General features: G+C 40.7%; 4 protein-coding genes across 11 annotated transcripts in view; 3 read left to right on the top strand and 1 right to left on the bottom strand.

The window, feature by feature from the left end:
• LOC147318112 (GTPase IMAP family member 8-like) overlaps positions 1-1745 on the bottom strand; it is a 10747-nt gene extending 9002 nt beyond the window's left edge. The window contains exons 1-2 of one of the 2 annotated variants that reach the window (XM_086257769.1): positions 1175-1745; positions 1054-1091 (exon numbers count right to left, since the gene is read on the bottom strand). The gene's annotated coding sequence lies outside the window, so the exon portion shown is untranslated. The remainder of the gene's footprint in view (positions 1-1053; positions 1092-1174) is intronic. The other variant, XM_086257768.1, reaches the window with a different exon arrangement.
• An 11389-nt stretch (positions 1746-13134) lies between these two features.
• LOC147318111 (GTPase IMAP family member 8-like) lies at positions 13135-25666 on the top strand. 5 transcript variants are annotated; one of them, XM_086257758.1, is made up of 6 exons: positions 13135-14755; positions 14839-14876; positions 16246-16297; positions 17293-17337; positions 19934-21142; positions 21243-25666. In XM_086257758.1, exons 3-6 carry the CDS (start codon positions 16279-16281, stop codon positions 22808-22810), a joined length of 2841 nt encoding a protein of 946 aa, XP_086113884.1. In that variant the 5' UTR covers positions 13135-14755; positions 14839-14876; positions 16246-16278; the 3' UTR covers positions 22811-25666. The 5 variants fall into 5 exon arrangements, with proteins under 5 accessions (XP_086113884.1, XP_086113885.1, XP_086113887.1 ...); XM_086257759.1 differs by lacking the exon at positions 14839-14876; XM_086257761.1 differs by lacking the exon at positions 17293-17337.
• A 7557-nt stretch (positions 25667-33223) lies between these two features.
• LOC147318110 (uncharacterized) lies at positions 33224-53033 on the top strand. Of its 3 annotated transcripts, none has more exons than XM_086257756.1 (7): positions 33224-33331; positions 34482-34555; positions 34678-34724; positions 43987-44019; positions 44355-44969; positions 49258-50430; positions 50550-53033. In XM_086257756.1, the coding sequence occupies exons 3-7, from the start codon at positions 34706-34708 to the stop codon at positions 52121-52123; spliced, it is 3414 nt and encodes a 1137-aa protein (XP_086113882.1). In that variant the 5' UTR covers positions 33224-33331; positions 34482-34555; positions 34678-34705; the 3' UTR covers positions 52124-53033. The 3 variants fall into 3 exon arrangements, with proteins under 3 accessions (XP_086113882.1, XP_086113880.1, XP_086113881.1); XM_086257754.1 differs by having other exon boundaries at positions 43987-44028; XM_086257755.1 differs by lacking the exon at positions 33224-33331 and adding an exon at positions 33695-33987 and having other exon boundaries at positions 43987-44028.
• Positions 53034-69949: 16916 nt separating this feature from the next.
• LOC147318109 (uncharacterized) overlaps positions 69950-72089 on the top strand; it is a 13035-nt gene continuing 10895 nt past the window's right edge. Inside the window, exon 1 of the mRNA XM_086257757.1 lies at positions 69950-69983. The gene's annotated coding sequence lies outside the window, so the exon portion shown is untranslated. The remainder of the gene's footprint in view (positions 69984-72089) is intronic.

Genomic DNA, 72089 nt, shown 5'->3' with positions numbered 1-72089 from the left:
CGTCGGTTCGAGCCCCGGCTTGAACCGACAACCTTCCGATTACAAGACGAACTGCCAACTCTTGAGCCACGGTCGCCCACATCATGAGTAACGGCAGAAAGAAGGTTCACATCTTTCACTTTCAATTTCAGTTTTCAAAGAAATTAAAGTCTTTGTATAGACTGATCAACCAGATTGAAGAATCAGGGGACCTCAGTCTGAACACATGTAGAAGTGTTTTATACACATGGATGATTTATTTCACGTTCTCAACCTCAGAGATCATTTATGCTTTCAGGAAGCCTACTGTGCACAAGAAGATATTACTTGAATGAGTTTTAATTAAAGAATATTATGATGGATCCATTTGATCCACTCATGTGTGCTGCATTCAAGTGGATAATTGGACTAAGATTATTCCAAACAGTCGGACAGAAACGACCAACTATAGACCACATCACCTGGATCATAATCACATTCACATCTTACTACAAGGATTAATTTAGCAAACGCTTCTGAGAACGATGATTAGATGAGATCACGAGAGTCTAAAAACTCCAGTAAGTGAAACACAATCTGAGTGTGGGCGGTACATCTGCAACAAAGAGAATACCAGGACCTGCTCCAGCCCGCTGGGTACAGGTGAGCAGCTGCAAAAAAGGTGTGTGTGTGTGTGTGTGTGTGTGTGTGTGTGTGTGTGTGTGTGTGAGGGGGGAGTTGTGGCAGTTTCAGTAGAGATTAAAAGTTTCATATAGATAAAATATTAAAATATTCCTCTTCACTCAACTGTCTCACCCTCCAGTTTATATGCAACCTTTCTGTCTACTCAGAGGAAATTATTGATGTCATCATAGGTTATATAACAAATAACCTAAGTTTCATGTTTCTGCTCATTCTGTGCAGTAATTTGATAAAAGCACAAAACAAATATTAGCAATTATAGTTCTGCATCATATCACACAGGTTCACTCTCTGCAGCCATAAAGAAAAGATGTAAATGAGGAAAAATCAAAAGTATATTAAAGGCAGTAACGATCAAAGTGAAACTATCATTAACAAAGAATCACGACGCACCTCACAGCACAAACACAGCTAACAAAGGTGCAGCAGACCTGCAGAGAATCCAAAGCATGAGAAAACATTTAGTGATGAGTTTAACTGTTCAGAAAAAACAGCAGATAAATTTGTGCTTTACCTGTTTGTCGTCCTCTGAGTTCACAGGTGAGACATGGCGCCTGCTTCTTTGTTTGGTTTCACCTCTGACGACGGTATGAAGGCGGGCTTAACGCTGCCCACCCAATCAGAAGTTAGAAACACTGCTCATGTTTTCTCTGAGCCTTCTTTTCTTCACTTTTGATTGGGTGGGAACAACCACCCACCCATACTCTGTGTGCTGGTGTTTGGGTGGGGTGAGTCTACTCGACACAAATTTATGCTTTATATTTGTATATTTGTACAGATTTGTGTCGACGTTCAGAGGCTGGATCCATGCAGAACAGATGACAAAACATCTGCATCGGTGCGCCTTCATGTTTGTCGTCTGGTTGCACCGATGTTCTGTACGACATCCTGATGTGTTGTTGGTCTGATGTTCGTTGTTTAAAGTTTAAAAGAATACATTTGCCCTCTGTCACTTTAATGCAGCGTGCATTGTGGTTGTGTGAGAAGCCGAGAGCATGAAAGTTAATAACTCCACAGACTACAGCTAATCTGTCAGAAAGCAAAAGAATGCAGGGCCTGTTCCAGCCTGCTGTGTTAGGAACGACGGTTACAAATAAAAGTGTGAGACAAAGATCGTCACAACAAAAATGTGAGTGTGCGTGCCTGTTACAGTTGCTCCTGCTTTTTCTCTTCAGCTTAACTTTTTCTCAAGATGACTCTCAATCTTGATGAACAAATTGGAGTCTATTAGACACCACAAGTGTGATTTGTAAATACTGAACATAATTTTTGAACAGCAGGGTGACTGACTGAACACTAGAGCGTAGGTGAAGAATCAGATTTCATGGTTATTGCTTTGGAATCAGGGTTATGACGTATCATGTGTATCAGTGGGGGCTGTTAGTTTTGGTTCAAAGACTTTACTGTCATTACTCAACACGTTCTCACTCCCAAAATGTAACAATTTATACTAGGTGACAAATCTTCAGTATGTTACCCAACACGTCTGCTTTTTTCTGTTTCTGTTTCATATATTTTGGTGGTTTTCTAGATTATGATTTATGTTCTGATTCTTGACTTGTGCTGGTTTGATTTTGTATTATGGGTTATATTTTCTGTCAAATCTGTCTTTGTAAATTGTTTCCTGTTTTATTTTGATAGTTCCAGTCCTATGTCAGTGTATTCAGTTTTACTTCCCCGTCTCGTTAGCCCTAATTTCTCCGAGCTGTGTCTCCCTCCTGTTTTCCATTCCGTGATTACTCAACGGTGTATTTAAGCCCTGTGTTTGCCTTTGTAGTGTTGTGTCCTCTACGTGCCGTTTGTTTGGCATGGTCTAGTGGGCCTGTCTTCAAGCGTCTCTGTTCGGTGTTGAGTTTTGTTTTTGTGAGTTTATCTATGAGAAGTGTTTTTCCAGCAATAAAAGCTGCGCCTTAAGTTTAACCCTCCTGGTTTTGAGTCTTGCTCTTGGGTCCACCTTTGTGGCCTGCCACACAGCCCCTCATGACAACATCCCTATATTACGAGTTTGGAAAAATGAGGCGCTGTCAGTTTGTGTTCGCTGTCTCTGCGGTACAGTATCACTTCCTGTTCCTGTTCCAAGTGGTGTTTCTGAGTAGCTTATCTGCTTAGCAATTTAATTGAAAACTGTTAAATACATTCTTTTTTCATAGTATAATCTTCACGTGCTTCATCCAAAACATACTTTCTGTGTACTCACTACCGAACTTATAGCCAAAGTATTCACTCACTGTCTCTGTACTGTTTCGCTAGCTTAGCTTAGCTTAGCTCGTAGCCGACTTGTTAGCACCATGGCCTCTTCACCTGTCCCTCCTGCACTTTCTTGCTCATTGTGTCAGATGTTTAGTTACTCTTCAGCCTCCTTTAGCAGTAATGATACCTGTAACAATTGTACCATATTTGCAGCTCTGGAGGCCAGGATTACTGAATTGGAGACTCGGCTTCGCACCCTTCATTCACCCGTACCTAGCCAGGCCCCTGTAGCTGGTGCAGCCGAAGATAGCGTAGGCCCCGCTAGCTGTTCCCCGGCAGACCCCAAGCAGCTGGGGAAAGAGGGCGGCTGGGTCACGGTGAGGAGGAAGCATAGTCTTAAACAGAAGCCCCAGGTACACCACCAACCCGTTCATGTGTCTAACCGATGATTCTGTTCTCAGACATGTGAAGCTAGAGACACCGGCAACCATAGTCAATTGTCTTCCTGGGGCCAGAGCAGGCGACATTAAGGGAAATTTAAAACTACTGGCTAAGGGTAAACGTAAATTCAGTAAATCATAATTCACGTCGGCAGTAATGACACCCGGTTACGCCAATCGGAGGTCACTAAAATCAATATTGAATTGTTGTGTAACTTTGCCAAAACAATGTGGGACTCTGTAGTTTTCTCTGGTCCCCTCCCCAATCAGAGTGACATGTTTAGCCGCATATTCTCCTTAAATTGCTGGCTGTCTGAGTGGTGTCCCAGAAATGATGTGGGCTTCATAGATAATTGGCAAACCTTCTGGAGGAAACATACTTAGAAAACAGGAAATACTTTTTAGCAATAGGTAACTTCACATCTGAGCAGAAGAGTATTACATGTGGAGTTCCCCAAGGTTCTATCTTGGTACCTCTTCTGTTTAACATTTACATGCTCCCACTGGCACAGACTATAAAGAACAACAAAATAAACGATCACAGCTATGCAGATGACACACAAATATATATCACAATGTCACCAGGAGACCGAGGCCCTGTACAGGCTCTTGGTAAATGCATTGAGGAAATTAATGACTGGTTGTGCCACAATTTTCTCCAGCTAAACAAAAACAAAACTGAAGTAATAGTCTTTGGTGCCAAAGAAAAACTGATTACTGTAACAGCATCTTTACAGGTCTACCCAAAAAATCAGTCAGACAACTACAGCTCATTCAGAACTCTGCTGCTCGAGTCCTCACTAAGACCAAAAAAGTGGACCACATCAGTCCAGCTCTGAGGTCTTTACACTGGCTGCCTGTCCATCAGAGGATGGACTCTAACGTTCTGATGCTGGTTTATAAAGCTCTGAATGGTTTAGGACCAAAATACATCAGTGACCTCCTGACCCAGTATGAACCTTCCAGATCCCTCAGGTCATCTGGATCCGGTTTTTTTTTTTATCACTTCCCAGAGTCAGAACCAGACACGGAGAAGCTGCATTCAGCTTTTATGCTCCTTATATGTGGAACAAAGTCCCAGAAAACCTCGGATCAGCTGAAACACTCAGTTTATTTAAGTCCGTTTTGAAGACTCACCTGTTCTCAGCTGCTTTCGAGGAAAACACGAAATCCACACTTTTAAGCTTAAATTTTAAAACTTACATTTTAATTACTGATTTTATCTATTGTTCTGATTTTATCTACTGTTTTTTAAAATAAATTTTAAATCATGCTTTCTATTTGTTTTTGTTTTTAATGTCTCTGTAAAGCACTTTGAACCACCTTGTTGTTGAATTGTGCTATATAAATAAACTTGCCTTGCTTCTTGTTAGGAGAGACGGCATCCATCCCACTTTGGATGGAGCAGCTCTCATTTCTAGAAATATGGACAAATTTATTAAACCCCCCAAAATATGACTATCCAGAGTTGGGACCAGGAAGCAGAGTTGCAGTCTTACACGCCTCTCTGCAGCTTCTCTCCTCCTGCTACCCCCCCAAAAACCCATCTCCATAGAGACTGTGTCAGCTTCCAAAAAGACAAAAAACAAACTAAAAACCAGCAACAAACAACTTAAACATAAACAATCACAAAGAAAGAACAATACAGTATCCACATCTGAACCAAAGAGTAAAACAGTGAAATGTGGATTATTAAATATTAGGTCTCTCTCCTCCAAGTCTCTGTTAGTACATGACTTAATAATTGATCAACAAATCGATTTACTCTGCCTTACAGAAACCTGGTTGCAGCAGGATGATTATGTTAGTTTAAATGAATCAACACCCCCAAGTCATTCTAACTACCAGAAACCTCGAAGCACAGGCCGAGGGGGAGGTGTGGCAGCAATTTTTCACACCAGCCTATTAATTAATGAAAGACCAAGACAGACTTTTAATTCATTTGAAAGCCTGATGCTTAGCCTCGTCCACCCCAGCTGTGAAACTCAGAAACCAGTCTTACTTGTTATCATCTATCGTCCACCTGGGCCTTACACAGAGTTTCTGTCTGATTTCTCAGACTTTATATCTAATTTAGTTCTGAGCTCAGATAAAAGAATTATTGTGGGTGATTTTAACATCCATGTAGATGCTAAAAATGACAGCCTCAACATGGCATTTAATCTGTTATTAGACTCAATTGGCTTCTCTCAAAATGTAAAAGAACCCACCCACCACTTTAATCACACTCTATGTCACGCTGATCGGCCGTTTCTGTCTTTTTTTCTCTCTCGTGCTCTCTCTCTCTCCTCCTCTCTGTCGCCGGGGTGGAAGTCACTGTGGGTTCACGCCCTCTGCCCACGCCCACGGAAAAGAACACATCTGATGCCCATCAAGGTGAACGGCATTTAAGCCAGGAGGTGACTGCTGGTCTTCGCTGGATTGTTGTCTGCCACACGTTAGTGAAAGTCAAGTGCTTTCTGTGAATATCGTTCTCATTCCTCTCTCCTTATCTACAGACCCCTGGATTACCCTTCGCGTGTGAATCTGTGTGTCAAGTGTGAAAGAAGAGGACTGCTGTCGTGAGTTGGAGAGCGAGTTATTCCCACCTTGGATTTCCCTGGAGCCCGTCCCTCACATGTAGCACTACCCCGCACTCTCTGTATATACACTTTGGTGAACTCTGTAAATAAATCCTTGTGTTCACCTCTGTCAGTGCGCCCCAGGGCGGCTGTGGCTACACTGTAGCTTGCCATCACCAGTGTGTGAATGTGTGTGTAAATGGGTGGATGATTGTGTATAGTGTAAAGAGCTTTGGGGTCCTTAGGATCAAGTAAAGCGCCATACAAATACAGACCATTTTCAGCTGATTCAGGAGTCCTGCGTTTGAATCCCCTGCATTGAACCTTAACACTCTAGATCTTGTTTTAACATATGGCATAGAAACTACACATTTAACAGTGTTTCCTGAAAACTCTCTCCTGTCTGATCATTTCCTGATAACATTTACATTTACAATAATTGATTACACAGCAGTGGGGAGTAGACAAGACCCACTGCAGGGATGAGAAGGGAATTCTTTTTATTTATTTATTTTTTTAATATGTGTGTGTATAAAGATATCTAGATATAGAGACCTAAATATATTCTTTTAAATATAGTTGAACTCTCATCATGTTGTCTGTGAAATTTCTGCTCTTGGTGCCGTTTGATAAAGAAAGCACCACTCACCTGCTGTTCCTCATATCTTAAATAACTCTGTAACCAACTTCTAACTAGCATTCAAAGGTGGTGTCCACATATTTTTCTGCATAACTGAGTTACAAACAAAAATAATTCCAACATTGTGGTTTCTTCCATTTACGTCATTCTTCAGTCCCGTCAGTTCAGCTGTAGGACTTTGTATTTTGGAGTCAAAGATCAAAGTGTATTAAAATGAAGACAGCATTTAGAAACAATGTCCAATTAAAACAGATGAACTTGCACAGAGAACAATGACAGATGTGTTACTATGACTACTGCTTTCCTGAAGTGCTGTAAACGTATAAATCAACAATAAAACCTTCTCTGGAATTTCAGTTATCCAGCTGTTACTGCAAAAATTCCAGCACTGTTTGGGGAAGAGTTTCAACAAATACATTTTGTTTGATGCCAGAAATGTCCACAACGAAAACTTGTGCAGTGTGTGTTACGTGCATTTATTTCTTTATAGCGCAAGCTGTCAGACCTGTTTGTCTATGGTTGGTTCAGCTGTCATAAGGTACAGAAATGGAAATCATTTAGACATTTGTGTCGTATAGAGTGGCATCTGGATATAGTATAAGCCCTGAGGCGGCATCAGATAATATGTTGTGACAGTTTTAATAAAGCCTGCAAGTTTCCCCATATATACTGGAGAGCAAAGAAAAGTTAGATAATCACTTTACCCATGAAAACCACATAAACAGACATGAAAAAAATGTGTTTGTAAAACTAACAGTAACCTCTGAGAAGTATAAGACAGACAGACAGTGTTTCTGCTATCAGAACAGTTTGTGTTGTTAATCCTGAATGATTCTTGGTCAGGACATTTACATCATCAGTGAAAAGTCATTTTGCTCCACACACATTTGGAAAATCACATCTAGTTTAGGGTGTGAGAAGTAAATGCATCACAGAAGCTAAAAAGGAGCTGCTTCTCCCTACATTTGTTCAAATAAAGTACACAAGGCTGATGCATAAAACAAGAAAGAAGATCCATGAGATGCTTCACATCATCTAAGCAAGACTTGAACGGAAGCTCCAATGTTAAAGTTCACTTCTTCTCACGATTGTATTTTTATTACCTGAGCTGATGTGGATGCTTTAAATCCACCCTGACTGAAAAAGAAGTGCACATTTGGAGAAATTGTGCTTTAATTTGACATATTGTGAAGTTTTTTGACTCTTGAGTCTTTTCTTTGAGTAAAGAAAAACAGACTCCTTGATATGTTGATATTATGCAAGTAATTCACAGACATCATGTGTTTAAAAAGTAAAGGTTAAAAATTTAAAGTACGGCCCTCCGTAAAGTCTGTACACATTTTGTCATAGATATAAAAGGACTGGAAAAGGGTGTAATAATAAATAAAACCATAAATGTTAATCGAATCATTTAATGTTTCCTAAATTTGAAAATTACTTTTTCCACCATTTGTGTTTCTAACAGTCTCACTACCAGGTGACTGTTGTTGTAATTTGGTGATTTGTAGATAAAACTGATCTGAAACGTCTGCTGTACAGCGTGCTCAGGGGTCCTGCGATGCGCAGTGTGCAATCACACAAAAGAACAACTTAAATTTAACCACAACCCTGACTGGAGAAAAAGCAGGTTGCAAATATAAATGACATTACAGTTGTTGCACATTACTCTAAAATCAGTGCTGTGAGAGTTTAAGATCACAGCCTGATTTAAAACTGAATCTAACATCAACATTCATGCCCATGAAAATCGCTCTACGATATTAAGAGAATTTGGCAAATGAGATCACAGGATGGCAAAAAATGTACTTTAAAATTTGATCATCTTGTTTCACTGGAACTGTGAAGTACCATAATGAAGAGTAAGTGCACCTATGTAAGAACAAGTATCATTGCTGTAGCCTTTTCATGTTTTACATACAGACTCGGGGCTCCAAGTCTCCTCTTGGCATTTTCTTATTTAAATGTTGGAATCTCAAAGTTTAGCAGCACAACACTGTGTTTCCTTTTTCCATCAAATATTTCTTTCAGTCATCTGTGTTTATCAGTGTCTAAGTTTTATTCAATAACAATAAAGTACACAAATATAAGATTAAATAAACAGGTGCATCAGCACAAAGACCCACAAACTCAAGAGCAGTTTCTTCCTAAAGGCCATAACCTTTTTATCTACTTTTTACTTTTTTACTATGTACAGCACTTTGGTCAACCTGTGTTGTTTTTAAAAGTGCTTATTGATTGATTGAATCTTTATTTTGAACATGTTGAAAAAGTATAAAAAAAATATAATTAAAAGAGACAAATGAACAAAGCAAACAAAAGGAAAACGAGCAACCACAACTCCAAATAACGTCCATGTTCAAAAAGGAGCAGGAAGAAGCATAAGCTTATTTAATCCCACCCCTTTTCCACTATCTAGTAGCAATAGACTACAGAAATACCTCCTTGCAATTACATTATGTCATGTGTATTTTTTTTTAAAAATATATACACATATATGTTTCTATCTATCCGTACATACGTATATACACATATACGCACATATACACATTTTCAATAACCCCATTAACACCTCAAGGATACACAACCTACAAATATATATATATATATTAGACAAGAACACCCTATCAGATCTCTACCTTTTCCCTGTACCCTGTAAAAACCATATCCTTAAATTGGACTTTGCTTCATATCTTTACTTAGTCTGTTCCACAGCTTCACTCCACACACAGAGATGCAAAAACTTTTTAATGTTGTACGGATACGAGGATGTTTTAAATTTAATTCCCCCCTCAAATTGTATCCCCGTTCCCTTTTAGAAAACATTTTTAGAATATTGTCAGGAAGCAGGTTATTTATTGCTTTATATATAATTTGTGCAGTGAGAAAATGAACCAGATCTGTGAATTTTAGAATTTTTGATTTTAAGAATAGTGGATTTGTATGATCTCTGTAACCAGTTTTATGGATTATCCTTATGGCCCTTTTTTGTAATATAAAGATTGATGATAGCGAACATTTGTAAGTATTGCCCCAAACCTCTGCACAGTAATTCAAATACGGTGCAATCAGGGAACAATAGAGAATGTGGAGTGATTTGTGGTCCAGAATGTGTTTTACTTTACTCAAGATTGAGACACTTCTTGAAATTTTGTTATGTATATGATTTATATGAGACTTCCAGTTTAATTTATCATCTATAATCACACCAAGAAACTTATGTTCAAGTACTCTTTCAATTTCCACACCATCTACATGAATCTGCACTTGTGCATTTCTAAGGGAATTCCCAAATAAGATCATTTTAGTTTTACTTAGATTTAGCGATAGTTTGTTCCTGTTAAACCATTTTTTAATTTTGCACATTTCTGAAGTAATTGTATCCAGCAGCTCCTTTAGATTCCCCCCAGAACAAAAAATATTTGTGTCATCTGCAAATAATACTAATTTTAATATATCAGATGCCTTACAAATAAATAAATATAATACAAATAAATAAATTGATTGATAACCACCGTGAACTCATACCGGCACCAATAACACAGTCCCACCCCATCATTTTTCCCATTTCCCTCTATCAACCACCACTGTACAATACAAATTCTATGTGCAATAACCCAAACTGTATATACATAACACTATTTATTTACATATTTACTTTTTTACACTGGATTGTATATTTGTACATTTTATACATTTTCTTCTGTTAATACTTTTCATATGTATATAGAGCTGCAAAACTGTGCAAACCCCCCACCACGCACAAACACACACACGTTTACACTGTGTTGGAGATGATCTGTATCTCATTGTACAACTGTATAGTGAAAATAAAGGCATTCTAATCTATTCTATATTTTCTATATGACCATATTTTTTGGGGCATTTGATTATTATTTAGTTATGAAATATCATAGTTTTATGACTGACATTAACTTTTATTACTTATTTTATTACGTCCTGAGTCATAAATCATTTGACGGGGGGGCATTAATCATTAGTTTGACACATGAAGGACCCAGGCTGCGATTGCTAGAAGGGGCAGTCCTGGCCTTGTTGGTGTCCTGGGCAAGCATACACCTCTTTCAATTAATGGCTTAATTAATATAAGATAAGATAAGATAACCTTTATTAGTCCCACACGTGGGAAATTTGTTTTGTCACCAGTGTTGGTCAAGTTACTTGAAAAAGGTAATCAGTAACTAATTACTGATTACTCCCCCCAAAAAGTAATCCCGTTACTTTACTGATTACTTATTTTCAAAAGTAATTAATTACTTAGTTACTTAGTTACTTAGTTACTTTTTAAAAACACGATTTACAACCTGAAGAGGTGATAAAGTGATAGATCTTTCAGCCCAATTCTACTTTTTCTGCATAATCCATCATACAAAATGTAATCAAATGGAAAAGTCTCTTTTTAAAACTTGTTTTATCAGTTTTAATCTTTTAACTTTATGCATCAAGCAAAACATTTAATTATATGCAACATTCTCTGACTTGAATAAATTAGTTTAACATTTAAACCTATTTTCTGCACATTCCAGCACATAAAATAAAATATTTTTTGTGTTTTCACTCACTCTTTCAAACAGATGCAAGTAAAACACAGCAGAAAATAAATAAAGTCAAAGACTCAGCGGTCCTTTTGCTCTATTTTCACCTGTAAAGCAGGAGCAGGGTAGGCGGAGGGTTACCCTGGTGTAGGTGTGCTGCGGTCAGTTGAAGAATCCGCGCGAGTGTCTCTGTGGATTTCCCATTACGTCGTAGCTACTCGGTGCTTGCTCGGAAGTTTAGGGTTTTTTTCGCTGTAAAAAGAAGTTTTCTTCCCACGCACAGCGGACACTAATGTTTTTGTCACTTTTTATGGAATCAAACTCAAAGTAAGGTCAGTACTTCCACGCTTTAAACGCTGCACGCTCATACTCTCTCCCACACTCGATATATGATCCATTGTTGATCTGCACACAGCTGCTGTCACCAACGTCGCACTCGCTTACGTCACTGTCATGAGACATTCTCGCAAAAAAAATCACGGTTTTAGTAACGCAGTAACGCAGCGTTCCTACGGGAAAGTAACGGTAATCTAATTACCGATTTTGCAATAGTAATCCCTTACTTTACTCGTTACTTGAAAAAAGTAATCAGATTACAGTAACGCGTTACAAGTAACGCGTTACTGCCCATCTCTGTTTGTCACAGCAGGAAGTGGACAGTGCAAAAGTTATGAGGCAAAAATTTGGATACAATAAGAATAAATACAGTACACAGCTGTACAGAATAGAATAAAATAAAATAAATATACAATAAGATAAAAATAGAATACAAATACAAATGCTATATACAACTGAGTAAGAATACAACGATGCCAGAAAAGATTATTGCACTTAGTGTTATTGCACATTAGTGTTATTGCACATGTGTGGATGTGTGTGCTTGATCAGTTAAAGTCTTTGTTGTGGAGTCTGACAGCAGTGGGGAGGAAAGACCTGCGAAATCTCTCCGTCCCACACCGTGGGTGCCGCAGTCTCCCACTGAAGGAGCTGCTCAGTGCTGTCACAGTCTGCTGCATGGGGTGGGAGATGTTGTCCAACAGGGATGACAGCTTAGCCGCCGTTCTCCTGTCACTCACCACCTCCACTGGGTCCAGAGGGCATCCTAGAACAGAGCTGGCCCTTCGGATCACCCTGTTCAGTCTCTTCCTGTCCCCAGCAGAGATGCTGCCGCCCCAGCAGACCACACCATAAAAGATAGCAGAAGCCACAACAGAGTCATAGAAGGTCTTCAGGAGTGGGCCCTCCACCCCAAACGACCTGAGTCTCCGCAGCAGGTACAACCTGCTCTGCCCTTTCCTGTAGAGGGCGTCTGAGGTATGAGTCCAGTCCAGTCTATTGTTCAGATGAACAACATATTGTGCTGAACACAGTCCAAAAGATTCAATGAGCCACATCAGTGTCTACTGTTTACTATCATAGCCAAGAGGCTAGCAAAGGTAAACAGAAGTTTTTACTATCCCTGCTAATGAATGTGATCTTGTTTCTTGTTTGACCTTTTCTTGTCCATCTTCCATCAGTAATTTTGCACTCCAGAATCAACACCCAACCTCACAACATAAACTAATAGACTAATAGACCTACACCTTGTATAGAGATGTTTTTCTCAGATTTCACACAACCCAGGAAAAATAATTAATTCAATTTTAATACAATTCAATTTTATATACAAAACACCAAATCACAACAGAAGTCACCTCAAGGCGCTTTATATTTGTAACCCGGGTTAAAAAGATGCATAAATAGTAAAAGATAAGTGAAGTCTGAGAATATTAATATCAAAGAGTTCATTTATTTAAATTAAAATTCTTGTGTATTAAAAAGATCAAAGTTCATGTCAAATGATTAAAAACATGTTTGCATTGTTTAAAATAAGTTATCTTTCTTTTATTGTGGCTTGCTTGTGAGAACTGTAATTTCCAGGAGGTTGTTATCAGTCGAATACGAACGGGCCACTGCTTTTTAAATGGTACTCTCTTTAGGATAGAGAAACATCCGACTGGGTTGTGTGATGGGTGCACTGATATGGAGACGGTTGAGCATGTACTCCTTAGTTGTAGGAAGTATGCAAGTCACAGGAGGGTGATGTGGGGTGAAATGAGTGGTGGAAGGGAACTTACATTGGAACAAGTGGTTAATAAGTTAAGTCATGGTGAAGGGAAGGTGGTGGTTTTTCGTTTTTTGAGAAATACTGGTCTCATCAAGAGGATCTGAGGATTCAGGAGTGACGGACGGTTGACAGCCAGGAGATGGCAGTAATGCAACAGTTTTGGATGCAAGCTGCCGTTAAACTTGACCGAAGAAGAAGAAGAACTGTAATTTCCTACGGGGATATGGTCTGTGAAGGTAACACAGGGTGGAGAAGGAAAAAGAGAAAAAAGAGAGCGCGAGGAGAGAGGGCGGTGGCGCGTGAGTTACACGGAGCATCCGGAGAAGTTAGCTTGTTTTTATGTAGCATCAGTAAGTGTGTTTTGACTTCTCGGAAAGATAAGTCACTGTGTCGGTGAGTTAGTGACATGACACGTAAAGTTTCGGCGAGAAGCTGCTGGACTGTGTTTTGTTCATTGCAGCCGTGCACGCATTGAGTTAAAGTGAGGCTAACCCAGCTGCAGTTATTTATTTGTAAAAAATGTTTGGAATCATGTCTGATTTTCGTTCCACTTCTCACGTGTGCACCACTTTGTGTTGGTCTTTCACCTGGAAGTCCAATAACATTGATTCATGTTTGTGGCTGTAATGTGACCAAATGTGGGAAAGTTCAAGGGGGTCAAATACTTTTGCAAGCCACTGTATCAGCTGATATCCACAGACCGTGGTCAGAAGTTGCCATCCACTCTCCATGGGCATGAGTGTCAAGGGTTGTGTGTGAGTGTTGTTTGATTTTGTTGTGTGTGTTTCAGAATCAGAATACTTTATTAATCCCAAAGGAAATTATATGGATCACAGTTGCACCTAGACAGTAACAGACTAAACAATTTAAATAATTCAATATAAAGAGTTCAACACTCCAACTATAAAGCAAAAGACAAAGAAACGAGTAAGTAAAAGTTAAGCTGAAGAGAAAAAGCAGGAGCAACTGTAACAGGCACGCACACTCACATTTTTGTTGTGACGATCTTTGTCTCGCACTTTTATTTGTAACCGTCATTCCTAACACAGCAGGCTGGAACAGGCCCTGCATTCTTTTGCTTTCTGACAGATTAGCTGTAGTCTGTGGAGTTATTAACTTTCATGCTCTCGGCTTCTCACACAACCACAATGCACGCTGCATTAAAGTGACAGAGGGCAAATGTATTCTTTTAAACTTTAAACAACGAACATCAGACCGACAACACATCAGGATGTCGTACAGAACATCGGTGCAACCAGACGACAAACATGAAGGCGCACCGATGCAGATGTTTTGTCATCTGTTCTGCATGGATCCAGCCTCTGAACGTCGACACAAATCTGTACAAATATACAAATATAAAGCATAAATTTGTGTCGAGTAGACTCACCCCACCCAAACACCAGCACACAGAGTATGGGTGGGTGGTTGTTCCCACCCAATCAAAAGTGAAGAAAAGAAGGCTCAGAGAAAACATGAGCAGTGTTTCTAACTTCTGATTGGGTGGGCAGCGTTAAGCCCGCCTTCATACCGTCGTCAGAGGTGAAACCAAACAAAGAAGCAGGCGCCATGTCTCACCTGTGAACTCAGAGGACGACAAACAGGTAAAGCACAAATTTATCTGCTGTTTTTTCTGAACAGTTAAACTCATCACTAAATGTTTTTTCATGCTTTGGATTCTCTGCAGGTCTGCTGCACCTTTGTTAGCTGTGTTTGTGCTGTGAGGTGCGTCGTGATTCTTTGTTAATGATAGTTTCACTTTGATCGTTACTGCCTTTAATATACTTTTGATTTTTCCTCATTTACATCTTTTCTTTATGGCTGCAGAGAGTGAACCTGTGTGATATGATGCAGAACTATAATTCCTAATATTTGTTTTGTGCTTTTATCAAATTACTGCACAGAATGAGCAGAAACATGAAACTTAGGTTATTTGTTATATAACCTATGATGACATCAATAATTTCCTCTGAGTAGACAGAAAGATTGCATATAAACTGGAGGGTGAGACAGTTGAGTGAAGAGGAATATTTTAATATTTTATCTATATGAAACTTTTAATCTCTACTGAAACTGCCACAACTCCCCCCTCACACACACACACACGCACGCACACACACACACACCAACACACACACACACACACACACACACACACACACACACACACACACCTTTTTTGCAGCTGCTCACCTGTACCCAGCGGGCTGGAACAGGTCCTGGTATTCTCTTTGTTGCAGATGTACCGCCCACACTCAGATCGTGTTTCACTTACTGGAGTTTTTAGACTCTCGTGATCTCATCTAATCATCGTTCTCAGAAGCGTTTGCTAAATTAATCCTTGTAGTAAGATGTGAATGTGATTATGATCCAGGTGATGTGGTCTATAGTTGGTCGTTTCTGTCCGACTGTTTGGAATAATCTTAGTCCAATTATGCACTTGAATGCAGCACACATGAGTGGATCAAATGGATCCATCATAATATTCTTTAATTAAAACTCATTCAAGTAATATCTTCTTGTGCACAGTAGGCTTCCTGAAAGCATAAATGATCTCTGAGGTTGAGAACGTGAAATAAATCATCCATGTGTATAAAACACTTCTACATGTGTTCAGACTGAGGTCCCCTGATTCTTCAATCTGGTTGATCCCTCTTTCAGCCGTTACTCATGATGTGGGCGACCGTGGCTCAAGAGTTGGCAGTTCGTCTTGTAATCGGAAGGTTGTTGGTTCAAGCCGGGGCTCGAACCGACGGTCTCGGTCGTTGTGTCCTTGGGCAAGACGCTTCACCCGTTGCCTACTGGTGGTGGTCAGAGGACCCGGTGGCACCAGTGGCCCCAGGGCAGCTGTGGCTACAATGTAGCTGCCATCATCTGTGTGTGAATGACTGAATGTAGCATAAAGCACTTTGGGGTCCTCGGGGACTAAGTAAAGCGCTATACAAATACTATTTACCATGTCTAAATGTAACTTGTGTTACACTCTTTTTTTCTGCCGTTCCATTCGAACCATTCATGCTTACAGCCCCTTTGTCCACCTACCATCACATGTGGTGTGACTCAAAGAACCTAAAATACTTTTTTTTCCTTCCAGTTCATCCCCAGGTCTTTTCAGAAAATCGACATCATGGCAACCAAAACAGCTGGTGAGTCCACTCACATGTTATTGATCAGCAGTGAGGATTTTGCACTCACACCGTCCACAGAGAGTAGATTTAGAGAGTAACTGTAACATCTGTTCAGGTATTGGAAGTGAGAGCACACAACAAACAGGTGCAGCAGCAGGGTGGAGCAGGATCCAACTGCCATGATCACACTGTGCTGCTGGTTTTAGGAGCAACGTTGGCTGATAAACATATCCAACATGCTCACAGTACATGTCGCCCTGTTCTGCCAATATAGTTACTCGTTCATTTTCAGTCGCTTCACTTGCTGAAAGAATGAATGTAAATAAAAAATAAATAACTGAAAGCTGCTTGAAGGCACCTTAAATAGCTCCCTGATCCACCAGGCAATCAGGAACAGGTGGATTATCACAGACACACACTCCAGGGTGAATTGTATAATTAGTCCACCCACACGAAGTACGAAAAGAAAGCAGGATAACAAAAACCCCTGACAAAATGGCTTCTTGCCCACAACAAGAAACACAAAGAAGCTGGATTAAGGAAGCCATGCTTGTAAATACTTCACTCAGAGACAGTGATATGCTGAGATACTTTCTTGGTTTGTTTTGAAATCCAAATTCGGATTTCTTTAGTTTCTCCAGTGACCACTTAGGAACAAGAAATAGATTCATGGTATTGTTAGTGATACTGGGATGTGCAGAAAAAAGATGTTATATGTGGAATATTGCTCCATCTTTGAAGATGATCAGAACTTTTTAAAATTGGGGTCAAGTTGATACGATACATAAAACAACCAAAAACAACTTGGGATAAAATCTCTGCTTCTAGTCTTTTCTCACCGGCTCAGGGTCCAATCTTTAAACTTAATTGAGATGGTATGAATTGATTTCAGTCAAGTACACTAATTACTTGGCATATCAGAAGTAGAGACCTCATGACACATTCCTGTAACACCAAGAGATTTCCCACATTTAAGTGTTGAAGGATAACTTGAGTTCTTTATATTTTTGCAGAGGATTTCCAAAAACCAGAAGATAGCAGCTATGACATCAAGGACTGTAAGTTGAACTAACAACATTGATGTATCATGAGTAAAATAAAAATCATTTCATTTAAAGTATTAGTTATAATGCCAAAAGCTATATAATTTAGGAAGGGAGGGATAAAGCTCTACTAATCCTACAATGACATTTCCCTCCTGTGTTGTCAGGCATCAGCCAACCAGATTTTAATCTGAAAATCTTAGAAATATGGTATCTAACCAGATTCTTACTCTGGTAAGAACAACAGTCAACAACAGTCGCCTCAAGGCGCTTTATATTGTACAGTAGATACAGAGAAAAACCCAACAATCATATGACCTGAAAACTGAAGGCTCTGCCTCCCATTCTACTTTTAAATACTCTAGGAACAACAAGTAGGCCTGCAGAGCGAGAGCGAAGTGCTCTAATAGGGTGATATGGTACTACAAGGTCATTAAGATAAGATGGGGCCTGATTATTTAAGACCTTGTATGTGAGGAGCAGGATTTTGAATTCTGGATTTAACAGGAAGCCAAAACAGGAGAAATCTGCTCTCTCTTTCTAGTCCCTGTCAGGACTCTTGCTGCAGCATTTTGGATCAGCTGAAGGCTTTTCAGGGAGTTTTTTGGACATCCTGATAATAATGAATTACAGTCGTCCAGCCTGGAAGTAATAAATGCATGAACTAGTTTTTCAGCTTCACTCTGAGACAGGATATTTCTAACTTTAGAGATGTTGCACAAATGGAAGAAAGCAGTCTTACATATTTGTTTAATATGTGCATTGAAGGACATGTCCTGGTCAAAAATGACTCCAAGGTTCCTCACAGTGTTACTGGAGGCCAAGGTAATGCCATCCAGAGTAAGAATCTGGTTAGCCACCATATTTCTAAGATTTTAAGGCAGAGTACAATAACCTCAGTTTGATCTGAATTAAGAAGCAGAAAGTATCATGAACCAACAGCTTTGCCCAGGAAAGTGGACCCAAAAACGCAGACAAACATGGGCGTGGAATGCTTACAGTGATATTTATTTGAAAAGGTGGCCAAAAGTGACGAGGGGCCCAAAAGGCTAGTGGCAGGAACGCGGAAGAGGTCAGAGAGGCGAGGGGATATTCTGTAACAGATGGAGAGGTAGTTAAAATCGAAAGAGAAAACTAGAGCTTGATAACTAGAAACTGGAGAATAGTTCGCCTTACTGTGCCAGTCATGGTTCGTTTCACTGAGGAGAGGGGAGAGAGGTCTGTGGGAAGCTTCTGGAGGGTCTCAAGCTGAAGCGTGGAGGTTAGAGGGCAGGCGGGCGAGCCGGCTGGGAGACAGGGACTGTCCCAGTAAGGTGAAGCCAGGGTTGAAACTCCGCTGAATGAAGGGAAGACAGGAATTACTCCAACAGATAAATCACACAAGGAAAACCACAAAGGGAAACGTAATTTACCACCAAGAAGAGTAGAACAAACTGGCAAGGAGGGGCCGGTTGAGTCAGCTGAAGTAGGTCTCCCGCTGATTGCTCGCAGCTGAGGCTCACTTGAAGCACTGAAGTCCCTGCCCCAAAGGGATGGCTCAGCAGCCACACAAGGAAAACCCCCTCCAGGCACTCCCACGGACCATGACAAAAAGTTAGTGGCCATCCCAATCTTTATGTCTTATGACATTCTTGACATTTCAGACTTGGAAGTGCTAATTCTCATCCTAACTGTGTCACACCACACTAGTGCAAACTGGAAGTCAGTCCCTTGCAAAATCAACAAAATCAAAAATCAGATAAGATAAAAGTTTATTAATCCCTCGGGTGGATTACTCTGGGAAATTCGGTAAGATCAGAGGTAAAATCAGAGATTATACCCTGAGACCATTGATCCCAGCACCTAATAAGTGTGTAGCCCTTGAATGCACCTAAATATTCTGTCCAAAAAAATTATAAACAGAATCAGTGACAAAGGACAGTCCGGTGCCAATCTGCGGGGCCAACAACCCTTGGAGAGGAACCTTTTTTTGGGGGGAGGGTTCTCTGATAAAAAGGTCCTAATCTCTGGTCCTATGGGTCTTACCCAGCTGCACCCCTGCACCAGCTGGAGTACTAACTACCTAGAAATTGTCCAGGTGTCTTTCCTCGTAACCCTGATAAGATAAACCAAACCTGAATAGCCTTGTAGGTCAAGTCATCAGTCCCACCTGTTAATGGTAGGTCCCCTATTGACTGAGCCACTTGTAGTTTCTGGGTGTATTTCAGAGGCCCCAAAGAAAGGTTATCATATGTTATAATATAAAGGGCTAGCGTTGACATCCTGTACATTTCCACTTTTACTTGAGTAAATAAGTTGTTTCATTTCTTCTACTTAAGTAAATCAAGTTTGTACTTTTGCCACCTCTGCCCAACAAAATCACGGTAGTGCCTTTAAAACATCTGCATGAGCTTATCCTCCTAAATAGAGAGCTGATATGGCTTTTCAACTAATCAAGAAACCATATCAGAAAGTGTAACTGCCAGCGCTATCACTAAGCAACCTGTTTTAAGACAAATTTGTAAGTGATTATTTCTCAAGTGAAATGATTAACAATTACAAACTATTTAATAGAATGTGACATAAATATGTGTTTCATAATTTTTGAGGCAATTTACATTGTTTTTTGCAGCACGTGAACTCAGGATAATGCTGTTTGGAAAAAGTAATGACAAGAAATCAGCCCTGGAAAAGCTCCTCGTTGGGAAAAAAGAGTCTAAAGGTTTTGGAGGAAAGCAATCTGGTGCTGCCTCTGGAGAGAGGAACAGGAAACCTCCCACAGTTGTAAAAACTCCCGACATCTTCAGTCTGCCTGTGAATGAGCTGTTTAAAGAGATGAAGAGCTGTGTGAGTCTCTGTCCTCCTGGACCAAACGTTCTGCTGCTGTTAGTCAAACCTTCTGATTTTACTGAGGAGAACAGAAAAACTCTGAATTTGGTCCTGAGCTTGTTTGGTCAAGATGCTTTTAATCACTCCATCATCATCCGAACGCATAATCAGGAAGGGAATAAGTCAGTGGATAAACTCATTGAAGAATCCAAACAAAAGCAGCACTACATTAATTTTGACAGAAAAGACTCCTTCTCAGATTCCTCAGAGTTGATGGAAGAAATGAATGAGATGGTGACTAAAAACTGGGGAAAATATCTCATATTAAAAGAAGAGGCTAAACCCAATCTGAAGTCCAGTCTGAACCTGGTTCTGTTTGGGAGGAGAGGAGCAGGGAAGACGTCAGCAGCCAAGGCCATTTTAGGTCAGACTGAGCTTCATTCAGCCTCCAACTCATCAGAGTGTGTTAAACATCAGGGAGAGGTGTGTGGACGTTGGGTTTCCCTGGTGGAGCTGCCTGCCTTGTATGGAAAACCTCAGCAGGCAGTGATGGAGGAATCACTCAGGTGTATCTCCCTCTGTGATCCTGAGGGTGTCCATGCCTTCATCCTGGTCCTATCTGTGGCTCCCCTCACTGATGAAGACAAGAGAGAGTTAGAGACCATCCAGGATGCATTCGGCTCTCGAGTCAATGACTTCACCATGATTCTGTTCACTGTGGGCTCAGATCCTACAGATCCAGCTGCTGAAAATATATTAAGTATAGACAAAGACATCCAGAAGCTTCTTCAGACGTTCGGACAAAGACATGTGGTTCTCAACATCAAAGACAAACAGCAGATTACAAAGATGTTTGAGGTTGTGGACAAAATTAGTGATGCCACAAACAAACCACACTGTTATACAAAGACAACATTTCTACATGCACAGATGGACAAAGTCTTACAACAAGATAAATCCATACAGATGCAACATGATGAACTTGAGAAGCTGAAGACGAACATGATGACTTGTAAGTAGTTTAGATTTTAATATTTTTATGTGTTCAGTGACCCAAAGAGTTTTAATCCAGCAGTATACAAGTTTTAACTCTGATTGTTTTCATGTTTTAGGTGATGAAGTTGAAGGAAAAGACTCAGATTGTCTCAGGATTGTGCTGATTGGGAAGACCGGCTGTGGAAAGAGCTCTACAGGAAACACGATTTTAGGAAACGACAAGTTTATAGCTGCATCAAGTCAAATGTCGGTCACAACATATTGTACGAAGGCAGAGGGTGAGGTGGACGGTCGTCCTGTTGTTGTGGTCGACACTCCTGGTCTGTTTGACACAGCTCTGTCCAATGAAGAAGTTCAAGAAGAGCTGGTGAAATGTATCAGCCAGCTGGCTCCAGGACCACATGTCTTCTTGGTGGTGATAGGGGTTGGTAGATTCACAGCAGAGGAGAGAGAAACGATCAGGCTCACTAAAAGATTCTTTGGGAAGAATTCAGAAAAGTTCACCATCATCCTTTTTACCAGAGGAGACGATCTGGAGCGTCAGGGAGAGTCTATTGATGATTACATCAAGAACAAATGTCATGATTCCTTTAAGAAGCTGATCTCTAACTGTGGAGGAAGATACCATGTGTTCAATAACTCTGACAAACAAAACTGCACACAAGTCAGTGAGCTGATAAAAAAGATTGACACCATGGTGAAGAACAATGGAGGAAGCTTCTACACCAATGAGATGCTGCAAGAGGCTGAAGCTGCGATAAGGAAGGAGATGCAGAAGAATTTAAAGGAGAAGGAAGAAGAGATGCAGAAGGAAAAGGAAGAGATTGAAAGAAAACATAAGCAAGAAATGAAAGCAATGAAAATAAGAATGGCAGAAGAGAGAGAAAAATCAGAAAAGGAGGGAAAACAGAAAGCTGAAGAACTCGAGGAAATGATGAACAAAATTAAGGAAGAACAAGAGAAGAAGAAAAAAGAAGAAGAAATGAGAGAAAAGGAGGAAAAGGAAAAGGACACTGGAGAAGAAAGATATCGACAACAATTCAAAGAAGAACTTGAAAAGTTGGACAGACAAATTCATTTGGAAAAAGAGGCAAAGGAAAGTGTCGACAGACAGCTGGAAGAGACCAGAGAAGAGATGCAACGAAAACAAGAAGCCTGGGAGAAAGAACGAAGAGAAGAGCGAGAGAAACAAAGACAAGAAGATGAAAAGAGACGACAGGAGGAGGAAGAAAGAATAGACAAACTGCTGGAAAGTTACAAACAAGAAAAAATAAAATACGAAAACAACAAATTACAAGAGGAACAAATAAGAAGAGAAATGGAAATAACAGAGAACAATCATCAGAAAACACTGGAGGACCTAAAGAAGAGCTATGAAAGAAAAGCCAGACAGAAAGCAGAAGAGTTCAACGAATCCCAAAAGAAACACATGGATGAATTAAATGCTCAGCGGGAAGAACACGTGAAGGAAATGAACGACTTAGTGAAACGTGTGACCAAGAAGAGCGAAAACCTGAGAAAGATCAAACATCTAGTGGAAAAACATGAAAAACAAATGAGGGATGCAAAAACTGAGGAGCACAAGGACGAACTACAGGAAGAACATGAACAACAATTAAGTGAATTGATGCAAAAAATCTTAAGTAAGGAGGTCAGTGACGCGTCAGGCTGCAGCATTTTATGACGAGAAATGAATGATTTCAGTTGTTTTTCTTTCATTTGTACTGGGAAAAAACGTTAAAGAAGCACCGATTTGTTGTTCTGCACATTTTACATGTTTGGGATTTCCTCACAACAGCAAATAATTCTGACTGGGTGTCATCGAACCTGCCTTAAACACAGTGTCGGACTCCAGTCTCACCATTAAACCACAAGTCACTATCCCAACATTACCAAAGCTTCTGACTGGTTAAACTAACTCCAAAGACTGAATAGGTATTAGTTGCTAAAAGACCCACGTGGAACCAGCATGTTCCACTCTGTCTCAGCTCATTAATCTCCCACCTGGCAGAGTGGAAGCTATGGTCAGTGTTTTTCCAGCAAATAAATGTTTTTATCATAATTTACTTCAAAATAGAAACAGAGTATAAGTTGCAATGATGCAGGAAAAACAAATTATTTTCAGATAAGTAAAGAACAGAACAGTTATCAGTGTGACTTTGTCATTCTAATGTTATCATTGTGTGTGTGTGTTTGTGTGGGCGGGGGTATTAAATGTTTGATCACAAAGAAAGACGACACACATTTGGTGATCAGGTACCTTTATTCTTGTCTTTTTTTGAAATTATGAATCAAATAATTTTTCCTGGGCTGAGCTCTTTAAGTACCAGGATTTTCATTTAAGTTGTTAGTTTTGCTCTGTACTGCACTGTAAGTTGAATCAGTCATTTTAATCTTTTCTGATTTGTTTTCTGTAATGTTTGGTAAAAATCTGGAGAGTGTGTGATTTGATTTATTGTATTTTATTGGGAATAGTTCTATTTTTATTGTGTTTATTTGTTTTGGGTTTTTTCATACATTTTGTGTAATCAGTAATTATCGAGTTTTATTATAAAATCTCTCATTATTTTTTATTAAATAGTCAGATATATGACTGTAAAGTTTAGATATTATTTATGCCTCTGCAATATCTAATTATAACACCATTTACTCAATTATCATTGAAAATAATCAGATACAGTAGAAAATATTTGACTTTATTTTGATAAATGTCAAATATAAATTCTTTGCTTCATAATTAGTGACATAACTAAGAATAAAAGTATTTTATGCATCTGTTGATTTTCCAAATAATGAGTGTTTCCCTGTGATTCGTGTGGATGGTACTTAAATGATGAAACAAAGCATCTTCATTCATATTTTGATTTCATGTTTTCTTTAATTTCAGTGAAGATCTTGTCAAATCAAACAAAAATCTTCCTAAACCCCACGCCCACTCTGACACGTGTGTTTTGCAGCAGTTTAATTTCTGTCTGTCAGCAGCATTAGCATGGAACGTAGTGCAGAACAGGAAGAGAAAGGAAGATTGCAGTTATCACAGATCCATAAAACTTTAGAATTTGTAACTGGTGCTCTGAACCCCGGATAAGCTGGAGGAGGTGGCTGGGGAGAGGGAGGTCTGGGCCTATTTGCTTAGGCTGCTGCCCCCGCGACCTGGCCTCGGATAAAGCGGATGAAGATGATGGATGGATGGATGGATGCTCTGGACTTGGTGGGAAATGTGCTCTTTGAGTGGACTTTTTTTTTTTTTTTTTTTTTTTGAACAGTTTAGAACTGGCCTTCTTTTTGAACAGTTACAAAGCAAGTTTAAGACCTAAAATAATTTGAAATTGTTTGAATGTGTAGCTACATTTGCAGCCTGATGCTCTCAGTAATCAGCCTCAGTTTCTACAGTAATGATTCAACTCAGCACTAAATGCGTGAGCAGCTCTCCACTTAGTCTATGCTGGCAGTAGTGCTAGATGGTCACATAGAGGAAGCATTAAGGCTATGAGCTGTACAATAGCAAGTTCTATATAACACATAGAGGTGGTGCAGGAATATCAATATAAACACTGACATTGATTTGAGCATGATATTTTAAATCTTTTTGAAACTATAATTTCATTCAGTGTCTTGATCTTCATCATATTTATGTGAGTCTTTGATTATTGCCAAAGTCCTTCTAGCAGCAAACCCCGCCACTTAGCAGCCATCTTTAATCACCCCTGAACAACTTTTTAAAATATCAAAATCTATTTAAACACCAGGATGTTAAACCTGCAAATGCATTTCTCCCTTTAAAGTTCTACTTTTACCAGCTTTGCCATTCTTCCATACATTTCAATTAAGAATTTTTTTAGTGCCGTATTTCTGTTAGGAACCAGACAAGAGCTATATTGAGAAACCAGTTGTGATATTCCTGCTGCTGTAAAGATCAGTGAGTCCATTTAAACCTAAAAAAAGAAAGAATTCATCAGATAATCATTGCAATTGTTCAATGAAACAAGCCGTAAAAATAGTGACTGTTCATTAAAGATCAAACACTGAGTTACAATAATTCACTCATTCTGTCATTTACTGAACAGAAACAGTGAGCAGTTACATGTGTGCTGCATTAGGCCCAATCATACTGAAAGAAATAATTCTTACAGACTGCTGAATACTTGATTTCTTGGCTATGACCATTTGTGCTGTGACACCTTTGTTAGGTATTTGTATAGCAATGACGAGGCTGGACAATGAGGAAGGCCACAAATGGATTCCTTCATTGGTGTATTATAATATGAAACTTAACTCCCTTTGCGTGTTTAACCTGATAACAGGTTGACCCTCCCCCAATTCAATTATCATTGCACTCTTTCTATCCTCACCTCTGCTTACACTATAGTCGGGAATATATTCCATTTAAGTCATTGACTTTCAAAAAATGCTCTAAAACTCTCTTAATTTAGAGAGTTGCTCTTAATTTCAGGATGGAACTAATTCACTGTCATCTCTCAAATGACTCTGTATATATTCACTAAATATATATAATGTTCTCTCCCTTTTGTACAGTTGAGGAGCGTGTCAGGATACATTTCACTGCTTGTTATACTTGTATAACTATGCAAGTGACAAATAAAGAATCTTGAATATGAGTCTTGAATCTTGAATGTGCAACTTAAAGCAGTTAAGTGTCACCAGTTTAGAAGATCATCATTTCACCTGGAAAAATAGTTGTTGCTTTATAAAAAAGCCCTGCATGAAGCTAGACCATCTTACTATTCATCACTCATTAAAGAAAACAAGAACAACCCTAAGTTTCTCTTCTGCAGCCAAGCTCGTAGTCTTTATGTCTTTAAGACATTCCTGCAGTTTAACTCATTGGTGTGTGTTATCTGGCTTCATGGACAGATAGAGCTGGGTGTCATCTGCATAGCAGTGTAAATGTATGCTATGTCTTCTGATGATGCTTCCTAAGGGAAGCATGTATAATGTAAACAGAATTGGTCCTAGCACTGAACCCTGTGGAACTCCATAATTAACCTCAGTGTGTGAAGAGGACTCTCCATTTACATGCACAAACTGGAGTCTATTAGATAGATATGATACAAACCACTGCAGCACAGTACCTGTAATACCTACAGCATGTTCTAATCGCTCTAATAGGATATTATGGTCGACAGTATCGAACGCTGCACTGAGGTCTAGCAGGACAAGTACAGAGATGAGTCCACTGTCAGAGGCCATAAGAAGATCATTTGTAACCTTCAATAAAGCTGTCTGTGAAGGTTCTCCCAGTTTCTTTGCAAGCTCCTTTGGCCTTCACTGTGCTGTGATGAGCTCTGAAACCTGACTGAAACTCTTCAAATAAGCCATTCCTCTGCTGATTATCTGTTAGCTGTTTGACAACTACTCTTTCAAGGATGTTTGATATGAAAGGAAGGTTGGAGATTGGCCTATCCATAGTTTTCGGTCACTTACTCCACCGTGATGGCCAGTAGTCTGTAGTCAGTAGTACTGTGTGACAAAGTGTTTTTTACTTGTCTTGAGCCAAGACAACTTGGATCATCTATCCATGGAGAAAAAACAAAAATGTAAAGAGAAACTATGAATTCTGGGGACTTGTGATCCATACTCTGCCCCAGCAGCTTTCTTTAAAACCCTGAAAGTTGTGACGTCTCTCCCAGAGCTCCAGTTCAGTGACATCTTCATGTACGTTGTAGAGAATCGCTCACCCTACACTGCTGCCAGGATGAGAACTTTCATAGTATGGACTGCTACATGTGTTTTCATCTGCATGGGAACAAGAAGAACAAGACTAGTTAAAACAAAGGTAGCTAGCTTGAACAAACTACCATAAGTAATTCTTGAACTATGTTGATTTGGACATGTACTACATGATAGAAGGGGTGATTGGTGTGATTTGAGATTTGAGAGGCGTGTTCACATGTTGGTGCTGTACTCTGAGCTCTTCTGTCACCTGTAAACAAACACAACTAAGAGCACGACAACTTTCTGGAAGTTAAACTCAAAGATGTTTAATGGAAGGCTGGAGGGCAAATGGCCAGATTGCTGTTTTTTGGCACCAGATGGGCGGGTCCCAGTAGCTCTGCCATCAGGTGAAAACAATGGATAATTACAACTTCCACATTAAAATTCTGTAGTATGTAGTCCATTAATAGAGTTAGATTAATTAATTAATGGCAGATCGTCTTTGAGCAGTCTTGTAGGAATGGGGTCTAAAAGTCACATTGATGGTTTGGAGGAAGTAATTACTGAAGCTAACTCAGAAACATCAATCAAAGAGAAAGAGTCTAAGGAAATATCAATAGTACTGAAAGTAGCTGTACAAGTGGAAGGAATTGGCTGGATGGATACCATATAAAACACTTTTGTGACCTTCAGTCTTTATTACTTCCAAGCAATACACATGTTGTGTGCCAGTCTACAGGTGTACAATGTACAACCCTGGCATTCTGTTTGATTTATTTAAGATTGTATTACTGAATATGCTCATGTCACATTTTGCATGAGAGGACGAGTCTAGCTTCTAACAAAGCCACAAATACATGTTGCATCCAAGTAAAGTAAAGTTTTTTAAAACAATCTTGAAATTTACAGTTTGAAATCTGAGAATGTACATTGTGTGAGTCGGGTGTTAAAGTGTCTTGTGCTGTAGTGAAGCCAGAAGAATCAGGCATGATATGAAAATGTAACAATGAGTCCTGTCTTTTTCTTATTGGACTGGACCTGAATGTGGGCAGACCGTGTCAGGTCTGAGGAGATGTGGAGATACTTGAAGGACTGCACCCTCTCCACTGGAGCTCCATTGATGATAATGGGCTTGTAGTCTCTGTGCTGACTCTTTCTGAAGTCCACCACCAGCTCCTTGGTCTTGCCAACGTTCAGCTGGAGGTGGTTATCCTGGCACCACGATGCCAGATTCTTCACTTCATCCATGTAGTCTGCCTTGTTGGAGATGGCGCCCAACACCACTGTGTCATCAGCGTTTGGCATCCCTCACTGCATGCCGCACGCTGTATGAAGCAGCTTTGGTGCACATATCGCCAGTCGCAAGACCCGCATAGTAAGTGGTGGTCCTGGCATCCACTGGAGCGCGGATTAATCTGTCCACCCACTGTTTCTGGTTCAGGAACATCACAACTCTTGCTGTAAGGATGATAAGATGACAGACACTATGTAAAAAAATTTTTAAATTTCATCCGAATTACAAATCGAATGACATCATCTTCATCACAGGGACATGATTACTGCACGTACAGAATAATCAGTCAAATCAACTTAATAAAGTTTATTTGACCCCAAATAACTTCTTAAAGGCTTTGGTGAGAACACAAACTTTTTCGAGGAAGACCATTTCTGGTGCTTCGATATGCAGCATGTTTCTGTCCAAACTTCAAAAGCTTTGATTTGACCAACAGTAAAGACAGTTTCCTGCTGTTGAACGCTCAGTAAGGCTTCTACCATCTATGAACAGATCTGAAATGTACATTTTAAAATTTATGTTGTATGTAATGTTGTGTTTAATTTTCTTTTTTGGTTTTACATCTTATGTATGTTTATGCTGCCCCAGATTAAATGTATACATTGAAGAGCTGAAGTTGCCTACCTGTGGTAAACAGGAAGCTGCGGGTGGAAAGATTACTGTATGTATGTACCACATGTATTATGTTCTGTTTGCAAAGTGTGGCTGCCGGCAGGAAATGAGACATAGTCAGACGTGGGAACGGTGGGCGAAGCAAGCAGTCTAGCTTTTAAAAATTCTGTTTCTGTTTCTGGCTCATTCTGTGTGATGTGCACTTTCTTTTCTAGATAGATTTATATAAACAAAATTCAAAGCACTGTGTTTTAGTGTTAGTTAAGCTGGATCATTTTAACATTTTCAACTGTACAGAGTGGAGAGAACTGACTTTAAAATAGTTGTAAATGTGTATTGCATGATAAGTGGAGGAATAAGAAAAACCGTATGTAAATTAATACTCACAAATCCATGTTCCACTTCACACAAACATGAAAAAGAAACATGACACAAATGTGCACAACTTGAATAAATTTAGATTCATACACAGATTTAGAATGCCACTGATCCAGAAAACCACAACAACATGAAACATGACTATTACTCAGGTGAGCTTTTCAACAGTAATGTGGAAATGGCAGGTGCTCTATCAGTCATACACATCAACAGTAGAAGGATGCAGAAACTGCACAAAAACAGGAATATTTATATCAGTTCATAGAGTTTAATGTTTTTTCTGTATCTGAGACTAATAACAAAGACTATGATGTGACTAGTTTAAAGTTAAAAGGACCAATAGAAAAGGAGAAGGAGTTGCCCTGTCTGTTGGTGTAAAGCACAGAAAACATGTTTTTTTTTGTTTTTTTTTGTGTCCCGTTTGGATCTTTACCATCAGAATTGTTGTCTTAAGGCCAAGAAAGATGCCAAGCGGATTTATTTTACCAAGTGGATCATTGTGGCCTTGCCATATTGGTCCATTTGATTGACCTTTATTATAATTATGAATTTATTTTATTTTCAGTTGCTACAAACGGGACAGACATGACTGGGGGATAGGACGGGGAGAGAGAATGAAAGAAAGAGAGGGAGAGAAAGAAAACCAAAGGGGAGAAGAGACGGTGAGAAGGGGGGGAAGAAAGAAAAACAAACAAACAAACAAAACACCTGGGTCACCTGTATGGAGAAAAAAAAACAGAAGAGAAAGCAAACAACAAAGAGCAACATAATAAAAAACAGCACCATCACAATAAACTAGCTAGCAGTAGATATCAATAGATACTAAATAATAAACGATATTGTGCAGCACGCAAGATAGACAGCGCACAGTGTGCTTTGAGGCAGCAGCCAAGAAAGCTGTAGTCCGCGTCTGTGAATACCCGTGTGTACACCTGTGTGCATACCTGTGTGGATCAGCATGCTTGCATTCCAAAGGTTTCTCCATGTAACGATCTGCTAGGGAGTGTGGGGGGCCACAGCCCCGTCCTCCAGGGTATGAAGCAGGTATGGAGGAGATCAAAACTCTAGACATCCAGAGGCCCCCAGAACACAAGAGACCAAGGAAGACCAACAGAGGGGCAGCCGCGCCACTGTTCCAGTAAGAGCTGAGGAGAGTCCCAGATGAGGGCTCACTCAGCAGCCGCGGAGCAGAAGCCAGGGGGGGTTGCAGTGACGCGCCCGTGAGCTCCGCCGGCAGCCAGCTGTGCCTGAGTGACCGAGCCCCAGCCCGAGAGGCCGGGGGCACCCCACCTCCGAAGTGGCCCGAGCGAGCCCCAGGCTCCAGGCCCCGATAAGCGGCCGCCAAGGAGTGAGCCGGTGTGTACCCGGACGCCCACCCCCAGACACAAAGAACCACCAACGCACCGATGCCTGAGGGAGTCCGCCACTGGCAGGGGAAGTGGTGGTGGGTGGAGATAGGCCTCCAAACCTTGGAGGGCCTGAGATGTCCCCAGAGAGGTGGCGTCTGATACCCAACCTGACATATAGACACAGACATACAGGCACACACAGATACAAACATCCATTCCCACCCTCATGCTCTCATATGCACTCACTCCACACTCAACCAATGTGGAGACAGACATAAAGAGACGCTGTACACACGATCACACTCCCCAAGCGTACTCTACGAACCGGGTCTAGGTACCCTTGCCCCTGGAGGGGGGACTGCACCCAGACCCAGGTGGTGAAAACATGTTTTTAAGTGTAGAAACTGTTGATGAAAAAGATCAAGTATATCCTTTCAGTTGTGTATCATGAACACCAGGTAGCTTCACTGATCCACTCAGTAACAAATTAATAGGTATGTTTGACAAATCAAATGACAACAAGGTAAAAAAAAAATGTGTAGTAATTTTTATACTGACTTGTTAAATCCACACAAAGGGACCAATGATTTTATTAATACAGTGTACAGGAAAGCCCTTTTCTGTAGTTCTTAAACCAAACTGATTAACATCTGTTATGGCCACATGTAGAGTTCAGTATGGAAAGATCACCTGGAAGTAGTGAACATGATTTACTGAGACACAGAAATGAATGTATTTGGTGATTAGACTCTGATGACCTATTGTGGCAGAACAGAATCATGGTGGTGATTTAGGACAGGACCCCCCAGAGTCTAGACGCCGGTGGTGATGAAGATGAAGACTGAGGCTTGGATGGAGGTCTGACTGAGGAGTCTGTGAGGTGGAGATGGGGAGAAGGTGGGCTGCAAAAATGAGTTTGAAAATGAGGATGACGGAGAGCAGAGATTTAAACTATGCAACATGGAGGCTGATTGCCCAAAGAAGACAGGCAAGAAAATGATTGGACTAGAGTAATGATTGACAGCATGGAAAAGTGATAGCAGTGTAAAGATAAGAAAAGCAGCCAAACACTCAGGAAGGCAGGCAGATGACCGATTACAGACATTCACTACTGAACTTGTAGTTCAGTAGTGAATGTCTTCATAAAACACAGAGAGCAAAATAATAGCAGCTCTACTTATAAATGAACTTTTCCAAGTCCTTGTTCTTTTCCTGGTTCTTTTCCTTAGTATCTTGACACATTAGCTCTTAGTTGCAGGTTCTGTCTGTATTGTATTTTTTGAGTTATCTGATTAGACCCTGTGTTAGGTCTAAACTTATAGACCTCGCTGACTCAGAGACTTATTCCCATGAACAAAGCAAGACAGAACAGCGATCGATCGGTTTTAACGTGCACAAGGGAAGCCTGGTCGGATTTTCAGAGCAGCACTCTGCCCTCGACCTCAAACGGCTCTGACCTTGGCTCCCTCTGCAGCCTTTTTGTTAAATACAGTTATAGTTTACACAAGCACCACCCATCGAAAAAACCCACGTGGTGTGTCAGGCACCGTGTGTGTGCGAGCGTGTGTGCGTGGGTGTGTATGCACGTGTGAGTGTCTCTGTGTGCGTGACTTCCTGGTTACAACAGTATTAACTACATTCTTGGTCATAAAAAAGTGTCATCTCACCCCACCCCTGTATACAGTTTAACCCCTCTAACGGTCCACCGTACACAAACACAGGTGAGGCCATAAAGGCAGGACGTTTACTAAACAAGAAAACAAAACCTTCACATAAGATGTGCCTGCAATTAAACACTCTAACCTCCCCCACTATTCAACAGGCCGGGGAGGCGGATAGGAACAAAAGAATGTCTTTGATCATACAGTTTGAAAAAGATCCACAATTTTATGCACAAAAATGACAACATTTAACATTTCACCCTAACACCCTGTTGTTTCTATTTAATTCTTGGTAATTCGGTTTGTTGTCCTAACACCTGGCAGTGTTCCTCTGTGTAAGCGTTCTGTTTTTTAACTTCCTGTTTTAATTTATTTCTTTCCTTCTCCCGTGCCTTAGTGTTCTGTGATTGTTTGATTCAGCTTTGTCTTGTTTTCCAGCCGTAATGACTTCCCTGATTCTGATTGGATTTTGTTACTCTCTGCCTGTGACCTTTAGTTAGTGTAATGTTTTTGCTTTGTTTTTGTTTTGTTTGGGTCCTTATTCTTATCCGGGGGACGGGACAAGGAGCCCAGACCTCCCTCTCCCTGCCCACCTCCTTCAGGCTATCTGGCTCCTTACAGTTTAAATGAATGATGATTCTAGCAAAGCACACGAGGCTTTAAAACGAACAATACTTTGTAATAAAAACAATACAAACTATACAATTAAGTATAGGTTCTACCTTACAGTTACAATTGTAGGGTTTACCTTACAATATAAAGCACCTTGAGGCGACTGTTGTTGTGATTTGGCGCTGTATAAATAAAACTGCATTGAATTAACAAAGCTCTGAAGAGGGTAATTAGATGCAGTATATATAAAAGGGGAGATAATCATCTGTGATCCAGTTACAGACCAATTTTTCTGCTTTCCCACAATAAAGAAAATCATTATCATTTAAAGCTTCATCTTTCTTTTAGAAAGCTTCCTGTTTATTGCTTTCTTGCTGTAGTCATGTGCAGGGGAAGGCTAACACCACTAACACAGAACATCAAACCCACCCAAAGTTGTTATTTTTTGTTCGTTTAGGGAGTGTAAGTTCTGATTGGGCAGGCAGCTTACAGCCCACCTACAAAGTGTCCCACTCTCTCACCCACCAACATGATCAGAGACACAAACAGACAAAGGAAGAAGCAGTGCTGTCTGTCTGAGCGTGCAGAGGTGTTCAGCTGCGAACTCAAAGCAAAGCAAACAGGTAACACACACAAACACCTGCTGCTGCAAAGGAATCACTCGAACTATAACCTGCTTAAACTTGTACAGATCAGTCAGTATGCTGTTCATGTCTGACTTACACCAACCTTGCACTGGGATGACACTCTGACACTTTTTTGTCTAAGCAAGGAAATTTACATTTAACATTATCTGGTTGTTAGTCTTCATTAACTTTAATCCATGCAAGATGCCATGGTCCTGAGTCTGACGACTTAGTGTTTTGGGTTTCTTTATATTATTCTGTGTTCTTGTTTATTCTGTTGTCTTTTGTTTAGGTTTGCTATGTGTTAGAGTTTTGTTTTATTACCTGCCTGTGTTCCCTGTCCATGGTGTCACTGTGTCTGCTTGTGAGTCTGTCAAGTTCATTGTCTTTTAGTTTCCTGTTTTATTCTGAAGGTCCTTGTCTCATGTGAGTGTGTTCACTTTACGTTCCCCCTGCCTTGTCAGCTGTGATTTCTCCCAGGTATGTTCCCCTCCTCTCTCCCATCACTTGATTACTGCTGTGTGTATTTAAGCCCTGTGTGTTCTCCTGCCTGTTGCTGGTTCGTCTGTGTTATTCCCCTCTGTCATCCTGAGTGGTTTCTGTGCGTCTGTCTGGGTCTCTCTGCCCTTCACCCCAGTTGGCTATCATTTCAGGTTTGCTCTTTAATAATTTCATCCTGTGAGCCGTGACACAAGAGAGCCAAAGACAAACTGTTAAGTGTCTAAATAAATAAATAAAAGTGTCAAACCAATTTTTTGTAGCAGAAATACAATTTTTTTTAAAACCAGTGCAAAACTTTTGTTTGGTTTATGTGAGGAGTTTGAGATGGAAGTGATGTCCTTTGTGTTTTTAAACAAGCTGAACACCAAGATAATTTTTTTTCAATTAACCAAAAAGACACAGTTCATCTCTCTTTGAGAAGTCAGGTAAACACATACTACAGGTAAGATCTAGGTCTCTAAACATTTCTGCCACAATTCTGTTCATATACTCCTGTATCCACAAAACATTAATGTATTCCAACAGTATCCACGACAAAATCAATATTTCAGCAATTGAGGTTATTCTGCACAAAAGATTTGTTAACGAATGAATTATGAACAAAAGCCAAAATGCTGATACTATCTAAATTATTTCTGCACTACAGCATCCTCCAACTGCAAACTAGTCACCTGAGTTGCAAAGATCTTTTTCAGCACAAATCTGAGGACACGGTAAAAAGTAAGTACTTAGTATTCACTGCTTGTCCAAAACCATACTGCATGCTGCCACATGTTTGGAGAATCTGTCTTTATAAGCAAGTTCGTCACAGAAAAACCTAAAATCATTTTTTTTCTCTCCAGTCTTTGGTATTTTTAACAGAGTGATATTATGGCGGCAGCAGCACCTGGTGAGTTCAACCAGACTTCAGTGGTCTGCATGACACATTGTCTAATCATATTGTAGCATGGTGAGATCTCATTGGTTATTGTCATGTAGAGGCAATGCAATACTGGTTCTGATGTTGGAAGAGAATATATGGAACAGGATACTAATAATATCTGTATTGTAAAGAGAAAAAAAGTTGATGAACATTTTCCTTTTTTCATTTGATTATTTTTTTTTCTAACAAACAAACAAATCTTATCTTCAGGTCATAAATCAGAACTGAATGAAATTTTCTTTTCTTTTAATAACAAACAAAACATCACATTCAGCAAAAATTGGAACTTCAACAACAGAAAGAAAATTCTGTCTGTTTAATGCATGTTCTTTGTGTTCACACACTTAACCTGCACCTAATATACAACAATATCATACTACAACTTAGTAGTATAAGAAGATAAGAGCAGTGCAATATGGACGACAGTACCTACCCTGTGATCAAGTCTTCATAGATTTGTACTTTCTACGTATGTCACATGCCACCTAGTGTTCAAAGGGAGGAAGTGTTCTGTATTGCACATATTGTTTGATTGAATCTGAACACAGCAGCATAGGGACCACAAGCCAGTAGTGCTGTGGTAGTGTAATGTGCAATTCAATTCAGTTTTATTTATACAGCACCAAACCACAACAACAGTCACCTCAAGGCGCTTTATATTGTAAGGTAGACTCTACAATAACCCATACAAAGAAAAACCCAATAATCATATGACCCCCCTATAAGCAAGTATAATGGTGGCATTTATTTTTTAGCTATTCTACATGAAAGATATCTATTGTTTAAAAAGATTTAATTTGCTTCAGCATTTGAAATGACAGGTAACAGGGCTGGACTTTGATGTGAACAGAGCAGCCTGCCTCACAACAAGGATAACTCTGAACCGGGCCGTTAATACTATGACAACAACAACTGCAAAAACAGCTTCACACACACATACACATCCGCTTTAGCCAGATTTCCACAGAGAAAAAAACTACACAGAGAGCTTACACACACACACACACACACACACACACACGATTATCCAATCCCTTTCAGTCTGACAGAGTGAGACAAAAAAAACAACCCACATGCATTAAACATCTGTAATTATATAAATATTGTACTGTTAAAGAACACTTACTGTTTTTTAAGGGGAGAATTGCCTCCTTCTTCAGTAACAATGATTGAGGTCACCACCAGTGACTACTGTAGTTATTGGCTCAATGTACAATGTAGTGTTATTAACAGTTTTCTTTGTTTTTTTCTTTATGTCGTACAATACTGTTTTCCATTCCCAACCAGTTTAATCCTTTTATTCAGCTTATTTTATCTAATTTAACTGTTAACCTGTTTTAATCTGACCTTTGACCTTAACCTTAGTCTAAACCTTATTTTTAAAATAAAAACCTTCCACAATTCTTGTATGAAAGCTGTTTTTATGCTAACACCTTAAAAACCAGTAAAAGCCTAACCTTAAACTTAACTTTAAAATAAAACTATTTGATCCTTCTTGACCAAACCAAAATCTCTCTCTTTTAACTTTAACCATAAGTCTTAAATTAAACCTTATTTTATAACCTTTTTCTCAACTTGTAATTACAACTTTATGCATTTAACATGTATCTTATCATATAAACACAATTTGACTGAGAGAACTTTGACTGCTCACATTTAAATTCAGTTTATGTCCATTCTTTGCAGATTTCGGTATAAACAACAGACTCTGCTTACATTTATTTTGAAGGCCTTTTGTAAGTGTGACTCAGTTGTCTCCAGCTCTGGCATCTGACAGCAACTCCGTCAGGAGCCTTTTCAATTGTCTTTTCTCCTTTCTTCCAACCAAAATAAAATAAAAAAATTCACGTTGGGTCACCAATTTGTCATTTTCAACCCTTTCACACATAATAGAGTGGTCTCTAAGTGGACAGCTATTCAAAGGCTGTTTTCTTGTATTTGCATTAGTTTTGACAATATAGTTGCACATAAACATAAAACACCTGGATGACTGAGAACCTTCACAGACATAACACACAGTGTATATTATGTATTTGTTTGTCATACATTGTTTGTCATACATCAAAACATGTGTTGTCCACCTAAGTGGACGTGTAAAAAACTCTTTGAAAAGTACATGTTTAAAAATGAATTTCAAAACTTTTTTTTCATGCCTAAAGTTGAATACATAGAAGAATAGAATAAAATGGAATAATCCTTTAATTGTCCCACAGGGGGAAATTTGGTTGTATCAGCACCACATATACAAACAGAACAGGACACAGAACAGAAACACATTTTTTACATACTTGCATGATGGACAATAGTTACCAAAGCAGAGGACTGTACAGTTATTAAAAATTTGATTACAGATAAATGGCAAACCCAGGTTGTAGTGTGCAAACAGAACAGGATACTGAAAGATGTTTAAATAGTTAAGAATATTTAAGATAATTAGAAAAGTGCAGATTAGGGCTGGCTAATATGACCTAAAATCCATATTACGGTATAATTTAAAGCATGAAAACAGAATTTATTACATTTAATAGAGTTAGAAGTTAGCTCGCTAGTTTCCACCTAAACATGACATAGCATGTTGTGACTGAGAGTTTTCTGACAAAATTCAAACGTACAGCTCTGCTCTCACTTCCAACATAAATGAGGACAGAAAACTAAACAGCAGTGACGTTCGTAGGATTTCTGTTCTTTATAATCTGTGCCAGTGGGAGCATGTACAGGGAGTGCAGAATTATTAGGCAAATGAGTATTTTGTCCACATCATCCTCTTCATGCATGTTGTCTTACTCCAAGCTGTATAGGCTCGAAAGCCTACTACCAATTAAGCATATTAGGTGATGTGCATCTCTGTAATGAGAAGGGGTGTGGTCTAATGACATCAACACCCTATATCAGGTGTGCATAATTATTAGGCAACGTCCTTTCCTTTGGCAAAATGGGTCAAAAGAAGGACTTGACAGGCTCAGAAAAGTCAAAAATAGTGAGATATCTTGCAGAGGGATGCAGCAGTCTCAAAATTGCAAAGCTTCTGAAGCGTGATCATCGAACAATCAAGCGTTTCATTCAAAATAGTCAACAGGGTCGCAAGAAGCGTGTGGAAAAACCAAGGCACAAAATAACTGCCCATGAACTGAGAAAAGTCAAGCGTGCAGCTGCCAAGATGCCACTTGCCACCAGTTTGGCCATATTTCAGAGCTGCAACATCACTGGAGTGCCCAAAAGCACAAGGTGTGCAATACTCAGAGACATGGCCAAGGTAAGAAAGGCTGAAAGACGACCACCACTGAACAAGACACACAAGCTGAAACGTCAAGACTGGGCCAAGAAACATCTCAAGACTGGTTTTTCTAAGGTTTTATGGACTGATGAAATGAGAGTGAGTCTTGATGGGCCAGATGGATGGGCCCGTGGCTGGATTGGTAAAGGGCAGAGAGCTCCAGTCCCACTCAGACGCCAGCAAGGTGGAGGTGGAGTACTGGTTTGGGCTGGTATCATCAAAGATGAGCTTGTGGGGCCTTTTCGGGTTGAGGATGGAGTCAAGCTCAACTCCCAGTCCTACTGCCAGTTTCTGGAAGACACCTTCTTCAAGCAGTGGTACAGGAAGAAGTCTGCATCCTTCAAGAAAAACATGATTTCCATGCAGGACAATGCTCCATCACACGCGTCCAAGTACTCCACAGCGTGGCTGGCAAGAAAGGGCATAAAAGAAGAAAAACTAATGACATGGCCTCCTTGTTCACCTGATCTGAACCCCATTGAGAACCTGTGGTCCATCATCAAATGTGAGATTTACAAGGAGGGAAAACAGTACACCTCTCTGAACAGTGTCTGGGAGGCTGTGGTTGCTGCTGCACGCAATGTTGATGGTGAACAGATCAAAACACTGACAGAATCCATGGATGGCAGGCTTTTGAGTGTCCTTGCAAAGAAAGGTGGCTATATTGGTCGCTGATTTGTTTTTGTTTTGTTTTTGAATGTCAGAAATGTATATTTGTGAATGTGGAGATGTTATATTGGTTTCACTGGTAAAAATAAATAATTGAAATGGGTATATATTTGTTTTTGTTAAGTTGCCTAATAATTATGCACAGTAATAGTCACCTGCACACACAGATATCCCCCTAAAATAGCTAAAACTAAAAACAAGCTAAAAACTACTTCCAAAAACATTCAGCTTTGATATTAATGAGTTTTTTGGGTTCATTGAGAACATGGTTGTTGTTCAATAATAAAATTATTCCTCAAAAATACAACTTGCCTAATAATTCTGCACTCCCTGTAAATGTTAAACAGAAGGGGTCCCAAGATGGAACCTTGGGGAACTCCACATGTGATACTTGTCTGCTCAGATGTGAAGTTACCTGTTGATACAAAGTATTTCCTGTTTTCTACGTATGTTTTGAACCAGTTTAGTACAGTTCCTGAAAGACCTGCCCAGTTCTCCAGTCATTTGAGTAATATGTTGTGGTCGACTGTATCAAATGCTGCACTGAGATCCAGTAAAACTAAGACTAACATTTTTCCACCGTCTGTATTCAAACATGTGTCATTGAACACTTTGGTCAGAGCTGTTTCAGTGCTGTGGTTCTGTCTAAAACCTGACTGGAAGGCATCATAGCAGTTACTCTGTTTAAGAAGTAATTGAGCTGTTGAGAAACTGCTTTTTCAATGATCTTACTTAAAAATGGGAGATTTGAGATCGGCCTGTAGTTGTTCATTTGTGTCTTGTCAAGATTGTCCTTTTTCAGTATAGGTTTGATTACAGCAGTTTTTAGTGGTGCTGGAAACACACCTGATAATAAAGAAAAGTTGACGATCTGTAACAGGTCTGACTCCAAAGTCTTTGAGACCTTTTTGAAAAAACTTGTTGGCAGGACATCTAAACAGCAGGAGGAGGAGTTCAGTTGACCTAAGATGTCCTCCAGGTCTTTGCTGTTAATCGGGTGAAACTATTTTATGGTGTTTAAACAGTTTTTTGGTGGACACAGTACATATCCTGGATCTGCTGTTGATGTACCAATTGCTTGTCTAATTTTTTGGATTTTTTCAGTGAAGAATTTGGCAAAGTCATTGCAGGCCATGGTCGAATGAAGTTCAGCTGCCACTGACACAGGAGGGTTTGTTAGCCTGTCAACTGTAGAAAATAAGACCCGAGCATTATGGCTGTTTTTAGTGATGATGTCAGAGAAGTAGGACCTCCTTGCACTCCTCAGTTGTAAATTATAATTGTGAAGTTTCTCTTTATAGATGTCATAATGAACCTGGAGGTTTGTTTTTCTCCATCTGCGCTCAGCTTTCCTACACTCTCTTTTTTCATTTTTCACCAGTGTGGAGTTTCTCCATGGAGACTTTTTCCTTCCAGAGATAACCTTCACCTTAATGGGAGCAATAGTGTCCATTACATTTAACATGTTAGCATTGAAGCTATTGACGAGCTCATTGACTGACCCTCTGGACAGGTCAGGTGTTAATGGGAAGACCTGGTTAAAGATCTCACTACTGTGTTCAGTTATACACCGTTTTGTGATCACTGTTGTTGATATATTTGTGTGGGCTGAGATTTTACTTTCAAAGAAAACACAGTAATGATCAGACAGGCCCACATCAGACACAGTAACCTTTGAAATGCTCAGGCCTTTGGAGATCAGTAGGTCAAGAGTGTGTCCTCTATTATGTGTGGCCTCTGTTACATGCTGAGTCAGCCCAAAGTTGCCCAGAGTGTTACTCAGGTCTTTAGTCCCTTTGTCCTGAGGGTTGTCCACATGGATGTTAAAATCCCCAGCAATAATTACACAGTCAAAATCAACACAGATCACAGACAGCAGTTCACTGAGGTCATTAAAAAAGTCTGTGCAGTATTTGGGAGGCCTGTAAACATTAAGAAACACAACTTTGGATGGGGCCTTCAGCTGTAAAGCCACATATTCAAAAGACTGAAAACTTCCAGGAGATAGCTGCTTACATTGAAATGATTCATTAAATAAGACAGCAACCCCTCCTCCTCTCCTGCTCGCCCTGGCCTCACTGATAAAACTGTAGTTAGGAGGGGTTGTCTCGATGAGAACAGCTCCACTGTTACTTTGGTCCAACCAAGTTTCAGTTAAAAACATAAAATCAAGGCTGTGCTCAGTGATTAAATCATTAATTAAAAATGTTTTCCCAGCTAAAGATCTAATGTTTAATAAAGCCAACTTAAGTGTTTTAGAGGCATTACTTGTCCCCTCGTGTTTGGGAGCAGTCTGTGGCACACAAGGTATGTTTACTATATTTAAAGATCTTTTAGAGTGCAGCTCTCGGTGTTTTGACCAGGCCACATGTCTCCATCTGTCACCTAAAAGTAAAGAAATATTAAAACCTTCTAGTAAACAGGGTCCCAGCTTCTCCTGGGAAAAGTCACCACTGCCATAATCCTCGCAGCCCGGACCCTCCACACATCAGACTGTGGAGACAGAGCATGAAGGTGGTAAGGAGGAACTAGGGGGGGCTGGGCAATGTGACTTCGATTGCTCTGTTGAGGGTGGGGCTCGATGGCGAACCTTTGGCCGCTCTGGTGGGGGGTTTATGGGAGACAAAAAGGGATTGGGCCGGGGGGTAGATCTGAGCCCAGCATTGACCCGCTCCATCATCTCCTCAGTGAATTTCAGGTGTGATGAGGAGGGAGAAAGGGAGGGGGAGGAGGGTGATGGGGGTGATGGCCTGTCAGGGGTTTGGGGGACTGGGGAAGGTCGTGGTCCCTGGTCCTGGTCGTTGATGTTGTTGAGAGAGTTGGAGGCAAATAGGGACCCCTCTTCTTGCCTCAGATGTCTCTCCTTTCTGAGGCTCTTCCCAGGTGGGGGCATGTGAGGCTCCTCCTCAAGGTTTCTGCTGGGCTTTGTCTGTTCTTGGAGTACTGTTTGTTCCTCTTTATGAGATAACTCCTCGTTTATCTCAGCCTTGGCACCAAGCACGGATAGATGACGTATGGAATAAAACAAGTTGGAGGTGAACAATTTCACCCCTGACTTGTTAAAATTAAATCCATTTGCTTTAAACAGATGCCTGCGTTCCCAAAATTTTTTTAAAGTTGTTGATAAAATGCACTGAGTGGTCGGCACATGCTGATATAAGCCATTTATTCAGTGTAAACAACCTGCTGAATCTCTCGTTCAGGAGAACAACTAAGATAATTCATCCACAATACGAGGTTAGTCATTAATGAACTGCAACAACATTCGAACAGAGCAGCTGCAAGAGAATTCAACATTAATGAATTAATGGTACGGAAGTGGAGGAAGCGCAGTTCTTAGCTTTTCCCATATTTCAAAAGTGCTTTGTCTCTTTGCTATGATTGTCGCCCAGCATAATTTGCAGATGATAATGCTTGTAGCCACTGCCATGCTTTCGACCAAAACAGGCGCAGCTTGATGACATCATCAACACCTCCTCTTCTTCCACGTCTGCTCACTCCTGTCGACCTCTTATCTGCTCCCGTTTGAACTCCTTTGCCCCAGAGAATGTCCTTATAACCATTATGAAGTGTGATGTGTAAGCATGCAGCAAAAAGGACCCTTAAGTGCTCTACATCACTGTCAATATTTCATTCCAGACATACCACTGGACGAGGCTTTTGACCCTCAAAGCAAGGAGCTTTCTTTAGACACCTTTTCAGCTTTGACAAAAGTTCAGCTTGGATAACCACATTTACTCAGGGCCTTCTTGATGTGCTGTTCTTCTGCCTCCCTGGCCGCTGTGTTAGTGGGGATGGTGTTGGCTCTATGTTGTAGCGTCCTGATGATACCCAGTTTGAGCTCCAGTGAATGATGAGAGTCAAACCTTAAATACTGATCCGTATACGTAGGTTTACGGTACACATCAGCTTTTAGATGTCCCCCATTACTGATGGAAATCTCACAGTCTAAGAAGGCCAAGTTGTCTTTTCTATATCGTCCCTGATGAATTGTGAATTGTGGAATGTCCTGAGAAACCTGAGAAAGAGGTAATCTGATAAGCTAACAAGATATACTTGTAGATATACTGTAGCATGTTAGCAGTGCACACACACACATACATACATTCACACTGTACATATACTCATGCAAATGGAGGCAAGTGTCAGGGGTGTTATGTGAGCACACGGTCAGATTCTCTTTTCACTTGGGTAGTGCGGTCTATGGATAACTATATTTTATTAACTGTAAATATGTTTTGAAATAGTTAAAAATGTTTATTCCAACTTTCCTGCATTTCCGGCACAGTGTTGGGTAAGTTACTTTAAAAAAGTAATTAATTACTAATTACTAATTACTTAATCAATATTGTATTTAAAATACTTATCTAATTACTGTGTCTGAAAAGTAACTTAATTACTCAATAAGTAATTTAACTGAATACTTCTTAAAATCCCTATAAACCTTGAGTGGACAAACAATAGAAATTAAACTCTTTAAATAATAAATACATTTTTTTAAAAGATGGAGACTCTACAGTACGCAGCGGTAGCATCTCTTCCACAATGTAGCCTGCAATTATTTTTTTAAGCTCACCTTCAGACGCTTTCTGTGCTGCTGAAGTAAAATCAGGTTTTGCTGCTTAGCAGGAGTTGTCGCGGTGTTATCCATGGATGATGAACAAGGATCACTCAGAAGTGTTTGTCCATGCTCTCATGTCAGGCGCTTCAGTAGATTACTCCTGCTATTAACAGCAGCCGATAGTTTTTACATATTACTGTAATGTTCTTGTCTGCTTGTTTCAGAAAAGTGAAGAGACGGGAATATGTACATTTCGTAAAACAGCCACTCGCTTTAACCGAGTCCGACATCTTCCGCTTTAGAATACGACTATGCAGCAAACTGGCGCGAAATGACGTGCAGCTGCACTACAGCGACGTTAAAGCGGCAGTTTATTTTTACCTTTAGAAGATAAATAATGATATTCAGCGAGTTTAATTATTTTACAATTTAACGCAAGTACATTGTAAGTAACTGTAATTAAAATACCTAAAAATGAACAGTAATCAGTTACTCTACTTTTTCAGTGGAAAAGTAATTTAATTACAGTAACGCGTTACTTACACTCAACACTGATCCGGCAGCTTCTTGTCTATTTACACAGACTTAGGAACATAATCTGTTTAATTACATTGATATGAAATCTGTTCATTACATAGAGTGAATGGGATTTTTCATTTCAGAAAGCAAAAATGGTGGCTGGTAAAGTGTTAGAATGCTGATTTGTGTTTTTTCTATTTTTGCAGATGAAGATAAGCCAGAACACATCAGCACTGAGTGTGAGGACTGTAAGAGAAATTAACAACACATAATGAATAAAATAAGATAAACCAATAAATGTGTGGTACAAAATATTATGCCACAAACTTTATAATTTCAAAATATCAACCCAGTAGTAACATATCACAATCTTTAACAAATGAAATAAAAATAAGAGGTTAAATGTAAGTGTTTATGTCTAAATTCACATTTTCTGTTTTGAATAAACTGAATCGTTTGATTTCTTGTACAAAGGATGTGGCGCAACAACTCTAAATATTATTGACTAATAATTACAAAAAACTTAATGAAAAATGAAAGTTAACTCAGTACTCACCTAAAGTCTCTTTTTCAGTGTCTGAGCTGAGGGTCGTTCTGCTGGGGAACAGCTGGTCTAAGAGGAGCTCAGTGGGGAACTTCATACTGGGAGTGACTGTGTTCAGCTCTGAGGATAAAGCAGACCTCTGTCTGAGAGTCAAAAGGGAGCTGAAGGGGAAAGAAATCGATCTCATCAACACTCCAGATCTGCTGTCGGCTAAAATCTCCCCAGAAGATCTGAGGAAACAAGTTGAGGACTGTGTGAGACTCTCTGCTCCTGGACCTCATGTGTTTCTGCTGGTCCTCCAGCCTGCAGACTTCACTGAGGATCACAGACAGAGGCTACAAATGGTCCTTGAACTCTTTGGTGATCCATCATTTGATCGTTCACTGGCTCTGATAATGCCCAAAGACAAGAGTTCAAGTTCCATTGAAAAGTATCAGCAGCATCCACAGTTAGGAGAGATTATCAAGAAATGTAGAGAAAAATTGTTGTGGCAGAAGAACCTGGAACAAGAGCAGCTGTTAGCAGCCATAGATACAGTGGTGAAGAAGAGCATGAGGGAGGAAGTTTCCAGTGAGGAAACATCTGTTTCACCCAGTCAAGATGAGGAAGAAAAAGTCCCTGCCAACTTGGATCCTATAAGGGGCGGTGAGTACAGTAAAAATATTTGTTGTATAGCAGAATGTGATGATTTAATGATTAAGTTCAGGCCTTTCAATAAATGTCTGTCTATTAAACACCCTGCAATCCAAGGGGTCTAGGTTGGCCTCCAAACAGACACATCTTTTAAAGATAAAACATTTTAATAATCCTCAGCTCAGGTTGAACAGGTTGGAGAGAAAATGAAAGAGTTTGAGATGATCTGGACATGTGAACAGGAGGGGTATAAAGGATGTTGAGGATGGAGCTGCCAGGCAGGAAAAAAGGAAGACTCCAATAAGCTACATAGACGGACAACATGCAAAGGGTTGGTGTGACAGGAGTAACTAGAGACAGTTAAATGCAGGCCTCAAAAAGAAAGAAACACTTAAATGTCCCATTCAGACATAAAAGCTAAAATGATTATTTAAAACTTGAGGAGAATAAAAGTTCTTAATGTCATATTCCCATCCATCCATCTTCATCCATCCTTCATTCATCCATCTTCCGCTTTATCCGGGGCCGGGTCGCGGGGGCAGCAGCCTAAGCAGAGAGGCCCAGACCTCCCTCTCCCCAGCCACCTCCTCCAGCTTATCTGGGGGAACACCAAGGCGTTCCCAGGCCAGCCGAGAGATATAATCTCTCCAGCGTGTCCTGGGTCTGCCCCGGGGCCTCCTCCCGGTGGGACATGCCCGTAACACCTCACCCAGTAGGCACAAGATTTAACATGTTTATTTGCAGATAGTAATGAATTCAGAATTAACACTGACTGTGATGCTGTGAGATCAAGGAGACATGGCAAGGGTAGTGTAGTTAGTCTGAGAGCACATGGGCACTGTCACAAAAGCTCACGAGATTCTAACAATGTAAAGTGGTTTGCGCAGAAACAGAGATGAATTCAAAGAAAAATCTGACACAAAACTTGGTACCACTGAGGCCTGCCACATACCCTGGCTGATGCAACGATCTAGCAATGGCAAAAGCCTGTCCATAAGATGCTGGTTTATGAGACACTCCTCAAGACCTGGCTCCAAGGAAAGGGCTTCAGTCCCCATATTCCTATATCTATATCTTCTGTGAATTATTGCCTTATAATGGTGGAGGGGTTTGTGCGTCCCAGGGATCCCAGGGGCAATGTTGTTGGGTGTTTTTGGCCCCTTGGCAGGGTCTCTGATGACAAATTGGTTCTGGGTGAGGGACTAGGCGATTCAAAACTCCTATTAATGAAACATCTGGGGAACCTTCCTTGATGCATGTTCAATCAATGAGGTATGTAAATCCCAAACCTGCAGCCAGCCAAGACTGAAGAAGCCACTTGTATGAGTGACAAAACGTTTCTCCCACTGAAAGCTCTACTTCCAGATGAACAGAATCAACTTTTTGTGATCTAGGCAACATTTCAGCCTGCCAGGGGTAGGTGCCTGGTGGCAAGTGCCTGGTAGCTGGGCCTTAGTCCATGAGGCCGGCCGGGACACAGCCTGAAAAAGGGACATGGGCTCACCCTATTGTTGGTCCACCACTCTAGTTACACTAGTATCCCCTCGTCTTGGTGTCTGCACATTGGAGTTTATCTTGGTGGACAAGAGGGTTTGTTCTCTGCGCCTTATGGTAGGGGAATGGGTCCTGACTGTTTCTTGCACTTGCCATACGACAGTTCCGAGTACCCAGCCTTCCTGGAGCCCCTGGGTGAGTGCTTGAGGGTGCTCCACCTAGGGACCCTGTTGTCTTACTGGGAGATTTCAACACACATGTGAGCAATGACAGTGAGACCTGGCTGGGCGTGATTGGGAGGAATGGCCTGCAAGATCTCAACCCAAGCGGTGTTCTTTTACTGGACTTCTATGCAATCCACAGTTTGTTCATAACAAACACCACATTTGAACATAAGCATGCCCATAAGTGCATGTGACACCCTAGGCCAAAGGTCGATGATCAATTTTGTTATTGTATCATCAGATTTAGGAACGTATGTTCTGGACACTTAAATGACGAGAGGTGCTGAGCTGTCAACTGATCACCACCTGGTAGTGAGTTGGATCAAGTGGTGGGGGAGGATGCTGAACAGACCTAGGTCACCTAAACATATAGTGAGGATGCAAGATCTTCAACTCATACCTCTGGCAGAGTTTTGACAGCTTCCTGAGAGAGACTGGGGACATTGAATCTTAATGGACCATGTTCAGCAATCTCTGTTACTGAAGCTGCTGCACTGAAGAAGGACTCTTATCATGCTTGGTTAGCCTGTGGGACTTCGGAGACAGCCGATAGGTACTGACAGGCGAAGTAGATTGTGGCTCAGGCTGTGGCTGAAGCAACAACTTGTGGGGGGAGGAGTTTGAAGATGCAATGGAAAAAGACTTTTGGACTGCCTCAAAAAGATTCTGGGAAAATGTCAGGCATCTCAGGAGGGAAAAGTGGTGCTCTACCTACACTGTGTATAGTGTGGGCAGCATGCGTCTTCTGAAGAGGAAGCAGAGTCTGGGATGAGGCACGATGACGACGACTTATCCATCACTGGGGGTGAGTTCACTGAGTTAACCAACTCGTTCGTGGCAGGGCCCCTGGGGTGGATGAGGCTCGCTCTGAGTTCCTGAAGGCTCTGGATGTTGTAGGGCTTTCTTGGTTGACACATCTCTACAATGTTGCTTGGACATCAGGGATGGTACCTCTAGATTGGAAGACCAGGATGGGGGTTCCTATCTTCAAGAATGAGGAGAGAGGGGCGTGTTCCAACTACAGGGGGATTACACTGTATTTCTTCTTCACTCACTATGTGATTATACACCTCTCTGCATTTCATCATCACAACAAGTCTTTTGTCCGTTTCCCTTGTCTCACCCCAAGCGGTTATAGCAGATGGCCCCGCCCCTCCCAGAGTTTGATTCTGCTGGGGGTCTTCCTGTTAAAAGGGATTTTTCCTTCTCACTATTGCCAAAGCACTTGCTGATAGGGGGTCATATGATCTTTCAGTTTTTCTCTGTATGTATTATTGTAGGGTCTACCTTGCAATATAAAGCACCTATAAATTGTTCATGAGTGAGTGGAGCGGGAGATCGGCAGATGGATTGGTGCTGCGGATAATGTACCAGTCTGTCGTGGTAAAGAGAAATCTGACCATAAGAGCGAAGCTCTCAGTTTATTGGTTGATCTACATCCGTACCCTCAACTATGGTCAAGAGCTTTGGATAGTGACCAAAAGAATGAGACTGCAGATAGACGCTTTCTCAAATGATGGCTGGCCTTTCCCTTAACAAAGCGTGAGGAATTTGGCCATCCAGGAGGGGCTCAGAGTACAGCCACTATTCCTCCACATCGAAAAAAAACAGTTGAGGTGCTTTGGGCATCTGACAAGGATGCTTCATTGTGGGCGTCTCCTGGTAAGGTGTTCTGGGCATCTACCACTGGTAGGAGGCCCCAGGGCAGATCCTTGACACACTGGGGAGATCATATTTCTTGCCTTATCCTTCATCTAGAATCTAGGATAATATTCAAAGATGGTACTGGTTGCACATTGTGAGTAGAAGTTGCATCTCTTCCTCCCAATACATCTGTTGCTAACTAAGTTTTTTAAAATAGAATTGTCATTTTACATGAACAACAAATTTATGGAACCTCCACACCAACTGTGCAGAAGTAAAAAAATAAAATAAAATAAGGAACAAATCAAGAATATATAGCAACAGAAGAGATATGTGCAGTTTAGAAGAATATACACAAACTAGAAGAATATATACAAAACAAGAGAAAGGCACACAATGGAGAGTGAAGGGCATGGTCTGTGTGTGACTGGCCTGAATGGTGAGGGTTAGTCAGACCATGACTCAGATCGGTGAGGTGGGCAGGGTTGGGGTGTGGGGGGATAGTGTTTGTTAAAAGTCCCAATGGTCCAGGGGAAGAAGCTGTTAGTGAGTTTGGAGGTGTGGGGCCTGATTGACCTGAGGCGTTAACCAGAGGGCAGCGGATCAAATACGTGGTGATAGGGGTGCGAGGGTCACCTGTGATGGACCTGGTTTTTCTGAAAGGGAAGATCTGGCGATCGCCTCCAGGGTTGGCGGTGGTATTTACACACTCCGCAGACTTCACGTTCTTAGTAGAAGCCCCTACATGCCAAACACCGAGGCAGAAGGAGAGCACGCTCTCCTACTTAGGAAAGAGAAAGAAATATGAAAATTAGTGTTTAAAAAAAGAGCTGATCAACAGGTCCAAGCTATTTAATGGGATGTAGTAAAACTATGGTGAGGAAAATGTGTGTTTCATAATTTTGAAATAGATTTAAGTTTTATCTTTTATTTTACAGCACATGAACTCAGGATAATGCTGTTTGGAAAAAGTGAGAACAAAAAATCATCCCTGGAAAAGATCATCATTCAAAAAAAAGAGTTTAATATTCCTAAAGTTCTTGGAGGAAAACAATGTCGTGCTGCCTCTGGAGAGTGGAACGGGAAACCTCTCACCGTAGTCAAAACCCCCGACATCTTCAGTCTTTCTGTGAAAACATTGTTAGAAGAGATGAAGAGCTGTGTGAGTCTCTGTCCTCCTGGACCAAACGTTCTGCTGCTGATGGTGAAACCTTCTGATTTCACTGAGAAGAACAGAAAAAATCTGAATTTGGTCCTGAGTGTATTTGGTCAAAATGTCTTTAAGCACTCAATGGTCATTATAACACATAATGAGAAATGGAGCAACTCAGTAGAAAAACTAATTGAAGACTGCAATCAAAGGCAGCATTTAGTTAATTTTGACAAAAAAGATTCTTCTAAAATTTACTCAGAGTTGATGCTAAAAATAAATAACATAGTGGGTGAAAACTGGGGAGAGTATCTCATGTTAAAAGAAGAGGCTAAACCCAAAATGAAGTCCAGTCTGAACCTGGTTCTGTGTGGGAGGAGAGGAGCAGGGAAGACGTCAGCAGCCAAGGCCATTTTAGGTCAGACTGAGCTTCATCCAGCCTCCAACTCATCAGAGTGTGTTAAACATCAGGGAGAGGTGTGTGGTCGTTCGGTTTCCCTGGTGGAGCTGCCTGCCTTGTATGGAAAACCTCAGGAGGCAGTGATGGAGGAATCATTCAAGTGTATCTCCCTCTGTGATCCTGAGGGTGTCCATGCCTTCATCCTGGTCCTACCTGTGGCTCCCCTCACTGATGAAGACAAGGCAGAGTTAGAGACCATCGAGAACACATTCAGCTCTCGAGTCAATGACTTCACCGTGATTCTGTTCCCTGTCGAGTCACATCCTACAGTTTCAGCTGTTCTTAACATTGTAAGACAAGACAAGGATATCCAGCAGCTCCTTCAGACCTTCAGACAAAGATATGTGGTCCTCAACATCAAAGACAAAAAGATTTCAGAGATGTTTGAGGTGGTGGACAAAATCATCGAGGCAACGGACAAACCACACCGTTATACGGCTACAACATTTTTACATGCACAAATGGAGAAAGTCTTACAACTAAAGATGAACATGGTCACTGGTAAGTACTGTAGACATTCATATTTTTCCTGTGTTCAGTGATCCAAATAGTTTTAAGCCAGTAGTATACAAGTGTCAACGTTTAAGCTAACTCTGGTTGTTTTCATGTTTTTGGTGAAGTTGGAGAACAGGACTCAGACTGTCTCAGGATTGTGCTGATTGGGAAGACCGGCTGTGGAAAGAGCTCTACAGGAAACACCATTTTAGGAAGGAATGAGTTTAAGGCTGAATCAAGTCAAATATCAGTCACAACATGGTGTCAGAAGGCAAAGAGTGAGGTGGACGGTCGTCCTGTTGTTGTAGTTGACACTCCTGGTCTGTTTGACACAACTTTGACCAATGATGAAGTTCATGAAGAGATGGTGAAATGTGTCAGCCAGCTGGCTCCAGGACCACATGTCTTTTTGCTGGTGTTGCAGGTTGGCAGATTCACAGAAGAGGAGAAAGAGACCCTTAAACTCATTAAGAAAGCCTTTGGGAAGAATTCAGAAAAGTTCACCATCATTCTTTTAACCAGAGGAGATGATCTGGAACGTCAGGGAGAGTCTATTGATCATTACATCAAGAACAAATGTCACAGTTCCTTTCAGAAGCTGATCCATAACTGTGGAGGAAGATACCATGTGTTCAATAACTCTGAGACACAAAACCGCACACAAGTCAGTGAGCTGATAGCAAAGATTGACACCATGGTGAAGGACAATGGAGGAAGCTTCTACACCAACGAGATGCTGCAAGAGGCTGAAACTGCAATAAAGAAGGAAATGCTGAGGATCCTGAAGGAGAAGGAAGAAGAGATGCAGAAGGAAAAGGAAGAGATTGAAAGAAAATATAAAGAGAAAATGGAAACCATGAAGAAAAGAATCGATGAAGAGAGAGAAAAAATGGAAAAAGAGAGAAAAAAGAAAGCCAAAGAACTCGAGGAAATGGAAGGGAAAATTAAGTTGGAACAAGAAAAGAGAAAGAAAGAACAGGAAATCAGAGAACAAGAGAGAAAGGAAAAGGAAGCTGAAGAAGAAAAACTTCGAGAGAATTTTATAAAGCAACTTCAAAAGTTGGACAGTGAAATTCAGTTAGAAAAAGAGGAGAAGAAAAGTGTTGACAGAAAGCTGGAAGAGACCAGAGAAGAGATGAGAAGAAAACAAGAGGCCTGGGAGAAGACATTGAAAGAAGAGCGCGAGAAACAAAGGCAAGAAGATGAAGAGAGATGGCAGTCCGAGAAGCAGAGAATAGAAAAACTGCAGCAAGATTACAATCAAGAAAAACTATTATATGAACAAAACAAACAAAAAGAGGATCAGCGTCGAAGAGAACAGGAGGAACAAAAGTTAAAAGAATTGGAGAAAGGTTACAAGAAATCTCTGGAAGATCTAAAGAAGAATTATGAAGAAGAAGCCAGAAAGAAAGCAGAAGAGTTCAATGAATCCCAAAAGAAATACATGGAGGAAATAGCAGCTCAGAAGGAAGAACATGAGAAGGAAATGAATGACTTAGTGAAACGTGTGACCAAAAAGAGTGAAAACCTGAAAAAGATCAAGACTTTAGTGGAAAAACATGAGAAACAAATGAGGAATGCAAAAAATGAGGAGGAAAAAGAAGAACTACAGGAAAAACATGAAAAACAATTAAGTGAACTGATGCAAGAAATCTTGAACCAAGGGACCAATGACTCATCAGCCTGCAGCATTTTATGAAGACCTGATGTGGTGATCAGTTACTTTTTACTGAACAAAGAGTTTTTCCTTAGTTGAGCTTTTTATGTACAAAGAAGTTCATTTAAGTTGTTTCTTCTTGTAAACATTATTAGTTTTGCTCTATACTGAACTGTAAGTAAAATGAGTCTGATTTCTCATTTTCTATAATGTTTGGTAAAAATCTGCATTTTTAAAAATCATACATTGTTGTTATAAATGTAGTCTCCTATTGACAGAAAATCTAAATTAGGTGCATTATTTTATTTCTTATGTTTATTGGGAGTAGTTAGTGAGTAATAGGGAAGTCTTTTTATGTAGTTTCTTTGGGGTTTTTTGTTTTTAAAAAAATGCAGGTGTGATTAGTAATTATCACATTTTATTGTAAATAAAATTCTAAATGTATAAGAATAAAATGGATAAATGAATAAACGAATGAACAGTTTAATCAAATTGACCACTCAAAGCACTCAAAGTGCTTTAGGCAACTTGCTTCATTTACACAAGCACGTTTTTCTATGTTCTTTCTGTCTAACCTCCAAAAGTTGATTCTGTTCGTCTGGACGTAGCGTTTTTTGGGAGAAACGTTTCGTCACTCATCCAAGTGACGTCTTCAGCCTCAGCTGACTGCAGGTTTCCCCAAATCTTATAAACAGGACATTTGCATAATGACTGAAACCAGCCCACTGAAGGAACAATGGGATGGGAGATCTGGCAATCCTCCTGCACTTAACAGCGTACACTATGTTACTCTGTTTGTGTCGGGGGACCCGATCCTTGGGTTGGAACAATTTTTGGCGCAGCGTGTTTTGGGGTTTAAAAGCCACAGAGACACAGTGTTTAGAAAAAATGCATCTCAGCTGCTCCGATATTCCTGACACATATGGGATCACTACAGGTTTTCGCTTGGGCGGCGGTTGTCCTTCTCTCCTGGATCAGCTGGAGCTTTCTTTAGGAGCCTTTCCAGCTTTGACAAAAGTCCAGCTGGGGTAACCACATTTACTCAGGGCCTTCTTGATGTTCTTCTGCCTCCCTGGCTGCTGTGTCAGTGGGGATGGTGTTCACTCTGTGTTGTAGCGTCCTGATGACACCCAGTTTGTGCTCTGGTGGATGATGGGAGCCAAACCTTAGATACTGATCCATATGTGTAGGTTTACGTTACACGTCACATGTCCCCCATTACTGATGGAAATCTCACAGTCTAAGAAGGCTAACCTGCCACTTTTCATATCCTCCCTGGTGAATTTGATGTGTCGGTCCAGCGAGTTAATGTGATCTGTGAATTGTGGTACGTCCTGAGATTTGATTTTCACCCAGGTGTCATCCACATATCTGAACCAATGGCTTGGTGGTGTTCCAGGGTAGGACAGCAAAGCCCTCTTTTCCACTTCTTCCGTGTACAAATTGGCCACGATGGGTGAAACTGGGGAGCCCACGGCACACCCATGTTTCTGCCTGTAGAACTGACCCTTGTATGTGAAGTAGGTGGAATGAAGACACAGTTCCAAAAGCAAACACATTTGGTGGATGCTGAGAGTGGTCCTGTTGCTGAGGTTGGTGTCATCCTGTAATCTCTTACGAACTACCTCCAGCGCTTCCATGACTGGGATGCAAGTGAAGAGAGATGTAACGTCATAAGAGACCATGGTTTCATCTGCCTCCATAATGACATCTCTCACCTTCCCAACAAAATCCAGGGTGTTCTTGATGTGGTGTTCAGAGCTGCCCACCAGTGGGTTGAGGATCAAACCCAGAAGCTTGGAGATGTTATAGGTGACCGAGTTGATCATGCAGACAATCGGTCTTAAAGGTGCACCCTGTTTATGTATTTTCAGTAAACCATACAGGCTTGGTGTAGCTTCCCCTGGGTACAGCCTGTGGTATGAGGTCCGGTCAATAGCATTGTCTTGTTCTAACTGCTTCAGACAGTCTATCACCCTCTTCCTGTAGCCACTTCCTGGGCCTCGTTTCAGGGGCTCATAAGTATTTTCATCTCTGAGTAGTGATAAGATTTTCTCATGATTGTCTTTCTGGTTTAGCAATACTGTGCACCTACCCTTTTCTGCCGGAAGGATGATAATGTTGATGTCGTCACTAAGTGATGTGAGTGCCTTGCTCTCCTCCATGGTGATGTTGGATGCTGGGGGCTTTGCATTGCTGAGACAGGCCGAAACTTTCGTCCGTAGTTGCTCTGCTTCCACTTCTGCAATATTGTTGTTACAAATTGCTGTTTCTGTGGCTGTGATCAGCTCCACTAGCGGGATTTGTCTCGGTGTGGCAGAAAAATTCAACCCTTTAGCAAGGATATTTTTCTCTGTTTGGGTGATCTGTCTGTCAGACAAATTCTTCACCCACTTGTCCACATCCTCCGTGTCACATCCTTGTCTCTTTTGGCCACTGAGGACACTCTCCGTATTTTGCGGTGGTTTGCGACGTACAACAAGTCAAACTTCCTTTGTTTCCTGGTCTTAGTGGGCTGGTTTCAGTCATTATACAAATGTACTGTTTATAAGACCTTTCGGTGAGTAGGCTCTACCACCTGAGCTACAGCCAAGTGAACCCTCTACCTTCAGATTTTTGTTTAAACTAGTGTAAACATAATCTTTTTGCAGCTCACTGAGACATTCGGGTAGGGGTGGAGGACTTTTTGGTCTTTAACAATAAATTCTGGATATGGCAGGTGCCCACCCATGTATGCTAGCTTTGAAGCACAATTATTGGAACTTGTGAACGGATGGCATCACACAGTCTCTATTTGATTATTTTGCCAACTCCTTACTTACTACATGCACCTAAAAAGAAAATGTACAAGCTGCGATAACTGTTTCTGATCAAATGAAGAGTAGACTGATATATGAAATATTCCTTTATTGGGTGAGAAAATCAGACCATGTCATAACTGCTGTAAGTCACACAGAATAGATATCAGAGCCTTAAACAGGCTGACGTCTGCTAAATGGGTCAAACTGGGCAGAAAGTCTACAAACACATAACATCCTTATAGAATATGATGTAACACTATAGATCAACTTAGCTCAGAATATATAAAGCATATAAACAATTACAGCAATATGATGCAACAAACACAGCAGCTACTGATCCAAAATACTCAAAGCTTCATAGAACTGAAACATTTATTTTTAGCTCCATTCTGCTGCTGATACAGACTTTAGGTTTCTGAATATTAAACTTGTTGCTGCCTTTCATAGTGTGTAGCTTGAAGGCCCTGAGTACTCTGAGTACTTTATCCCACACTGAAAACACTGGGATGATAAAATTATTTGAACATTACCTAATAAGACTGATTGAGGACAGACAATTAGTGATTTTAAACTACACACAGCCGCTCTATCACGTGATGCATACTGCTCCGACGTGCTATGGTTATGAGCCGAGTTACGCCATGTCGCAAGTTTTGTGAGGTGCTTTTTTGATATTTAATGGATCAGATTACATTTTTTATTTCTCTCCGATATCCGATCCAGTAATTTAGGTCAGTATCGGACCGATACTTTAAGTTGCTTGAAGACGTTTCATCTCTCATCCGAGAAGTTTCTTCATTTCTAGGGTCAAATGGAAAATCCCAAATTTAAACCCTGTGGGAGTGTCCCACGGAGAGGGACCCCCTATTGATCCTCTACCTAATCACATGAACCAAGGCATGAAAACGAGTGTAGGTCACAATCAGCCAGGGTTTCGGGTGAGCTCATTGTGAAACCTAGCCCCACCCTATCATTTCACAATGAGTCCACTGTGAACAACCATCTTTGAACAGAGGTGGTGATTTACGACACCAACTGTCTTCCATCTACAATCTGGTTTTGAGATCCCTTCCCAGATGCCTTAACGCCCACTCACATCCTGGGCCATCTGACCTCAGGAAATTACATGATAGGGTGGGGCCAGGTTTCACAATGAACTCACCCGAAACCCTGGCTGATTGTGACCCACACCCGTTTTCACACCTTTGTTAATGTGATTAGGTAGAGGATCATCAGGGGGTCCTTTGTCCCTCTCGGTGGGACACTCCCACAGGGTTTAAATTTGGGATTCTCCATTTGACCCTAGAACTGAAGAAGCTTCTTGGATTCAATTCAAATCAATTTATACAGCGCCAAATCACAACAAGAGTCACCTCAAGGCCCTTTATATTATACAGTAGATCGTACAATAATAGATACAGAGAAAAACCCAACAATCATATGACCCCCTATGAGCAGCACTTTGGCGACAGTGGGAAGGAAAAACTCCCTTTGAACAGGAAAAACCTCCAGCAAAACCAGGCTCGGGGAGGGGCGGGGCCATCTGCTGTGATTGGTTGGGGTGAGAGAAGGAAGACAGGATAAAGACATGCTGTGGAAGAGAGACCGAGGTTAATAACCAGTATTGGGTAAGTTACTTTAAATTAGTAACTTAGTTACATTACTAGTTACTTCTATCAAAAGTAACTCAGTTACTTCAAGTTACTCGTTCCTTTCAAAGTAACTAGTTACTAGGGAAAGTAACTTTGGTTTTACTCAGACTTCTCTTGTTAATGTGTTGCTAACTGGATACCCAGCAAGAGTGCCAGTCTTCTAGCTTGCTTACTTGCCACAAGTGCACTGTGCCACCTACCAAAGGAAAAAATAATGTGCACATTTCCACGAGAGAAATCCCACGCCTGGACCGTCATTGACCACTGCCATGATTCTAGCCTACGTCACAGCGTCATGTGCGCTTTTTACATTCAACACAAAAACTGCAGTCGTGATGCTTTTGATTGTACTCAGAACTCAGAAATTCTGCCTTCCGAATAGGAAGATGTAGGTAACACCAGACTGCAGATGAGTTGCATACAGGGCTGGACTGGGACAAAACCACCACATATCCAGCTTTACAGCTGTGGCTCCAGCAAACATCAGCTGATACTAGAAATTTATATTAAATAAATTCTAACAACAGCTGATCAAACGTGCTGCTGTTGTTTAACGTGACATCCGGTGGTTTCCTCTTTCTGGCGCAAAGCAGACGATAAATAAACAAGAGGGAAAAGCCGATCAGCTGATCATTGATAAGTTTCATGATTAAAGTAGCAACAGGAGAGGGAGGGGAGAGAATGAGAGAAGAAGAGGCAGCTGTGCAGCAAAGACACAGAATAACTTCAGCTTTGTGTCTTTTTCATTGTAGCTGAATTACGGGACAAACTGTTCATTTTCACCTAAATACGAAACGCGTAATAATTTATCTGAATATGAGACGATTCCGTTTTTTACAGGACGGTTGGCAACTCTAATAATTAACCGTATGAACAAAATAAAGTTCAACATCAGTAACATAGCACCACCCAGCTGTATAGAAACCCCGTCATGCTAGCTAGCACACAGTACGAAAAAGTCAACACAACGAAAATAAACTCCAACTAAACTTGGTTTATATCTGACCCAGATAGACTGCAGGTCATAACTTCTTACCTGAAGTTCAGTTCACCTGACACTCGGAAGGGCGGCTGCTTCGGGTCTCTCCTCTTGCCTCCCCTTTCTCTCATCCACCTGCTGGCCTCCACCACTTGCTAATGTTACTGAATCTGTGGAAGCTCCGCGACAGCCACCACACGAAGTAACGAATAACGAGCCTATCTAAATCCCAGTAACGAGTAACGCGTTCCTGATTTTGGCATAATAACTAGTTACCGTGCTCGTTACCACAATAATAACGTAGTTACTGTAACGCGTTACTTAATAACGCGTTAGTCCCAACACTGTTAATAACAGATAGGATTCAATGCAGAGAGGTCTGTTAACACATAGTGAGTGAGAAAGGTGACTGGAAAGGAAAAACTCAATGCATCATGGGAATCCCCCGGCAGCCTACGTCTATTGCAGCATAACTAAGGGAGGATTCAGGGTCACCTGGTCCAGCCCTAACTATATGCTTTAGCAAAAAGGAAAGTTTTAAGCCTAATCTTAAAAGTAGAGATAGTGTCTGTCTCCAAATCCAAACTGGAAGCTGGTTCCACAGAAGAGGGGCCTGAAAACTGAAGGCTCTGCCTCCCATTCTACTTTTAAATACTCTAGGAACAACAAGTAGGCCTGCAGAGCGAGAGTGAAGTGCTCTAATAGGGTGATATGGTACTACAAGGTCATTAAGATAAGATGGGGCCTGATTATTTAAGACCTTGTATGTGAGGAGCAGGATTTTGAATTCTGGATTTAACAGGAAGCCAAAACAGGAGAAATCTGCTCTCTCTTTCTAGTCCCTGTCAGGACTCTTGCTGCAGCATTTTGGATTAGCTATGAGGAAAAAAGGAAATTCTGCTTCCACAAACATAAATCAAAGGACATCATCTTCATCACAGGCACCAATTACCAGACACGTCAACTTAATAAAGTTTATTTGCCCCCTAATAAGTTTTTCAAAGCTTTAGAGAACAGACACTTCTCAGAGGAAGATCATTTCTGCTTCTTCTATCTGCAATGTCGTTCTTTCAAAACCACAAAACCCTGTTTTGACTTCCTGCCAACAGTGAAGGTGTCATGAATTGCTGTGTGGCAGGCAGGCAAGCAGGAGTGGTGGACCCAAAATGCAGAACTCAGACACGGAAGTAAAACTTAAAGCGCAGCTTTATTGGTGGGAAAAACCTCGTACAAACTAAACTCACTCAGAGGAACCAAGGACTGAAACACTGGAAAAGAAATACTAAACTGGAGCAGCAGACTAAACACTACAGGGAGTGCAGAATTATTAGGCAAATGAGTATTTTGTCCACATCATCCTCTTCATGCATGTTGTCTTACTCCAAGCTGTATAGGCTCAAAAGCCTACTACCAATTAAGCATATTAGGTGATGTGCATCTCTGTAATGAGAAGGGGTGTGGTCTAATGACATCAACACCCTATATCAGGTGTGCATAATTATTAGGCAACGTCCTTTCCTTTGGCAAAATGGGTCAAAAGAAGGACTTGACAGGCTCAGAAAAGTCAAAAATAGTGAGATATCTTGCAGAGGGATGCAGCAGTCTCAAAATTGCAAAGCTTCTGAAGCGTGATCATCGAACAATCAAGCGTTTTATTCAAAATAGTCAACAGGGTCGCAAGAAGCGTGTGGAAAAACCAAGGCGCAAAATAACTGCCCATGAACTGAGAAAAGTCAAGCGTGCAGCTGCCAAGATGCCACTTGCCACCAGTTTGGCCATATTTCAGAGCTGCAACATCACTGGAGTGCCCAAAAGCACAAGGTGTGCAATACTCAGAGACATGGCCAAGGTAAGAAAGGCTGAAAGACGACCACCACTGAACAAGACACACAAGCTGAAACGTCAAGACTGGGCCAAGAAATATCTCAAGACTGGTTTTTCTAAGGTTTTATGGACTGATGAAATGAGAGTGAGTCTTGATGGGCCAGATGGATGGGCCCGTGGCTGGATTGGTAAAGGGCAGAGAGCTCCAGTCCCACTCAGACGCCAGCAAGGTGGAGGTGGAGTACTGGTTTGGGCTGGTATCATCAAAGATGAGCTTGTGAGGCCTTTTCGGGTTGAGGATGGAGTCAAGCTCAACTCCCAGTCCTACTGCCAGTTTCTGGAAGACACCTTCTTCAAGCAGTGGTACAGGAAGAAGTCTGCATCCTTCAAGAAAAACATGATTTTCATGCAGGACAATGCTCCATCACACGCGTCCAAGTACTCCACAGCGTGGCTGGCAAGAAAGGGTATAAAAGAAGAAAAACTAATGACATGGCCTCCTTGTTCACCTGATCTGAACCCCATTGAGAACCTGTGGTCCATCATCAAATGTGAGATTTAAAGGAGGGAAAACAGTACACCTCTCTGAACAGTGTCTGGGAGGCTGTGGTTGCTGCTGCACGCAATGTTGATGGTGAACAGATCAAAACACTGACAGAATCCATGGATGGCAGGCTTTTGAGTGTCCTTGCAAAGAAAGGTGGCTATATTGGTCGCTGATTTGTTTTTGTTTTGTTTTTGAATGTCAGAAATGTATATTTGTGAATGTGGAGATGTTATATTGGTTTCACTGGTAAAAATAAATCATTGAAATGGGTATATATTTGTTTTTTGTTAAGTTGCCTAATAATTATGCACAGTAATAGTCACCTGCACACACAGATATCCCCCTAAAATAGCTAAAACTAAAAACAAACTAAAAACTACTTCCACAAACATTCAGCTTTGATATTAATGAGTTTTTTGGGTTCATTGAGAACATGGTTGTTGTTCAATAATAAAATTATTCCTCAAAAATACAACTTGCCTAATAATTCTGCACTCCCTGTAGGAACATAGAAGCAGAACACACAGCTAGTAGAGGTAAGAGGATGAACAGACGTTAACGACGCAACACCGAGTAGGGGAAGACACAGACACTAAATACACATAGCAGCAATCAAGGGAATGGCACACAGGAGGGGACACAGCTGGAACTAATGGGCATAACGAGACACAGACCTACAAAGTAAAACAGGAAACATACAGACTGTTTTACAACACAAAACTCGAGTACCCGTACAGAGCACAGAGGGAGACACAGGTAGGGAAAATAAACACGACAACCAAACCCCAAGAACTAATACAAAATCAGAATAAACTAGAAAATAATAATCATAAACTCAAAGCGCTGGGTCACCGACCCAGGACCATGACGGAAGGCTTGATGCTGGTAACTCTCAGTAAGGCTGCTACCGTCTAAGAACAGATCTGAACTGGTTCTTTTTTTAATCTATTAGTCAGGAGGAAAATTATATCAATCAATCAATCAAAGCTTTATTCGCCACGTGCAGGTTGCCCTGCAGTGAAATGGGACCCCCGTCCGACCTTACACACACAACACAGACATCACATGGGGATACAAGTCGGAGATCAGTAGCATTACAGAAAAACACTGAAATGTACACTACAATGGGAAAATACAAGAGGAAAAAAAGAGACCTCTACTCATGCTGTGCTTCCATGGGAGGACACCATGAGAACAGGAAACAAAAGAACTCCTCTGCACAAAAAGCACATAAATGTCCACAGCACAACATTGTGAAAGACATGACAAGCCACAGGATTGGGTGGGGGGTGAGGAGTAATCCGAAGCGAACACACAGACTCGCCGTGTTCCCCCGCAGGAAACAAGCATTGAAGGCGTTTGGAAAGGGAGGGGGATGAGTGAGTGCTTATCAGTGTATATGTGTGTGTGTGTGTGTGTGTGTGTGTGTGTGTCCAGAGTTCAGCTGAGACAGTGTCCTTCACCCTGCCAGGCTAAGTAAACAGTCTTTCAGCCAACCCAGGTGGTCTTGCATGGAAGGGGAAGGAACAGACTAAACACAGTCGTTATCACGGTGTTGTTTTTTGGCTCCAGCCTCAAGACCGCCGCTGGTGCCGGGGGGAGTTAGGACGAATGCACCAAATGCAAACTTATGCTATTTAAACTTGGAAAAACATCTGTTTGTGTACATTACCGTGAATCATGAGACCTGGGTGATAAAGAAATACCAATCAAACCAAAAAACTCCAAAAACAACACAGACTACAAAACCAAATAAAAACTGAGTAATCTGAGCTCATGAGATCTTTATTTTCTGTTCTGAGACTTTGATGGGAGTAACAGTAATCACAGTGATTGTGGTGACAAATTTATTTTTTGAATACTTGATTTTCAAAATTCAATTTCTAATATTTCTTGTGTTGTGTTTTCTTTATATTTTATGTTTTTTCTGTACTGTTTTTGAATACCCTGACCCAGATTTAACAGAGAACAGCTGAAGCTGCATACCTGTGGTAAACAGGAAACTGTGGGTGGAAAGATTACTGTGAGAAAGATGCTGAAAAGGTGCCAGTTGCAGGGTATTCTGCCTGGCAGGAAACGAGACAGACTGTTTTCTGTCTTTGATGCTCCTGCAGTGTGATGTGCATCGCCTTTTCAAGATGATGTCTTGAAACATTTAAGAAAAAAAAAAAAAAAAAAAAAAAGATGATGTCTGTTTTCTTTTCCTTTCAGTAACTAACACAAAGATAGCTTTCATTCTTTTAATGAATATTTATTATTTCTTCTCACTCAGAAAGATTTTCCATCACAACTGTGAGCTGAGCTCTCCAGAGGAGGTGGTGACTGTTAAGTGTGCACGTGTCAGTATTGGCAGGTTCGTTTTAGTTGTAAAATTTTGATAAATGTCAGTTGCATTATCTACAGATGAAGATTTACACGTGTTCAAACATTTGTGTATAACTGAATATTAACAGTTAACATTCCACCCTAACACGTCCTAACACAAAGCTATCTGAAAAAACGTGCAAATACAAACTTGTAAAATTAACATTTTTTTTGGTTCAGTACTTTACAGTTGAATATATATTATTTAGAAAATGTTGATGTAAATTAGACATTGGTTTGTTTTTCTATTTACACTTTTTTGATGTGAAGATTTTACACAATTTTACTGTTAATTTCACAAACATTTTTTACAGTGTAAGTCAGGTAGGGAGAGATGAGGTGCGGGTGGACATGGGATAATTAAATGTCAGCGACTTGATTGGATGGCTGAAATGCAGAGATGTGACATCCATCCATCTAAGAGTCTGTTGTGGTCAGTGCTATCCTCTATGCTGATGCATGCTGGGGCAGCAGGTTGAGGGTCGCAGATGCTAAAAGACTCAATAAACTGATCTAGAAGGCTAGTGATGTTGTGGGGACGGAGCTGGACTCTCTTAAGGTGGTGTCAGAAATGCGAATGTGGTTGAAGAGAAGAATCATGGTGGACAACAGCTCCCACCCACTCCATGACATGCTTGCGAGTCACAGGCAAACACTCAGTGAGAGACTGAGATTACCAAAATGCACCACTGAATGACACAGGAAAATGACACCTGGCAGGTAGTGAGGAAATGCCCTGAGCGACCGCTGTAAAAACACCCCACTCTCTCTCTGCTCTGGAGTATGTCTTTATCACCTTGAGTGTGAGGCATCAAAGCCAGAGGCAGTGGAGGAGGAAGCATGGGTTGGCAGGGAGACAGAATCTGTTCTGGCAGAAGGTATTTATAAGGGATAAGGGATATTTATAACTTTTATCTGCCTCGCTCTCTCCCATCTGTGTGTCAGTTATGAAAGGTGAGGGAGATCAGTTCTTCGAAGGAAGCTGGCTCATCCCGTGACGCCAGTTGATCTTTAATCTGATCATTTAATGCTTGAAGGAACCCATCTGCAGCGCATTTTCAGGCCAACACGTTTTGTCGGGGAAATCCACCACACTGCGATCACTCTGACGGGAGTTGATATAAATAATATAACGGTGTACAGAAAGAGGCAGAAATGTTGAGAGCGCAAGCAACACATAGAGAGCGCAAATGCAAGAACTGAGCGAGAGGGGCTGTTGTGTGTGTTTGTGGATAACAGCAAACACTGAAATACATTTTTTGCACGCAGCAATGAATTTTGTTCACTCGAATTTAGCTTTTCTTGGCTCAAAATAAATTTCTTTTCACTTCTCACTTTCTTCACACTTGCACCTGAAATGAAATAGTGGCACAAAAATAGCGCCATAATTTTGTGGCCATAGCAGGTAGATAACTTGTCTCTATAAATGATTTTATGCTTGTTATTTGTCTAAGTAAAATGCCTAACGGCTGCTGCTGTGCTCTGTATTGTTGTTTGACCCCTTTGAAAATGAACCTACAAAGACAACTTTTTTGTGGGCACATCAATTTATTTCATATTTCCAAAACACTCCAAAATTAGCATCTACTTTTTAACATTGCGAGTCTTACTGAAACAGTTCAAAACAATTCTCTGTACACTTTCAATGTCATGTCCGCTGAGGCAGATGTGTGGGGTTGGAGAATTAGGACCCAAGATGCAGGCAGCTGAGATACGAGTGAGTTTATTCATGAAGTGGAATACAAACGGAAATGGGAAAGGAGTAGACGGACACTAATCAAAACCTAAACTGGAGAAAGCTAACAAAACACAGACCTGAAATGGCAAAGCAGGGAGACGTGGGCTGTTGACACAGAATGAAGCAGGGAATGACCACAGATGCCGGAGAGCCATAACGCAGACAAACCAGCAACTAACAGAGGAAAACACAAGGCTTAAATACACAGAGGGACAACGAGGAAATGAGACACAGAAGGAGAGCACAGCTGGGAGTAATCAGACATCACGAGACACCCCAATACATAGACTGAACTTAGAGGTACAATATAACAGGCCCAAAACGCAAGAATAAACAAAGATACATCATGAAATCAAAGATTAACAATACAAAACAGAAAACACTGGGTCACAGACCCAGGACCGTGACATTGAAAGCCCTCTACCCATTGTTAATTCTTCATTAGCCAAGATAACCACCGTGAGCTGTATAGATCGTCTTATTGCCCTATGGGCACAAACACAGGAGTAGCATGCAAAGCAAGCTTTAATATTGATTTTCCAGGTGATATAAAACCAGTGACAGAAAACAGGGAATTCAGGTAAATGCTTAGAATGATAAACACAAAGACTACAAACACAGGGGAACTTGGAGCTAGAAGGACGAGAAGGGACCGAGACAATAGATACAAGCGGTAATGCAGGAAACAGGTGGGGGACACATCTGAAATTAATGATGGCAGTTGAGACAAAATATATAATACAAAGCACAAGAGACAAAAGGCTACCAAAATAATTCAGAAGGACAGAGAAGTAAAGAAGAGAGAGGATAAAAGAAGAACATTTTACCAAAAATCCTGCTGCTGGATACTAACAGAAATGACAATTACTTGAAATAAATGAGCTGAGGTTGCTGAAATAACCATTAAACATACAGAGGAAACTGGAGATGATGATCATTGAAATTTAACACAATTTACATAAAATAAGTGCTCAGAGGTTTTTGGGATGGACCTGACTGCCAGGACTTGCTGCTAGAAGGACTTTAGACCTTGAGAATATCATATTGATAATGGTGGACTCAGTGTCGGTGTTTATATATCAATATTCCTACACCGCCCCCTGGTGGTTAGAAACACCCTGTGACATGCTTTTACAGCACAAAGCCTTTATGTTGCAATAACCTTTGTGTGATTACCCAGCACTACTGCCAGTGTTACGGTAAGTGGAGCCAGGTAAGGAAGATAACCTGGTCATTCTGCTTCTGTACAGGAAAGTGGCACATTAATGCTCACTAAAGCTGTTCACTGTTATAGTACTGACCCGAACCATTACATTAGAAATTACTGAGAGCATCAGGCTACAAAGTTTTTAAAGTATTTTCAGACAAAATAGATTTGTTGAAATGTAAAATATATTGAGCTGCATTAGTTAAAACAGAAGGGCACTCAAAGAACACATCTTCCAACAAGACCTGAGCTCTGACTCCAGATTTTAAAGAGAGAGACTACAATACTACTGATAATGGACTGTAGTCTTCTTATTTGAATATCTGAGCTCTTCACTAGGCTCTGTGAAACTTGACTGAAGTTTTTGTGTAATGTTACTGGAGAGGAAAACATACATCAGTGTAGATGGAGTTATTATTCTAACCTACACTTTGACAGTGTCTCCTAGTAGCATGAAGAAACACATAAATTCAAATGTGGACTAACATGGTTTATTTCATTTAACAACAGCCACACTACAAGTAAAATCAACCTTAGTTATGCCATTAATTATAAAACAAAAATTCTTCTTGTACAATTAATAAACAAAGAGTAAATAACAGCTTTAAAGCATTTTTTTTACAATATGTGATCAGTTTAAATAATAAAAAATGAGTAAATGCTGTTATACTTGTTTGTTTGTTTGTTTTTTTTGTCCCGTTTGGATCTATAGCCAAATCAAAATCAAATCAAAATCAAAATCAAATCAAATCAAATCACTTTTATTGTCACAGCACATGTGTGAGTGAAATTCTATTCTGAAACAGCCGTCAGAATTGTTGTCTTAAGGCCAAGAAAGATGCCAAGCAGATTTATTTTTCCAAGTGGATCATCATGGCCTTGCCATATTGGTCCATTTGATTGACCTTTATTATAATTATGAATTTATTTTATTTTCAGTTGCTACAAACGGGACAAACATGACTGTGGGATAGGACAGGGAGAAAGAATGAAAGAAAGAGAGGGAGAGAAAGAAAACCAAAGGGGAGAAGAGACGGTGAGAAGGGGGGGAAGAGAGAAAAAAAAACAAAACACCTGGGTCACCTGTATGGAGAAAAAAAACAGAGGAGACAGCAAACAACAAAGAGCAACATAATAAGAAAAAAAAAGCACCATCACAATAAACTAGCTAGCAGTAGATATCAATAGTTACTAAATAATAAACGATATTGTGCAGCACGCAAGATAGACAGCGCACCGTGTGCTTTGAGGCAGCAGCCAAGAAAGCTTTAGTCCGCGTCTGTGAATACCCGTGTGTACACCTGTGTGCATACCTGTGTGGATCAGCATGCTTGCATTCCAAAGGTTTCTCCATGTAATGATCTGCTAGGGAGTGTGGGGGGGCCACAGCCCTGTCCTTTATGGTATCAAGCAGGTATGGAGGAGATCAAAACTCCAGACATCCAGAGGCCCCCAGAACACAAGAGACCAAGGAAGACCAACAGAGGGGCAGCCGCGCCACTGTCCCAGTAAGAGCTGAGGAGAGTCCCAGATGAGGGCTCACTCAGCAGCCGCGGAGCAGAAGCCAGGGGGGGTTGCAGTGACGCGCCCGTGAGCTCCGCCGGCAGCCAGCTGTGCCTGAGTGACCGAGCCCCAGGCCGAGAGGCCGGGGGCACCCCACCTCCAAAGTGAGGTGGGTGGGGAATAACTGTAATCTAAATACCACCTTTTTAAACGGTAACTGTAACGGGAAACACTTACTTATATTTTGTATTTTAAATACGTAACGACGTTACATGTATTCCATTACTCCCCAACACTGCCTGTTATCCTGTCTTCCTTCTCTCACCCCAACCAATCACAGCAGATGCCCCGCCCCTCCCTGAGCCTGGTTCTGCTGGAGGTTTCTTCCTGTAAAAAGGGAGTTTTTCCTTCCCACTGTCACCAAAGTGCTTTTTCATAGGCAGTAATATGATTGTTGGGTTTTGTCAGTGTTTGTTTTATTATTGTAGGGTCTACAATATAAAGCACCTTGAGGCGACTGTTTTTGTGATTTTGCGCAGTATAAATAAAATTGAAGTGAAGTGAATTGAACATGCAGGTTAAAGCTCCATTATGCAAAGAGGAAGCCACATATGAACATGACTATCCTTCCTGGACCAAAGCTCATTTAAAATGGTTTGAGGCAAAGTGGAAACTGTTCTGAGCTCAGACTAATCTAGATTTAAATTTTTTGTTGGAAAGCATGAACACTGCATCCTCTGGACTAAAGAGAATCAAGGACCAGAGCGTTTTATCAGCGCTCAGTTCAAAGCCTGCATCTCTGATGGTATGAGGGGGCATCAGCATCTATGGGATTGGCAGCGTACACGTCTGGAAAGTCACCATCAATACTGAAAGGTATCTACAGCTTTCAGAGCAGTATATGCTCCCATCTAGAAAAGTATTTTTAAGGGAAGGCCTTCATGTTTCAGCAGGATGATGCTAAACTGCATTAGACAAAGATGGGACAGCATTCCTCTCCCAGAAGTTGAGCTGCTGCTCTCCTCAGCTCACAGACGTTTATGCACTGCTGTTGCTGCACAGTAGAAACAATAGGTTTTATGTCTTTTGTATTGTGTTGTAGACTAAACATGCACACAAAACATGTGACATTTCATACCTGTGGTAAACAGGAAGCTGTGGGTGAAAACATTACTGTAGGAAAGAAACCACTTCTGTTGTGTGGTGCACGCTGTGATCATGAGGACATGAGCCATAGCCACATGTGGGATGGGTGTGTGAAGGAAGTATTCTGGCTTTGATAAGATGCACTTAGAGTGGGATGTGCACTGCTTTTCCTTTGTTTTTAATCATTGTGCTCCCAAAGAGAAATTCAATTAATTTAATTTATAAAGCTCCAATTCACAGCAACAGTCACCCCACGGTGCTTTATACTGTAAGAGAAAACCCAAGAATCAGATGATCACATTTGAGCAAACACTTGGTGACAGTGGGGAGGAAAACCTCTCCTTTAGGAGGAGGAAACCTCTGGCAGAACCAGGCTGTGAGAGGGGCGGGCATCTGCTGCGACCAGCTGGGGGTGCAATGAACAAGGAAGGAGGGTATAAATCACGGGCCATCGTTCTCCTTTAATTAGAGGAAGTTGATAAAAATGAAATACATGACATGGTTAAATAACATAAGAGTCTGCAGTCAGTTCTTCAAACACAGGCATATTTATAAGAATAATATAGACCATAAGTAAATAACAGTATATAAATAAGACAGAAAAATTATCTACAAATATGGAAATAAAATGTATTCAATTACAGAGCTTTGCTTAGGCTGCTGCCCCCGCGACCCGGCCTCGGATAAAGCGGATGAAGATGGATGGATGGAATTACAGAGCAGTTTCTCTGCTTTCTTAGTTTTTGAAGATTTTAGAAAACCTGGTTTTACAAAGACTTGATACTTGATTGTGATCTACTGAAGGAAGTTGGAGCAGCGATAACAGGGACATGAGGAGAGGGCAGAGAAAAATCGCTGAAGGTGGGGGTGAAACTCTGATGTGCATAGAGCAAAGGAGTTAAAACAACAGGTTTAACTCCGCCTGCTCAAACATCATCACATCACACGATCTGTGCTCCTCTGACACCTCCAGCAAACCCCCATCACTCTGACCTCCATCCCCTCCATGCCACCCTGCATCACAGCCCCAGATACCACCACGCCCCCAGTTAGTCAGACCCGCCAGCACAGCCACTCAGATAGTTGAGAAGCTCAGAACATTGACCCAACACCACAGTTTGTAAATTGATCTTTGACTTGTCAAGATCCTTTAAGACGATTCAGCCTGCTGAGTGTTGGGGATGAAGGTGGAGGCTACATGTTTCTCTTTCTATGCTTCATTTCATAAATTCGCTTTGTTGTCAGTCGTATTTATGATTTTATGACAACTACATTTTCCTCCACGATTAATAAAGTTTCTCCGTGATGTTGTTTTTTATTAGGTTTGATGTAGTTGTGTTCTGTGGTAAACAGGAAGTTGTAGGTGCACATTACGGTAAGAAAGAAACCACTTCTATTATTTGGTGAAAAGTCAGCGGACTGTTCACCACATACGGTGTGTCATCTGTCAACAGGAGGAAGTGAGACGTATCCAGATGTGGGGGTGACAGAAGTACTGTAGCACTGTTTCTGCTTCAGCCTTGGTTGAGTCTGATATGATGCACTTTTATATATCAGTGATTTTGATTTGTTTGCTTTCAATAAATAACAAAAGGACAACTTTGATTTGCTGATGATCATTCAGAGATTTTCCATCACAAATGTCAGGCGGGTTCTTCAGAGGAGGCGGTGATCAGACTGCTGCTGCCCCTGAAACCCAGAGGATGGATGTGCTGTGAAAAGCATTTAATACATCGTGATTTGTGACGTTTGTCACACTTGGACAAATAAAATATCGGAAAGAGACGACGAGAGTCAAACCGAAGTACACTTTAAAAATAATGATTTGATTTCTTAAAGGAAAACACTCGCGCAATGCTGCCTGCTTTAATACGTACATGTACAAATATATTTTAAAATCAGGTCTCAAGTGTGGATCATTCTTGTTTGAAATAAGTTATTTTTATGATTAATGATTACAAACATATACAAACAAAAAAGATTTTTATTTTGGCGAAAGTACAGAAAACATGATCACCATCACTACCCCCCACCGCACGCACACCATGTGATCAGACACACAATCACACAGAAGAAGAAGCACTGCTGTGTCTCAGAGCGTGCAGAGGTGTTCAGCTGTGAAGTCGGATCGAGGCAAACAGGTAACACACACACACACACACACACACACACACACACACACACACACACACACACACACACACCTGCTGTTAAAAGGAATCAATCACTCAAACTATAACAGATCAGTCAGATTTTTATCTTCTTTATTCTCATAGAATCTAAGTTATTTGCCTTTTTTAGTGTTTCTGCTGCGACTCTTCCGCTTCCTCCTTTTTGGCTAAACTAAAACATTTTTGACATGAAATTTGTTTCGGTCATTTCTTCATTTTAATTAAATCAGGTTTTCCATCTCATTTGCATTTTTCCTGACTGGCTGAGAGATGTGGACAGACTCAAAAATAATATTTATGTTCAAAACTCTGACTTTGGGTAATTAATCATTGTAAATTTGTTACATAAGAACAATATAAAATGTTTAATCTGGTGAAATGTAGTTGATTGATATACATTCAGTATATACCAGGATTATTGTCCTTAGTAATATAATTTTATTAAATCAATAAACCTTTGATTTTACATATTTCAGCTGCATTTTACTCAGAATTATTGCTTCATGTTTGTGAGGGATACTAATCCGTTTTTGAGTGTACAGATGTTTTTGCAGCTGTCCTTATTGGTTCACTCTGCTGCTTAGATAAACAGCTCTGCTTGCAAATGTTTATTAAACCTGAAACTGTCCTTTAACATTTTGTGTATTTTATGGAATGACTGACTTAATGAGTGGCAACATGAAAACAAACTAAGAAGTGCACTTTTGAAGTGGATGAAGAATCTCTTTCCTATGAAAAGATCCTTAAATTGACATGTTACATGTTACATGTTACATGTTACATGTACGCTGGTACTGTAATCTGTGACATTAACAAGGGTCTTAGTTTGAGTCCAGAAGAGTGTTTCAGTGAGCTAAAATAATGCTGTCCACTTTTTATTTTTAAGAAAACGCCAATATTGTTTAGTATTAACATGTTTTTAACAAGTGTTTGAGTCAGTCGACTTTTCATTTTTAGCTCATAAAATCAATTTTCGTGATAATTCTGAGGCTGAGTCCTCTCTAAATGGTGTTACTAACCTTCTGAATCCACTTAAAACACAAACATTTATCTTTTAAACCTCGTTTGTCCAAAAACAGATCGTCCACGTCAGAGTTACTTTGCTCTTGCTGTCTTGCTGCACTTCCACATCTCTCTTCACTTTCAGTGATTTCTGATATGTAGTTTTTCCACCTCTAAAGTTTTGGACCAGGTCGTTTTAGTTCATCGTTTTAACAAACTGTGAAACTACTCACATCAAATTTCTTGTTCATGTTCACACAAAGAAAAGCAGAAGAAAAGTTCAGATACTCAAGAATGAAACAAATGACAGGAAACGTATAACACACAACGACTGCTTAGAAGCTTGGCATGAATGTTTTCAGTGCTTGTGAAGAAAAACTTTAGTTTGCTAACTCAATCAATATTTTATTTCTATAGCACATTTAAAAAGGACAGTGTGCATCAAAGTGCTTCACACAAGGTAGCAAAACAGAAACAACAAAAGCAACAAAAACAGTTAAAAACAATTAAAACCAGTTACAGTTACAGTTACAGAGCACAACTGCAGACCGGGAGGAAGTCCAAACTCATTTGCTTCAAATGGAACAGGTGAGTTTTTAAGCGTGATTTAAACGATTGACTGGAATCTGACATGCGGACATCGGACATGCCAGTGTAGCTTGGCTAGAACAGTAGTGATGTCATCATGCCCTCTGGTGCCAGTTAAGAGGCGTTTTGAACTAAACGCTGGAGGAGAGAGAATTGGAGGTCCATGAACAGAGAATTGCAATAGTCTAGTCTCGAAGTAATGAAGGCATGGATGAGCTTTTCAAGGTCTTGATGTGGACTGTAAGGCTTTGCTTGGAGATTTGACGTAGCTGCTGTCTGTCTGCATCATTCTGAACAACAGACCAAAGAAACACATCAAAGTTACAAAATAATAATTCAATAGTTGATGCACAACAGCTTACTGTGTTTCTGGCATCTGAGCTGTGCAGACCATTGTTTTTCTGGAGTTCTGGGGACACAGTGTAAAGTATTTAGTATTCACTGCTCATCCAAAGACTTACTGTATGATACTGCATGTGTCTGTAT

This window comes from Aulonocara sp. 'chitande type north' Nkhata Bay, linkage group LG12 (assembly GCF_057382095.1).
Source record: "Aulonocara sp. 'chitande type north' Nkhata Bay isolate Kocher_YH1m ecotype deep benthic linkage group LG12, A_spYH_male_GT1.1, whole genome shotgun sequence".
In the NCBI taxonomy this organism is placed as follows: domain Eukaryota; kingdom Metazoa; phylum Chordata; class Actinopteri; order Cichliformes; family Cichlidae; genus Aulonocara; species Aulonocara sp. 'chitande type north' Nkhata Bay.
This window is presented reverse-complemented; position numbering and strand designations above follow the sequence as displayed.

Coding starts and splice junctions, on each gene's coding strand:
- LOC147318111 (XM_086257759.1), top strand. Junction 17,338..19,933: donor CAGCTATGACATCAAGGACT/GTAAGTTGAACT, acceptor TGTTTTTTGCAG/CACGTGAACTCAGGATAATG. Junction 21,143..21,242: donor GAAGACGAACATGATGACTT/GTAAGTAGTTTA, acceptor TTCATGTTTTAG/GTGATGAAGTTGAAGGAAAA.
- LOC147318110 (XM_086257754.1), top strand. Junction 44,029..44,354: donor CAGCACTGAGTGTGAGGACT/GTAAGAGAAATT, acceptor TCTCTTTTTCAG/TGTCTGAGCTGAGGGTCGTT. Junction 44,970..49,257: donor CTTGGATCCTATAAGGGGCG/GTGAGTACAGTA, acceptor TTTATTTTACAG/CACATGAACTCAGGATAATG.